We start from the raw sequence: 70,672 nt of genomic DNA on the forward strand, positions 1-70,672 counted from the left end.
AACCAACATGATAATGCTTTATTTTTTAAGCTTTGTGGCATTATCAAATACTTGCTTAGAAACATGTTTATCAATTCATTTAACTTTACAAAATCTCTGTGAGGTAGATTCTGTTATTCCATCCACTTTACAGATGTGCAAACTAAAGCTAAGAGACATAAGTGGCCAATTGTCCAGCAAAGTCCATCCTCCCCATCTTCCATGAAATAGGATTGTAGCTGGGCATGAATCTGCCCAGCCAGAGGCCACGTTATCCCAGCAGTCCCCCAGCAACCCCCTCCCAACGTTAGGTGTGACCATGTCCAGACCAAGGTCCCAATGGAACAGCAGCAGAGTGGTGGGTGTAAAGCCTGCCTCAAGTGCATGAAGGGGGCTCATCCCAGACTTGGTCTCCTTCCCTTCTCCCCAAGAACTGGTAGATGGACCTGCCACAAGTTGGTGTCAACCTTGAAAACCAGGACAACACCCAGGGGCTGCTCCACCTGCCTGGAGTGCATAGCTCAGACCCTTTGTCTTCTTTAACTGATGGCATTTTGAATCTCTTTGTTACACCTTAATGTTTGTGGTAACAATGTACCCAGGTCACCCAGTATCATGGTGGTAGAGCTAAGCAGTTCGTGCCAGGTCATACTACGTCACTCTATGTGCCAGACCCTGTTTCTAGGTGCCAGAGTTGAAGCAATGATCCAAACTGCCAAGGATTCCCACCCAAAGAGGGGCCTTTTAAAATGTCCATCAAATTATCACTCCCTGCTCAAAACACACCACAGCTTCCCACAACCTTCAGGGGGAAATCCATTCTCTTTTCTGTTGCTTTCAATGTCCTGTACAGTGAGGCTCCTGCACCCTTCACCTCCCTTGTGTCGTTGCCTTCACTCACTCCCCCAAGCCAAACCTGCCTTCTTCTGATCCTCAAGCATGACAACTCTACGCTGCCTCAGGACCATGGCACATCAATTCCCTCTCTCTGCAATGCCCTTCCCATTGTACTTCACTCAGCTGCCTCCAGATCTAATGCCATCTCTTCAGAGAAGACTTCCCAGACACCCCATGTAAGGTAGGAACCCCCCTGAACTTCCCCATCACTCCCTGTGTTTACCACAACATGTAGCATACATTTATTCATGCAATGTTTTATTTAATGTCTATCTCCCCCCGCCAGCACTCTGAGGCCAGGGCCCAGGGCTATCTTGGTCACCCCAGTGTGCCCATTGCCTCTCACTGGGCTGGGCACAGAGTGAACCTTGGTGAATATTTGCTGAATAACTTAATAAAGAATGACACTTAAGTTAAATACTCTTGTTCTATGAGTCCCACGGACCTAAAATATGTCACACTTAGATGATGGTGAATATAATAATAGCTATTATTATATTAATAGCCTTCAAATTTGAACTCAAATGTTCACTTCTTCAGGAGTGGCTGGCCCTCATTCTGGCTCTTGGCTCCCACAGCCCTGCAGGCTCACCACCTCCCAGCCCCGACCACTCTGTGCCACCCCCAGCCTGGCCCAGGTCATTCTGAGCTATCAATCTCTGCTTTCCTCTGGACTGTGGGTTCTGTGGGGACTAGACCCAGGACTTTCTTCATCACTGCTATGCCCTCTGCATTGTCCAGTACCCATAACAGTACGAAAATAAATTTATGAAAATGTGAAATGATCATAGGACGCACTTTAGAATGGCCATTTTTATATTAATAACAGCAACAACAAGAATGAACATTTATAAGGGCCTCCCATCCCAGGCCCTGTGCCAACTGCTCTGCACTTGTGGACACGTCACTGAATTCTCAAAGCAATCCTGTGTCACTGTTTATTACTTCCATTTTACAGAGAGAAACTGAGGCTCAGGGTTGTGATGCTGTTCCCTCAGAGGCTCACAGCCAAGAAATGGCAGGAAGCAGGAAGTGAGGTGAACCCTCAGCCCTGGCCACTGTCCCCCTGATCTGTCCACCCTGGCCACTGTCCACCTTCTTCTGGGAATCCCTGTGGTCCCCCTCCCACCCCACAGGGAAAACCCCCACCTATGGCTCTGCACTTGAACATCTTGGGGTCGAGGTGGCGGAGCTGCATGTGGGCCAGGGTGGTGGGGCCGGCGCAGGCTCCGGTCCCCACGCTGGCGTTCACGCTGGGCATCCACTGCAGCAGCCAGAGGACACGGCAGTCACACTGGAACGGGTTCCCACGGAGGTCCCTGGGGCAAGAGCCAGGGAGGGGCTGCCACCCGGCTTCCACCCCTTGGAAGCCATGCTCCCCACCCCCTCCCCAGGCAAGAGTTCAGGATGGAACCCCACAGGTGGTGTGAAAAATATGAACCAGTCCCGCTGTACACATTGTGCCCACCCAAAGTGGCCACAGATATCCCCTCCCTTCTCAAACATTCACACCACCCGCACCCAGTTTCCTTGAGCCTCACACATGAGTCAGGGTCTCCAGGCCTCGGAACAGGAATCTGGGGAGGGTCTCGAGGTGGTTATTGGCCAGGCTCCTGGTGGAAGGAGAGAAAGAGGAGGGACTGTCAGCAGCTACTGGGACACGCTGGGTCTGGATGGTGGAGTGTGGGGTGTGTGTCAGGGTGGGCTGGGGCAATGGAGGAGTGAGGCCTAGAAGGCACATACAGATGTGAGAGTGAGCGAAGTCCTCTGAGAGCATTCTTAGAGATGGAGCCAATCTCATTGTCCTCGATGAAGCTGTGGAGGGAAGGTGGGGTGAGGGGAATTTTCTTGTTGTGGTCCCACAGTTTTTAGGGGAACTCACCCCATGGAAGCCATAGGCCACTTGAATGTGCTGAATTCTCCCCTTACACTTGGCATAATCTCAGGGGAAGCCTCCCCCAAAACTTCTCACTGAGGTCCCAGTCTACAATCCTAGCAGCCAAGAGCCTGACCCTGTGGCCACTGCCAGTCTCACGATGAATGCCACCCCCACCATCACCAGCCATGTGCCACTGTGCTCACCAATACCAGCACTAGCACCGATCTCACCACCAGCACTTCCACCATGATCCATTATGACCAACACCCATGCTTCTGCCATTGCCATCAACCCCAGCACTAATAAGTGCCATTATCACCAACACCACACTGTGCCACCACCATCACCAACACTGCCACCCTCCTCACCGACACCAGCATTACCACCCACTCCCACCATCAACACCAGCACCAAGGCAATCATTACCAACCTGGCACCAGCAACACTAACAGCTTCATCAACAACACAGCCTTCATGATCATTACTGAAATGGCTGCTGCCATCATCATCAGCACTGCCACCACAATCACAAGCACCAGCACTAGCAGCAGCATTGCCAACACCAACAACATCAGCATTGTCCCCAACACTCCCCTCTTCACCCCCCCAGCACCACTACTGCCACAGTTCGTATCCACACCAACACTTCCACCGTCACCACCAAACCTAGTACCAACAATATCTTCCTTACACCAACACTAACACCCTACACACAGCCATCATGCTCACCAACACTGATACTGACACTAGAATTACCAAAAAATACTACACTACCACTGTGTAGTGTAGTGTAGGGTGATAGTGATAATTACCACCGCCACCAATCCCTCGGACTTCATCATCAGTGTCACCAACAGCTCCGTCACTGTTGGGCCTGCCATTCTTATTAACATCGTCCCCCCTCCATTATTCTCAGTAGTGTCCCCACTTCCTTGTGAGCAGCAGCAGCAGCAGCAGCAGCAGCAGCAGCAGCAGCAGCAGCAGGGCCATCTTTATCACCATCCTCTTCAACACCAACATCAACACCATCACCAACATGGTCATACTATCGTCACCACCACACTAACTCAGTTATTTCCTGTTAATTTGAAACATTTTCTGTCTCTGGCCTCTTTGCACCCTCCCTGGACTTCTGTAAGTCAGGCAGGGCCAGAAACAGTCTCAGGTTATCCAGGCCCTTTGTGGGTCTTCAAGCAGAGAGCAGTGAGAGGAGCAGGCTGAGATTACACAGTTGAGCAGGAGCCCTGACCCCACCCAAGAGTCTAGGCCCCTTGGCTCTCAAGGAGGGATTGACCCTTGTCCAGACACTTCCTCCCCGGGGCAACAAGCCCCTACGTCCCCTTATTTTGGGAGCCACAGAGGGGCCCCTCCTTCCTCTCTCAGGTCCCCAGTCTGGCCCCATCCTGTGTCCTCACTCACAGATACTGCAGATGGGACAGGCCCGCGAATGCATCATCCTCAATCACGGAGAAGGAGTTGAATGTGAGGAGGCTGGTGAGGGAGCAAAAAAGAAAATTTTCGAGAGTTGCTTCCCCCTATCTGACATTTTAAATTGGCCCCCACCCTCATCTCACCTGGGCACGGTCTCACCCCCCCACACACACATGCATGCATTTGATGTGAGTAAATGTGTGTATACAAATGCTTTCACAGACATACACATATGTGCACATCCAGCCCCACACGTATGTGCATGAACGCCCACTCCCTAGAGCTCGTTGTTGGCTCTGCTGGGCCCCACTCACAGCAAGTGCAGTGATGGCACTCTCAGGAAGCTGCCGGTCTTCACCTGGGTAGCTCCAGTCCTAACAAGTGAGCTGGTGACATGGGCAGTGGTGGGTGAGGAAAAAAACCACTTCAATGCTCCAGTGTCATCCCAGAACTGTCCCCTGTCTGAGGGACCCTGGCATGCCACCCTGGCCCTGGATGTATTTTCTCTATATCCTGGGGAGACAGACATTTGCCCGCCTCACTTGGCAAGGATCCTGATGGCACCCAGCCCACCCCCTGGCAATCCCTTCTCCTAGCCCCCTAATGCTGCTGCTGCCCTTTGGAATTTTCCTTCTGCTCCCTTTCAAATGTCCCCTTTTGGGCATCCCAACATCCTTTGCTGCCCACCTTCCAAGATCCTGACAGACACCTTCTTGGCCCCATGTCCCTAAACCCTGAGGTCCCAGAACTCCCATCCCCACCTTTAGGCCCCCAAAAGGCCTAGCACTCACAGTGACAGCAGGGTCGGGGAGAAGTTCTCGGGCAGGTCCGGGGAGCCTTCACAGAGGGCACTGTCTTTGGAGCAGGAGCAGCTCAGAGGACATTTTCCCTTTGGGGGTCTCCAGGACACCCCCATCCTGACCTCAGGCAGCAGCAACAGCAGCAGCAGCAAAATGCCTGCCCCTCCCATTCCCCCTTACCCCCACTGAGGCACCAGCTTCTTCCTGCCCACCCAGTTCTGCCCAGACTTCAACCACTACATCTCCCATGCCAGGGAATCCTCCATTCCGCCAGCTGGCACACTCTGCCCTGGCTTCTCGCTTCTCTTTCTGTTCTTTCTTTCAGTCTGTCTTTCTCCCTGTATCTCTTTGGAGTCTAATTTTCTGTTTATATCTCTTTCCTTGTTCTCTCTCTCTCCCTCTCTATTTCTTACTCAGTGAGTTAGTCTATTTCCCACTCTGTCTCTATTTCTGCCTTTGTCTCTTTTTCTGTCTCTGTTTCTCTGTTTGTCTCTCAGTCTGTCGGCCTCTCTGTGGTGTGTGTCTCCTTCTGTCTTTATTTCTTGTCTCCCAACCCCCCTTTCCAGCTCTCTGTATGTTTCTGCCCCTCCTCCCACATCCCTTCTCCCTAGAGGTTTGGGAAAGAGACTCAATGAGCACCGGGTGTGCCCAAAAAGCTGGGTAAGAATGAGGAGGGGGTTCAGAGGCCATAGGAAGAGCATTGCTGGGGAAGGGACTGGATGGCCCCATGGGAGGGGAGGAGTCACCAAAGGCTGAAGCTGCCCTGGCCACTCCCTTCTAACCCCCTACCCAGATTCCCCGTTCAGGGAGTGAGGAGGATGTCCCCAGGGTGGGGATCAGATGGCTCTGTAGTCAGGAAAGGGCTGGGAGGGGAGACCACTGCGGGGTCTGGAGTCACCTTAGCTACTCCCAGACAGCCCTCACCCGGGGCAGCAGGACCCTGTTGGTGGCGCTGTCAAACAGGCTTGGAGGGGCCGTCTCAGGTCCAGCTGCTCCCTCTGGTGGCCATACTCGGCAGCGCTACCCTGCCCCAAACTCACCTCTCTTCCCAGTTCAAAATTAACCCCTTGAGTGCCCACTGCCTACTGGGGGTAGAGTCAACCCAAGAAAAAAATGATGATATGCCACCCCCTTCTACAGCATTGACTCTGCACCAGCCCCTGTCCTGAAGGGCAATCTATTAGCTCCTCTGACCCCTCCACAGCCTTCTGGGGTTGATACTATTTTATGGCTATTTTACAGAGGGACATACTGAAGAGAGAAGTCAGGTAATTTGAGGTTTAGAATACCCAGAAAGGACAGAGCCAAGGCTGGAGCCGAAGCACCAGGTCCAGGGCCTCTGCACATGATTTTGCATTATTTTTTTTAGAAATAAGGACTCATGGATACTGGCTGTTTTTATTTGGACTAAGCTTTTAGCAATTTGGATAGATTTTGTCCATTAAATAAGAAAAACAAATAAATGGCACTTGTTACCGAACCCCCAGTAGTAGTAATAATGCTTACTGGGTGCCTGTCTCTAAAGGAATTCACTCAGACTTCACAACAGCCTCATGAGATGCATAGTATTACTAATTCCCACTTCATAGATGGGGAAACTGAGGCATGAGGAATTTAAATAATATTTCATGGCACTGGACAAATCTAAACCTAACCACTCACCCCTGCCATTAAGTAAGATGCACAATCTCTTTCCTTCTGCTGCACACATCCAAAAAACTCGGGAACAAAGAGCTAAAAGTTCAGGCCAGGTCACAAAGGTTTTGGTTCCAGGCCCAGTTCTGTGTGGATTTAGGCAAATCATTCAGCCTTCCTGATCTTCTTCTGTCAAATGGGGCAGTTATGACACCCATTTCCCACATGTGTCAAACATTCAGTGAGATGATGGAGGCCACGCTCCCAGCTTGATGCAGGGCAGGGTGGGCAACCCACAGAGGTCAGTGGGCTTGGGGTGCACTCTGGGCCCAAGCACATGCCTGCATCTAAACAGCTCTGTGATTTGAGCAAGGCTCTCAGGTCTTGGTTACCTCAGCTATAAATGAGGGATAATGAGCTCCTTTCAGGGTTTTTGAAAACATAAATAACTCAGTGCCAGGGCACAGAGGGGACAGATAGGCCTAAACCACACAGTATGCCCAGCCCGGCAAGGCTCTCACCCAAGGTTATAATGAGAAGGATGACAAGGATGATAATGATAGTCACTTCCTGTGTGCAAGGCTTTCTTCTAAATGATTTACATAGATCATTTCAGATAATTACTCCAACCTTTCTGTAAGGTGAATACTATTATTATTTCATTTTACAGAAGAAGAACCTGAACCACAGAGAGGTTAAGTCATTTGCCCAACATCAAACCACTAGAAAGTGGCTGAACCACTGTACTCTGAAGCAGCTGGTTCTATGAAGGGAGAAAGTCGAGGCTTAACTGGAGCTGGCTAGGTGTCCCTTCCTCACTCACCTCTTTTCTCCTTGTCACCCATCCCCAGTGCAACATAAACATCAGACTTATTATTAACCAGGGACTGCTGGTGACCTTGGGGTGCAGGCCTGGGGGCGGGAGTGGGGTTGGGGCAGAGACTGAGGGCTCAGGCACACAGGGATGAGGGAGCCTTTCAAAGCCTCTTGGGTCCTCTGAGGCCATGTGCACACATGTATGTGTTTGCCAGGGCTACGCCTGTGCCTTAATGTCAGCATGTGCACTGTGTCCTCTGGAGCCTGAGGTCTGGGCCTGCTTCTGACCTCTTTGACTGAAAGGGGGGCAGTTAACCACCCCTTAACCACCAGGGGAACCCTGGGAAAATGAGCTCCACTTTGCTCAGCCTAGGCTTGCTCTTTCCTAAAATGGAATTAATAATAAAACAATGTCCAGTCTGAGCCTGGCCTGGGGTTACATGTATGATCTCAGCTATTTCTCCATTTTATAGGAAGGGAAACTGAGGCACAGAGTGAACAAATGGACTGCTCACATTCACGCAACCAGAAATGGCAGAGTCCTGGTTGTGTCCTGACAGACTTCTCTGTCACCAGTGCTTTCTGACCTGGCCTGCCCATGAGGACATAAGTTGTGCTGTCCTCCAGGTGGTCCTAGAGGTCACATGAGCTCAGGGAAGGAGAAGTTCAGGGTCAAACACATCAACTCATGTTTGATGTTGTCAATGTGCAAACAAAAGTGTGTAGGCCTGTATGTCTTTTATTGTGTGGCCAGCTGTGTGCTTGTTTGCCCATGCATGAGGCTGTGATCACAGATGTGTGTGACCTGCTGTGTCCTTGACAGAGTTTCTGCTTCTCTGTGCCGTGTAAATATGTGTGTGTTAGTGCATGTGTACACAGGCTTGTGGGCTTTTACGTCTCTGAGCTTGTATAGAAGTGCCAGCTGTGTGCCCGTATGCCCATATTTGTGAGTGCATTTATGTGTGGCATGTGTGCATTGGTGTGTTTCTGTACCACCATTTGTAAGGATATCTTCATAAGAGTATGTATCTTTGTGACCATTTGTAAGGGGGGGATAGTTGCATGGCTATGCCTTTGATTGTGCCTCTGTTCAAGTATCCATCTGAATGAATATGAGTGTATGTTGTTTAGGTACACAAATGAGTTTGTTTTGGCTTTTTTGGTGACTGGTGTAAGCGGTGCTGGCTGTGTGTGTGTCTTTGGGTTTCTCTCTGTGTTATTCTGTGTGTTTGTCTGCCTCTGTGTTTGTATGTATATATACATACATGTATTTGTATGCTTTTTTGCCTATTTACCTGGGTCTGTATGTGTGTGCACACATTCTTGAGGGACTTCACAGTGAGCAGTGGACAACACATACACACACTAAAATGTGTCCCAAACAGCCTTGTGGTGCTTGCTGACCAGTGCTCTGAAGAACAGTGGGGTCAGGAGTCAGTGGGCTCCTCAACACTCATCAGTCTAGGTGTGCTTAGGCCCAGCCTGAACTCAGCTTCCAGGGAGCAGCACAGAATATCACTGACACCTCCTAGCTCAGCTTAGAAGCTCTCTGAGGCGGGCCCAAGGCATGTGCATGCTCGTGTATGTGTGTGCACGTGTATGCAATTCAGTCGTCTTTGCCAGCACCTCTTTTTTCCAGCTTTTCCCATGTGGCTATTTACTGTTCCTCTAGCTGAGCGGAGAGAGTTAACCTAGCAGGCCAGGGCGGTCTGGGCTGGGGGCCGCCCCCTGGCCCCCCTCCAGCACCAGCTCCAGTTACAGCTGCTGGTTGGGGAGGGCATGGCTGGGGTGGGGCTGGGAGGGAAGACCGCTAGGGGCGGTGCATCCAGCTCTAGGCCAGGGGGTCCAAAGTGCTCTCCCAGTCACAGCCGGACTTGGAGGCCTGCTTCCATCAGGGGACAGCCTGATTGGGGTGAGCATCCCCCACCCCTCCCCTCTCAACCTCACCCTCCGTCTGGCTGGGCAGCCTATTTTGGGAGCAGGAGAGGCAAGCCCTGTCTTCCCAGGCAGGCCGGACCCAAGAGGAAGGGAGTATGGTGGAGACATTGGGGTTTCCCAAGGGGTGGGAGTGTGGGTGTAACTTCTCTCTTCCCTGCTGCTGCCCCATGGCTGGGTGTGGGTTGTGGACAGTCACATGTTATGTCACTGGGGACACTGGAGGCCTAGTTGGGCAGTAATGTGTGCCTGACTGCATCTCTACCCCGTGTCCTACTCTAATCATAAGTGGGGAACAGGCTCCATTTCAGCCCCACTGTGTATTTGTGTGTGTGTGAGCATGCGCACATGTGTGCATGTGTATGTCCTTGTCCCTGGCAACTGTCTTTTATTTCATGTCACTTGCCTGGTGCTGTCCGATTGTGAAAGATGTCACCCAGGGGTGGGTGGAGGGAATATTTTTCCCTCTTGTCATTGTTTCCAGAAGAGGAGAAGGGGTGGCCTTTTCCCCAGCAGGGTTATCCGTGACCCTGAGGAGAGGAAGGAAGGCTGTTGCCATGGTGGCCTGTGCGAGGCAAATTCCTCCAGAGTGAAGTGGGAGATATTTATACCCAGGGTTAGGCAGAGTGGCTGTCAGCAGCCAGAGTAGGAGAGCTGGGATATTTCAGACACACCGAGGCCATGGTATGTGGGCAGATGGGCCCTTGAGTGTGTCCTGCCTCTCTTGTCCCTTGTAGTGAATCTGTCTGTCCATGTGGGTAGGGTGAAATCTCCTGCTCTCCACTGGAGTTGGTGTGGGGAATCTGTGGCCTTCTGTGGGGAGGCCCAGGCCTGCAAGAGTCCCCTGTGGGCTGTGTGTATCTCACCCCTATTCCTGCTGCCATGTGACCCCATTGTGTGGGTCGATTTGGTGACATTGCATCCCATGAAAGAGGGGGTGCCCTTGTTACTCAGGGTGGATGGCAAAGCTTTTGGAATTAAGTCTCAACTGTCTCTGACTTAATCCTTTGGAGTCAGGCAACAACGGTGGATGGGTGGCTGGATGAGAGTATACATTTTCTCACCCTTGGTGTCCCCCAGGATAATGGCATCTCTCCATCACATCTTGGTTCTTTGTGTGGGTCTCCTTGCAATGACTAACGCAGGTAAGTCTGGGGGAACAGCCCACTACCCACCTTAGACCCAAGGGTGGCAGGAGTCAGGAAAACCCTGAAAGAGAATCAAGTTGGAGACTCTAGCCTAAACTGAGTCAGTTGGGGCACCAAGAAATTGGGGTTCTGACATGGGGTCTAGTAACAGGCTAGTATTTGTGGGAGAGGAGAGGATGCCCAAGTTGGTCAAAGACTGGAATGGTGGCTGGCTTCCCCAGAATGATGGAATCACAGGCAACCTATAATGAGATGGAGGAGCTGAGACAGTTAGATGCCCCCTACCCCACCCAGGACAGTGTAGAAAGGGTAGCTAAGACCCAGCAGAGGGTGGGTAGCATGCTCAGGGTCCAACTGTTCCTAAATTCTCAGCCCAGAATGGTAGAGCCCCCAAAAGGGTCTCTTTATGCTCATCCCTGTCCAGGATCCCAGGATCTCAGGATCCCAAGGAAGCATCCAACCCCTGATCTCTCTTTCTCTTTCCAGAAGCTCCACAGGAACATGACCCATTCACCTACGGTGAGGGAGGGAGGGGCATCCATGTTTGGGAATTGGGGTCTGGGGCTGGGTTTGCCTGTCTTGTCCTCATTCTCTCTCTCTCTCTCTCTCTGTCTCCTCTGAGTCTCTCTGCCTCTTTCTGTGTGTCTTTCTCTTTGATTCCTCTCTGTCTCTCTGATTCTCTCTTTCACTTTTTACCTCTCAGTATCTTATGGCCCATCCTCTGCTACTTCCTGCCCTTTGTCCCTCCCCTGTCCCCCTCGTCCTGGCCATCATCCTCTGCTCTCTTTTATCCTCCGTCCTCCCTGCACTGCCCACCTCCTCCTCTTCCTTCACTCTCATCTCCCTGGTCCACCTCCTCCCTCTTCCTCTGTCTGTTCCTTCCTCTGACTGATCTTTCTCCTCTCCTCCGGCCCATCCCTGCCACCCCCCTCCCGCCCCATTCTGTCCTTCTCTCCTTCCCTCTTCCCCTCCTTGCCCTCACCCTCCTCCCTGATGCCAATAGACTATCATTCGCTGCGGATCGGAGGCCTTATCATCGCCGGGATTCTCTTTGTTCTGGGAATTCTCATCATCCTCAGTGAGCACCCCCACTGCCTGCAGCCGGGCTTCTGCCAATTTGCACCCAAGCACCGCCTCGTCCCCGCCCCTCACCACCCGCCTCCAACCCCGCCTTGTTTCTACCCCCGCGCGCGCCCAGTTCTTGCCCCGCCCAGCCCCGCTCCAGTCTGCCCTACTCCCATTCCCTCCCTCGACCCCCGCCCCGCCCTTCCCGGTGGTTCCACCCCTCCCGGGCCCTAGCTGGAACAAGAGCGCCTCCCTGTGACGGCCTAGAACGGACTCTCAGCCCTGTTTTCCCCCCACTACCTACTCACAGGCAGAAAGTGCCGGTGCAAATTCAACCAGCAGCAGAGGTAAGAGGCCTGCCAGCACTCATTCACCTGCTCCCGCTCTGCAGGGTTCTGAGGGTGAGGCCAGCAGTCCACCCCACCGGCGGCAGAGCCCGACCCTTCAGCAAACTTGTATTAAGCACCACTACGTGCCAAGCCCCAAACGAGTCTTGGGACCAAGCAACGAATTAACTGCCCTCTCTGTCCGGCTGAGCTCCCAGCCCAGTGGAGGTGGTGGCCGTAGGTTTCAACTGCTCCGCAAATATAAAATCATAAAGTATTGTAATGAGTCCTGTCAGAGAGCCGTGGCGAAATGAGATCGGCACTTGGTGGCCCACTTGAGCTCGGTCTTTTTGCTAGCTCTTTGATTCATCTTTAAATTAAAAAGTTAAGGCCCAGGCAATGTATAAGTACCTTTTTCATGTTGAAACAATTATAGATGTTAGAGCAAATAATGGCTTATATTTATTGCGCCTGTCCCAATTGCCAGTTACCCTTCACACCACGTCCCCGAGGTAGGCGCTGTTATTAACCTCATTTCACAGACGAGGAAACCGAGGCACAGAGAGGTAAAATCGCTCGCCCGAGATCACTCATCTAGAAGATGAGGCCACCTCGAGGCCACCTACCTCTCCAGTCAACCCCGGCCGTTCTTCCCGCACCAACCCCAGTCCCTTCCCCAGCACTGCGGGAGGTCCTCATGGGGACCCTCCCGAAGCACTGCAGTCTCACACTTCAAGGGCTCTCGGGTTCTCCTGGCGCCCCCGGAGATCCCGGGCCGGCTCCTGGCCCATCTCGGCCCCGGGGCACACCCGTCTGTGAAATGAGGTCTGCATTAGGGGGAGTTCTGGGAGCGGCCACTCCTCTCCTTTCCCATTCCCAATCCCGCTGCTTCTCTATTCCCAGGACTGGAGAACCTGATGAAGAGGAGGGAACTTTCCGCAGCTCCATCCGCCGTGAGTTTGGGAAGATTTCGGGTGTTTGCTGGTGAGGATTGGTTCCAACGTCCCGGTTCCGGGTCCTCTCTGGGCGTGTGGAGGGCTTGCACTCAAACCAGACAGTCCGTTGCCGCTCCCCGCCCCCTCCACAGCAGCCGGGTACCCCTCCTGACATCTGAACTCTCTGTATCCCCCTCAGGTCTGTCCACCCGCAGGCGGTAGAAACACCTGGCGCGACGGAACCCAGCCGGCCCTACAGCTCTGAGCAGGCTGGGGAAGGGAGGAGAGAGGAGGAGGGGTCGCGGGCTGGGGTAGGAGGGCTGGGGGGGCTCCCCTGCCTCTCATTCTTTTCACCCTCACAGGATTCCCCTGGCACCTGACGCCTCCCGCCCACCACCCGCGCACCCACCGCCATCTGGACTGCCCTCTTCCCCAGCCCAGTCCCCACCGGTCCCTCTCTGCCTCCCAAACTTCAATAAAACGTGCTTTTCTCTCCTGACAGCATTTTGTGGATGTCAGTCCCTCTGTGCGAAAGTCTGGAAAGACACCCGCTTGGACCCGGCAGGGGGCGCCCCCACTCTTGGGGAAGAGGCGGGGACGTCGGCAGTGGGCGGGGGCGGGGGCGGGGGTGACCTGGACAGGGGCGGGCTCTCTGGGCCCCCATTGGCTACGGTCTCCCCCAACACCAGGGCTCCCCGATCCCCCCCAGACCTCGGTCGTCCCAGCTTCCAGCTGCTGCAGCCGCTCCTTCGTCGCTTCGGCATCCTGCCACCCCTTGCTCCAGCGCGGCATGGCGACCCCAACCCAGGCCCCCACGAAGGGTGAGCGTCGCCTAGGGAGAGGGCGCAGGGGGGCTCCGGGATCTTAGAGCTTCAGAGACAGGATCTGGGGAGATATCAATACTGGAAAGGGAGGGGCGTGGGGAAGAGGATGTCCGTTCCTCCCATGGCAGAGGCCCCTGCAGTGCACTCCTTGGAGCCCCTCGGGGCTTCTTATACATCATCTCCCGGTGCTGTCGTTCCTGCGTGGGACCCGCGGTTGGAGAGCTCAGTCCCAAGAGAAAGGATGCTCGGACCGGTAGCTATGGCAACCGAGTGGCTGGTCCTTTACAGCACAGCGATGGTAGTGGACGCGAAGAGATGGACTTTGAGGTTGAGGGCCAGTGGGTCTGCAGCCACAGAGGTTCCGGCCCATTCAGGGTCCCTGAGGTGGGTAAGGGAAGGAGGTCCATTTCCCTATTTTTTTTTTCCAACGGTAACTCTTACTGTGAGTGTTTCCTGAAATTCCTTACAGGTTCAGCGGGAAAGAGGAGAAAAAAGGAAAGACAGGCAGATGGAGGAAGCGAGAGCGAAACAGAAAGAGGGGGAGACAGAAAGGAACATAGAAGACTGACTGAGAGCCCGAAAGAGATGGAAAGACAGGAGACCCAGAAAGAAAGATCGGAGACTCGGAGAGGTTCAGGGAGATGGAAGGGGAGAGGCAGAGAAAGAGAAAATCAGAGATGGGGACTGAAGTAACTGTGGAGAGGAGGCGTAGAGAAAGAGCAGGAGATAGACCCAAAGCGCCAGAGAGGAATGGAGAAAGGAGGAGGGGCAGCACAGGGTGGGGCCTGAACCACTGCATTGAGCCCCCAAGGGCAGGAATGGGTGACAAGACCCTCCCTTCCAGTCCGCATTCAGGGGTGTTGTCTGGACAGGGAGGTGCACTTGGGTGCACACAGATGCTGCTCTCCACCCCCATCCAGCCACAGCGATTTACATTTCACACCCATTAACCCAGTTATGTGCACCCACTTAACCAGGCTCTTTCCCCTAAGAGCCTCCTTTCCTGAACCAGTTTCTCCAGAGGAGCAAGGGGAAGATTGGTTTAATTGAGGGTAGAGGGCAGGGAAAGGGTTTTCAGCACTGAAAGTGGGGCTAGGGGATAGGCTGTCAGTGCTGAGGAAACCCCACTCCACTCCAGCCTTCCCTTCCCTGCCCCCTTTCCCGGCAGGCAGGGGCTGCTGCACTGAGCCATATCTGCAGAATTGGAAGCAGGGTGGGGGTGGGGGGGGCTGCAGAGGCTGGAAGCCACCCTAGGGAGAGGGGGCAGGGCTGAGCCAGCAGGCCTGGCAGGAGCCCAGGACTTCTTTTTGTGGAGATGGTTAGCAGGATCAACGACAGCAGGCAGGCAGAGGTGAGAGGGACAGATGCCTCAGCTCTGAGCTCCCCCGCACCTTTTCCCCAGTTACAGCATGAGAGGGGACCACAGGTCTTGGGAAATCCGGCAGGGAGGAAAACATGCTGTGCCTTGCAAACTGCTTAAGGAAACTAAATAATGGATTGTTGGAGGGGAGAGGGGGAAGAGAAAAGTGAAGTCTTTCCCCAACCTGTCACAGAGCAGGAGGGAAAGTTAGGGGCCAAACAGGGAATGCAGGAGCCCCACTGGGCCTGGGTCCCTATTCCTGAGAAGGACCTTCATCTTGGCCAGAAGCCAGCCCTGCAGGGGAAATAAAGGAAGGTACAAAGGGAGCAGAAGGAGTGGAGGTTGGCCTGGAGTTAAAAACCCAACCCTTCAGCTCCCCACAGGACCCCACCCAGTCTGGGGTACCAGAACCCTTCACCTCTCTCAAGATGCCCCAGTTGCCATAGCAACCACCTCCTTTCTCCTGTCTTTGGCACTTGGCCAAGAGTGGTGCACATTTCTTCTCCTGCCTCCCGGCTCCACCCTTAGCCCAGCCTCACCCTCAGGACCCAGATTGCTGGGGCAGCAGGGACCAGAAGAACTTCTGCATGGAGCACAGAAGAGCCAGGGAGGAACAAAAGAGGATTCTGGGACAAGCGGTCACCCGGTGGGCTTCTGAAGGTTTGGGTTAGGCAGGGTGTATGGAAACACAAGAGACAAAAGCAGGATAATCCAACTGCTCCACCTCTAATGCAGTCTCCTGCAGTCCAGAAGGAGCCCTTCCTTCCTTCCTTCCTTCCTTCCTTCCTTCCTTCCTTCCTTCCTTCCTTCCTTCCTTCCTTCCTTCCTTCAAAACTTCTGTAAGATACTTATAAATTCCAGGATTAACAACAGAGATGAGTCAAACAAATGTACTCCCTATCTGGTGGAGGAGCTAAGACAGAGCACAGATGACTCTAAAATACTGTTTTTACATCTTTACACTTTTGAGAACAACCTTCATGATTTCTGCTCTATCCAGATGTTCCCTACACTGCTATTTATTTAATATTTTTCTTCAAATTATTAACTTTTACATAACTTAATTAGCTGTATGTTGTATTACCACCACAAATAGAAAAATAAGGATTATTATTTTTTGCCTTAAATTGGAGGCAAGTATAAAATTGTCATAAATGAATGGCTTCACTTTTCTGGGCATTAGTGTTCCTCTTCTGTGGAATGAGAATGAAGATGGCACCTACATCAGAGAGCTGCTGTGGAAATTAAATGTGTTATTATCTGTAAAGTACTTAGAAGAGAGCCTGGCATGTGCTGGTTAGAGAATAAATAAAGGAGAAAACCAAATAATGTCACAAAATTTTACCTAGATATTGTTGTCTGCTGAAGTCTCTGAGCCCAAGACCCGTTTTCTTGGGGAAAGGGGGAGATTAACAGTGCTGGAAGATGTTAAAGACACATCAGCACCTACCTACCACTTCCTTTTTGAAGACTGGACAGAGAATGGAGAAGGGAGAACTTACACATTGTGTGAGTCAGTGCTATTCACAATCTTGTCTAGGTGCCACCTGTATCAGTCAGTTGAGGCTAGAGCATGCTGGTGTAATATACAGCACCAAAAATCTCAGTGGCTTCTGACAACCAAGGTTTATTTCTCACTTATACTATACTCACGTATATTATCACAGGTCAGCTGAGGGTCTCTAGTCACCAAAGAAAACTGGAGCAGTTGCCATCTTGAACATTTATGTCACCAGACCAAAGTCAAAAGGGAGCTCCTCTATGGGCTCTTAGATGCTCCTGCTTGAAAGTGAGAATGACACTTCTACTCAGAATTCATTGGCCAGAATTAGTCACATGCCCCCCTACTGCCCCCCATGAAGGCAGCCATCTCTCCCTGAGCCTGGATGGAGAAGAACACTAATGCCAACACCTGGCATTGCCAGTACCCCTCCCCTAGTGGTGCCCTAGAATTCTGCTCTAGACAAGGCAGACTGCTGTACTAAGAGCTGTCAGAGGTATTAGGGACCCATCAGGATGGGTTCTTCAAAGGGAACAGTGTTCCGAGCTCTTCTGAAGGAGAGTATGGTTTGGGACAGGGAGGTGAGATGAGGAAAAAGTAAATTCAAATATACACATATTTTACCCACACATTAGCATTTATGAGGTCAGGGTGACTCTTCCAAAAGATGGGTGTGTTTCATGTAGTACAATTACATATATATATTCATGCATAACACACACACTGGGGAAGCTATTACAAAATCAATTATAAATCTTAAAATTGGTAATGCCTTAGAATGTAAAATGCATCATAATACAGGGTGTATTATAGGACAGCTCCCCTTGTGCTGGATTTGGTGGCAGAAGTGGGTGGATGACAGCAGTAGCTACAGTGCCTGCCTTTTAGAGCTCTCAGATGACAGAGATTTTAGGGAGCGTTCAGGGGAAGCCAATGCACTCAGCAGCCCCTCTGATGGTAATGGAATCTCTTTACCCCCAGCACCATAAGCAAATGGGATTATGTATATGTTTCCAGGAAATAAGTCTATAACTTGCAAAAGACCTCCACGGGGCACTAGGACCAGGACTGCCATGTGTGGTTGGGTAGGTTGTGCACTGTACAAGGGAAGGTACTAACTAATGAATTAAGTGGACACTGGAATCTATCCTATGCTTCAAGCCATGTGTCCTGACATAAAGCTATATCACCCAAAGTGAAGGGTCTCTCTATCTGATTTCTACACAGACACAATTGGGCCAGTGGCCCCGTCTGGATCCTCAAAAATGTTAAGAAACACAGTGTTGAAATATTTTTCCCTCTCTCTCTTTCTCTGCCTTCCTTCCCAGTTCCTCAAGAACCTGACCCATTTTACTATGGTGAGTGGCAGCTTCCGTGATGAGGGTACCCTGGGGCTGGATGGAGGGGTGGCTGCAGATCATCATGGGTCACTGATGGAGTGGCCTTAGTTGTGGGTGACATGTGCTGGGCCACTAGTCATGTGACCACGTAGATACACCACCTGGGTTCATGGAGGGCAGAATGAGATTGGGAGTACCTTCTCTGGGCCCCCTTCAGGCTTCACCAGGACTCTGGACTGGTGCATTGGGGTCACCAGAGTGGCAAACAACTCTGAGGCCAGGTTAATTTGAATCCTGGGTTGTCCACTCACTAACTCTGTGGCTTTGAGCAAGCAACTTTGCCTTTCTGGACCGTTCTGTAAATAAGGGAAAGTAATAGTTCTCATCTATGAGGGTTGTGAGAAAGAGTTACTTGAATGATACCATTAAATCATTTCCACAACATGGAACCTCAAAGAAATTACGTCCAGGTCTAGCAGACCTGGCCTCAGTTCCCTATGTAAACACCTTCCTGCCCTCTGCCTTTGCTCACTCATACTGTTCCTCCAATATGCCAAGTGTTTCCCACCTCAGGCCTTTCACACTTGCTCTGCCTCTGACAGAGAAATACTCCTCCTTTAGCTCTTCACGCAGCTGGCTAAGGCTCCTTTTCCTTCTTCAGGCCTCACACCAAATATTGATTGTTTGACTAAAAGAGACCCTCCCTGAATCTCAGGCGAGAGGAGCCACACCACATCAATACATGGTCACATGACTCAGTTTTTTGCCTAGTGCCTGATCACAATAAGAAAGTCAACTCCCTGAGGGCAGAGGCCTGGACCACTGATGCTACACAGTGGGTGCTCCCCAAATTAATATTTTTAAAATATTTACTATAGTATAATTAGACACAAATAACCCTTATATAGAAAAATAAAAGAAAGAATGAGATTAGAAAGTGTTGAAGAGAGGATGGAAAATTCTAAACAGAACAGCTAGAAGTTTCCATTGACATTTGTAAAGCCCAGAAGTTGGTAATGGAGGGATATCTGGGGAGAGAGCTCTCAGGTAGAGGGCACCACATTTGCAAAGGCCTTCAGGTAGGACCATGACTGACATGGACATGGTCCAGGAATAGCAGGGAGACTAGTGTGCCTGGGGTTGGGGGGTTGACAGGAAGTAGAGTGGGTGAGGTCTGAGAAGGAACAGGGACTAGATTTTACAGGGACTTGAGGGCTATGATGAGGACTTTGGCTTTTACTTGGCATGCAATAAATACAGGGAGGGAAGAGGGGCAGCTCTGAGCTGAGAAGGACCCTGATCTGACTCAGGTGTTAATGAGATCCCTCTGGCTGAGGAGTGGGGGGAGTGGCAGAGATCATAGAGAAGGCTGCTTGCTGCCTTCCCTAGTAGTCCGGACATGCAACAGTGGTGGACAGGACCAGGGGAGAAGGCAGTAGACATAGGCCATATATACATAACCACAGACTCCAGAGGAGTGGGTAAGGGACAGAGAAGACAAAATAAGCTAGAGCCATTCTCACACTAACCCACTAGAGGAACTTCCGGCACAGCCTGCAGCATCCCTGAATTTTGGACCTCTGTCTGGGGTATCTGAAGCCAGGTTGGGGAGGGGAGCCGAGGTGCCACTCCCACCTGGATGTCCGCCCCCCCCCCACCTTATCTTCCCCAGACTACGACACTGTGCAGACTGTGGGCATGACTCTGGCTACCATATTGTTCCTGCTGGGCATCCTCATCATCATCAGTAAGTGTGACCCCTTTCTGGGCTCTAAAACCCCTAAGTGAGGGCCACCTCAGGGTCAGGCACCTACAGTTCCCCTGCTGGCTTTTGACCAGACCCTTACATCCTGTCTTCTTGTTCTGCCTATCTCTCTCTCAACAGGCAAGAAGGTGAAGTGCAGGAAAGCGGACTCCAGGTCTGAGAGGTCTGGCCGCAGTGGGGAGAGAGGGAAGAGGGGTGGGGGTAGTAAGAGAAGGGCTCAGGGCCTGCCTTGTGTTTTACGTAAAGCCTGCTGCTATTGAGCCTCTTTATGCTTTTCTCTCCATCTTTGCTTCCCTAGCCCCACATGCAAGTCCTGTAAGTCAGAGCTTCCCTCCTCAGGTAAGGGTGAGAAAGTGTGTGGTTCTGGAAGGAAGACAGGTGGGAGCAGGAAGGAGAGTCATTAGAAGGGGAATTTCACTGGATATCCCTAAGAATGGGGCCACCAATCCACTGGATGGACATAGGAAATTCAGTAGGAGCCAAGATCCAGCAGATCAAAAATGTTAAACCATGACAAGCCAGTGGTATGTGAAATGTCCTAAAGAGTCCACTGACCCTCCCAGAAACAAGTACACAAGCCTATAAAAGCAAGGATGAACTAATTCCCCAGAGTAGAGAGCCATAAGCCTGGGAAGAGAGGAGCCCCGCATGGGAAAAGGACTTCGACAGTCAAATGAAGACAGAGTTGAGCACCAGAGAAGCAGAAGACAGAATGTTTTTCAGACTTAATTGTTCGTTTTGGAAGATCTAGGATGAAATGATGGAGAGAAAGGAAGGAGAAGGGAAGAGGGGTGGGAGGAAGGGGTGAAGGAAGGAAGGGCTTCTGAATAGTAGTATCAAAATAACAAAAGGAAAGATGTATAAAATACAGATTTTAAAAATTGATGTAAGGAGTATGAGGATGAAATGATCAAAAATTTAAGAAGGATAAAAAGAAAAAGGGATTGAGGGTGAGGATGAAGGGGATGGAGGTGGCAGGAGAATGGGATGTAGGAGGGGTGGGTACAGAGGGGAGTCGGGGTGTTGGCAGAGGAGAGTGGGAATTGGGTAGATGAAACATGTAAAGGAAATTGGAGAGAGATGTAGGCTGTAGGACAAAGATAAGCATGAAGATGAAAGATTGTGACTCCTTGGGGGTGTTAAATTTAATTATGTAAAAATATCTCAACCTGTTTTTAGTGGAACTGCTTTCTCTCCTCCTCCCCTCCCCCCTTTTTAAAAAGGAACTTGGAAAAATCAAATGAGAATATCTCTGCCTCTTAAAAAATGGGCTTTGGGGTACTCAATATTTGAGGGGATTTGGTGGGGAAAATTTCATCTATTTTTCATGTTCTTTTAATGAGACCTAAAAACATTAAGGGGACACTTTGTGGATGATTGGAGAAGATGGCCCTGATGCCTGGGTCTAAGAACACGTACAGGATTCCTACCCCCTCTGGTTGAGTGATGGTCCCACGTGGGTTGGAAACAGGGGAGTTCCTATTGTGTCCCAGTATCCAGGAGGCTGGGTGTGGGTAAGGGGAGGTGCAGGGGGAGTTTGGGGGCATGCGAGGGAGATGGAGACTCCCTTTCTGGAAGGAGGAAGCCTCAGAAAACCCCCAGGCTGAGCCAGCCTGCCTCGGCCTCTTCACAGGTGTATTCCTCGCTATGACAGTGTCTTATTGGGCAGGACAAAGACACACAGGTGTCCCTATATAGATCACATGTTAGAGAGTGGAGAGGCAAGACAACTCAAGGGTGTCCGTCCTGGGAATCTGGATTCCATGGTGGGGATGGAGGGCTCACTGGCTCTGGGGAGGGGGCTGCTTTCACCCAGGCTAGTTCTCATTCTCTCTTGCTTCCTTTCTCTCTTTCTCTCTCCCTCTCCAGCCCCTGGAGGTGGTGGCGTGTAACACCAGCCTCCCGGCACCTCCACTGCTGTCCCTGCCTGAGTGTGGGAGCCTGAGGACCGGGTGGAGGCGGTGGGGATCCCAGCCTTGCGCTGCTGGGAGCGATCCCCGGAATGAGCCGCCCCCCCAACCCCGAGGCTGGAGCCGCTGCATCCTGCTGCCCCTCCCCAGGCCTTGGCAATGACGACTCCTCAAAGACCCCATCTGTGTCCCAGATCCAGGGACTCACGTCTCCAGTTCCTGGAGTCCAGGAGTCCAATGCCTCCCCAGCCCCCAGAGTCCTCCGTGTACTTCCCTTCTGCACCTCCTTGTCTCCTCTCCAAAGATCCGTTCCCCTGCACCTTCGGTGTCTATGTCTTGAGCTAAATAAATGTGCATTTGGTTTTTCCCCTTGTTCTGTCTGTGTGTTCTCATCTGTGGGGACGAAATGGGGGAGGGACAAAACTGAACCTGGGGGGCTCTCACCCAAGCCTCCAGAATTGTCCCTCCTTCTCCTTCTCCAGTGGTTCCCTTCTCTTTCTCTGAGCCCCTCGAGTTTCTCTTCCCCTCCCTCAACTACCTCTCCCCAGTTGGCCCTTCCTTCTCCTACCCCAGAAGCCCTAATAGACCCCTTCCCCTTCTCTCCGATCCCATTTGCAAAGAAGACCCACCCAACCAAGACCTGCCTGCCACGGGCAGGATGGGTGGAGGTCACTGCCCTGCTTCTCACTCCTGCTCCCCCATCACCCTTGGCGTCTACCCCCTTCCTGCTCCTATACCGGGCTCTTGAAGCCAGGAAACCCAAGAGGAAATGACTGAGTCGGTCTGGGTCCCCGCCCGCCCGCCCTCCTGCCCGCGCTCTCCTGGCCACACCCTCCGCCTGGGCGCAGCTGCGGCAGCTGCCCTCTATCCACGAGGCTGCCTGCTCGGACCCCCAGCTCGGACGTAAGTCTCTCCTCCGACCCTTCTCCACTCTCTCCCCTCGGCCCATGGCCCGAGCCCAGATGGGTAAAAACTGGTCTTAGCGGATCCTCTCTGCCCCCATTCATGCTTACTTCTCGGCTTGCTTTGCGTTATAGCCACCGTGGGCTGTCCTGCTTCTCTCCCTCCTGCCTCACTCTCCCCAGCTCTCCCCTATTCCTCCACGACCACTCCTTCCCAGATCTGACCAGCATCCAGTTCTGTTGTCCCTGCAGTGAGGTCCTGACATCAGTCACTTTTTCCTCTGAGATCAGGAGCACATTACTCACTCTTCCTTTTTCCGTTCCTTGCTGACTCCTCCACTTGGGGGACAGCCCCAGAAGGATAGAGGCCACAGGATCTATTCCTGTGCCCCAGACCCTTCTTGGTGGCCATCAGGGTTAGTCTGGGTGGGGCAAGTGCTTCTCTGCCTCACGGGTGTCAGTGTACAGTGGCTGCTGTACACTGACAGTTTGGTCTGACCTGTCTTGTTTTCTTTGGGGGCCTACAGAGGGAAGAAGGGAGTGGCAGCTGGGAAGCCTCCCAGCTCTCTTGTTAGTCCTGGGAGGGGGTCCTTGAGGGCAGAAGTACCTGCTCAGATGGGGGAAGGGGACAGCAGGACCCCTGGGGGCTGCCCTGGACCTGCCTCACTAACATCATTGCCAACCTCAACTTCTGCTCTCCCCATAGATGTCTCCCTCTGGTCACCTGTATCTCCTCATCATTGTTGGCCTGATTCTCATTATCAGAGGTAAAGCCTGGCCCTTTTCTCTACCCTGCTTCAGAGCCCCAAGCTCTACCTGAGTGCACTTGCCTGTGTCCTCAGCCCCACCCCCAACTGAGCTGGTACCAGGAATTGGGGGTCCTGATGAAGGGGCCAATATTACAGCAGTTTCGGATACCTCAGAGCTGGGTGGCTGCTTCCAACAAGTCTAGCCAGAGCCTACCCTGCTGAGCAGCCTCCATTTCACTTCCAAGAAGAACTGAGTTTGATTTGGTGGGGAGATTGGTGTCAGTTTTCTACTCAGCAGCCAGGAACCCTGGGGCCCCAGCAGAACAGCTCTCTGGATCCCTAGGCAATGCACAAGTAGGCAAACGGGTGAGCCAGGGCCAGTCCAAGAGCTGGAGATGTCTCCCCTTTGCCTGGGAAGTGCTCCCCAAAGACAATAGCTATGGTGGCATTGACAGGCGCTTTCTACCTGGCAGTGTGTGGAAGCTGGCCTTGGGTTCAGCTTTACTGTATTATACATATCGTCCTGCCTGTTATACAATGAGGAAACAGGCTTAGCTAAGAGAAGTGCCTGTGCCAGAGGCTAGTGAGTGAAGGGGCTGGAATCCAATCATCATGTCTGTCCCTGGAACCCAAGCCTACTGTCCTCTGCCTGTCCCAGTTCTCTTAGATAAAATGATTTTTATGTATTCCTTCAGGCATTCAACAAGTATTTGTTGATCAGCTACTATGTGCCAGATCTTATTTCATACACAGTAGAAACAGCAATGTTTAAAATAGCTCACATTCTATATCAGAAAGAGAGAAAATAAATAACCCACCAGTAAATTATATAGACTGCTAGATGGTGATATATGTTATGGAGAAAAATAGAGGAGAGGAATGAGGACTGTTTAAATAGGGTGGTCCAAGAAGACCTCACTAGGAGGTGACATATGGGCAGACACTCGGAAATGAGGAAATGAGCCAAGGAGGTATCTGGGTAATGAGTGAGTCTGGTGAATGTAAGGAACAGCAGGCAGGTCAGGTGGTTTGGTTGGGGGGAACAAGGAGTAGGGTGGGAAAAGAGAGGTCAGAGAGGTGACAGGGGTCCAGATGGAGGGGGGACTTATAAACAGGGTGAGGATTTTGGCTTTTACCAAGTGGAAGGGACAGCCAGGGGAGGCTCTGAGCCAGCCAGGCCAAAATCTGTCTCAGGTGTTCACAAGCTTCTTCTTCTGCTGTGTCTGGGGAGCAGACTGTAGGGGCAGGACAGGAGCAGGAGACCATGAGGAGATGGCTGTGGTGTCCAGGAGGAAGAGGATGGAGGCTGGGCCAGGCCGAGGCAGTGGCTGTATCCAGCACTGACTGCGTGTTAAGCTGTGGAGGAGACTCTCCCCCCTCCATCTCATTTCATCCTCTTTATAGCCCTCAGTAGATTCAATTATCCTCACTTTGCAATTGAGGCAACTGAGGCTCAGAATAGGGTCTTTATTTGCTGTAGGTCATACAGCAAGGAAGGTGTTGGGAACAGGGCCCTGGCTGACTCTAGTGTCTGGGCTAAACCATCTCCCATTCCACAAGGATGAGCAAGGAAAGGTGGCTGGAGAAAGGGTACTGGGGCATTAGCATTTCTTTTTTTTTTTTAAAGATTTTATTTATTTATTTTTAGAGAGAGAGGAAGGGAAAAAGAAAGAGAGGGAATGAAACATCAATGTGTGGTTGCCTCTTGTGCCCAACTACTGGGGACCTGGCCCACAACCTAGGCATGTGCTCTGACTGGAAATTGAACCGGTGATGCTTTGGTTTGCAGGCCCGTGCTCAATCCACTGAGCTACACCAGTCAGGGCTGCATTAGCATTTCTTAAAACACTTCCAGGATCATGGATTGAAACCAACAAATCTGATCAATCAAACAGCTGCGTGCTGTTCTACTAGCAGAAGGACCTCTTGAATTACCACTGAAGGTTCCAGAAGGGAGGGCAGGGATGTGGGTTGATGAGGGGGGAATCAAAGGCTCTTCCCTGTCTTCTCATTCTTGATTTCTCAGGACAGACATTGGAGGAGGCCACATCCATTTCTCCAGCAGGCACAACCACTGAGAACATTCATGCGGTGACTCAAACCCCAGGTGAGGAAAGAGGGACAGGTCTGGTAAGTTCCTGTCATTGCAAGTAACAATGGCAACAAAAATCTCAAACTGGACCAAACAGAAATTTTTAAATTTGTGTAACTGAAAGTTCAGGGATAGATCTTTAGGCATGGTTTGATCTAGGTTCTTATATGATGCTATCAAGAACCTATTCTCATCTCTTGGTTCTGTTTTCTCTGTGTTGGCTTCATTCTCAGGCAGATTCTCTTCTCTCTTCTTATGGTGCCAAGATGGCATCTAGACACCTGGGGCTTTCATTACCTGCTAAGAATCTGAAGAAAAGAGAGTTTCCATTTCCTTAATCCAGCAAATGTCCCTGGACTGAGTGTCATTGACCAGGCTCAGATCACATGCCCACCAGTGAACTTATGCCCACCAGTGAGCTTATGCCTACCAGTAAGCTTATCATTGTGGTGAGAGGCACAGAAAACTGATTAGCCAGATCTGGGTCTCATGTTCAACTTCCAGTGGAGCTGGTGCCAGTCCCAATGAACTAAGTAGACCAAGTGTCAGGGAAGGATGGCTCCCCAGAGGAAGTTCTGGGGCTCTTACCAGGGGTAGGTGGATACTGAGAAGAGGAGTGGGCATCTGTGGGAGGGCAGAGCCTGAGGCAGGGGAGATGCTGGCATTGCATTTAGGCAATGAGGAAGTGGCTGGGTTAATTAACTCATTTCCATTACATCAAAATTGAGTTCCTATGGAAATCCCCTCATACTGCCCACCATTCATGGACCTTCATACCTTTTCTCTCTTCTCTCCCTGTTTCTGAACTTCAGATACAGTTCACCCAGAACTCCAGACATCAACCCTGCAGGCTAGTGGTAAGTCGGGCAGTGGTGTGGGGGCAGGTGGGCCTGGGACACATTTTTCCCTTTTTCTCTGACACCCCAAGTTTTTGGTTGCCCATTTTGGTCTCCCAACTCTGAATACCCTGGTTTAATTTGTGGTGGAACAGCCAACTCCACTCACTTCTTTAAAAAAATCTTTTGGAATTGTGAAAAACGCCATGCATGTAGAAAAGTATAAAAACCATACATGTACAACTTAGCAAATTATTCTGAATTTAACCCCTGTATAATCACCACCAAGTCAAGGAATACAGTTTTGCAAACACTCCACAAATTTCCCACAGGCCATTTCCATGTACTGCTTACTTTAATTTCTTTATTTTTCCTTTTTTTGAACTTTCAAATCATTTTTAACTTTTTCCCGTAGTCTAATATAATTCAAAAGGTGCTCCTCAGTTTTTTTCCATTAATGTTTAATGATACAGTAGTGCATAAACACATTCTCCTCACAAATAATAAAAATGTGGTAGGCAAGACAAAATCCCTTTGTTCACTCCTCACTCTTGTTTTGTGCCCCATTTCTGGGAGACTCCAGCTGTGGGCAATGGGTTGGGGGCAGTTCCCCAATGAGACTGCACCACGTGTGTGTGACCTGGAAAAGCCTTGCTGCCTGGGGGTGTGTTCGTGTGAGTTTAAGAATATGAAATGACTATCATTCTGCAACTGGCTTCCTGCTCCACTCCCTCCCAGTGAAATAATGTATGGAAGCTCTCCCACATTCTCACAGAGACATTGATCTTGTGTTTTTTTTCAGTGCCATGTTCTCCACAGGGTGCCTGCATGCAGTTAATGAAGCCATGCATATCTTGATGAGCACCTTGGTTGCTTATATCACGTTGGTTCCATATATTTTACCCTTGATCACTCATTCAATTCTCACACAAACCCTCTGAGGTAGAAATGATCATTACCCCCACCTTACAGATAGGTCCATGGAAGCTCACAGTAACTTGACCAAGGTGTCATAGCATGTCAGTGACATGGCTGGGATCAGGGTCCAAGGGCCTGACTCCAGAGCCCTGCTTTTGTCCACAACACTGTGGGGTCAAGGACATGAACAATAACATTTGTTTTCAAGGCTGCACCAATTTGCCCGGCCACCTGCAGTATGTGAGTCCCCCACCCCACCCCACCCCCACAGTACCACTTGGTTAACGAACATCTCTGCATTGTGCGAGTGGAATCCGGGGGAGAGAGCCCCTTGCTGTGCTGTGGATCTGTGTGTTGCTGACTCACTTCTTATCCTCCCTTCCTTGCTCTTCTGACCTCAATAGAAGTACCAGCAATTGAGACGGAGACCCAGACACAGCACCTGACAGGAGTGGATGTGCTTCCAACCACAGCTCCGGGGATGGAAGGTAGAGTCTAGCAGTAGAACAGCTACATACAAGTTTTATTTAATTCTCTATCTAGGTCAGCATTCCCCTAAGGACATTTCTCAGAGCACCCGTTTGGGGAATTGTTAATACATCTTCCAAATTTTTTTTTTGGTTTGCAGCCAAAGGTGTTTGTGAAACTCTGAGATAAAGTTAGACATGTTTCTTTCTGGTGAGATTTATCAGTGTCTTAATAAAGTTTATTTGCAGCAAGTGTCCCCAAGAGGGAAATCTAGTTTACAACATTTTCCAAACCTGATAGACTCAGGACCCTCTGTTGTTCAGGTTCCTTCATGGGGCTGGTACCTAGAAATATGGCTGCAGATGTTTTTGTTGTATATGTCTTTATGTTAGAGCAGGAGCTTTTCAATTGCAAAATACAGAAAACCCAACCTAAAAAGAAAATCTTATTGGCTGTATGCGTTCTGTAAAGTCCAGAGTTACCAATTTCAAGCATTGCTGGATCAAGGAGCTCAAGTCATCATAACAGACTTGCTCCTTCTCCCTGTGGTCTTCATTTTCTTTTTTTTTTTTTTAAGATTTTATTTATTTATCTTTAGAGGGGAAGGGAAGGAGAGAGGGAGAGAAACATCAATGTATGGTTGCCTTTCATGCATCCCCTGCTGGGAACTGGCCTGCAGGGAACCGGCCTGCAACCCGGGTATGTGTCCTGACTGGGAATCGAACCGCGATTATCTGGTTCGCAGGCCCGTGCTCAATCCACTGAGCTACACCAACCAGGGCCTGTGGTCTTCATTTTCAAGTGGCTTTTCCCTCTTGGTGGCAAAGATGGTCCTGGTGTTTTAAGTTTAGGTCACAAACTCATCAGCTAGAGCCACATCTTTTTCTCATCCTCTGCAGCCCCAGGTATAGCATTGACTTTCATTGGCCCAACTGGGGTCACATGCCCATGTGGGCATGACCAATGGCAACCTGGGAAATTGGCTGTTCTGATTGGTGAGGTCTGAGTCTCGTCCCCCGACCCTGAGGCTGGAAAACCTCTCAGCCATGTCTAAACTTCTCACTAAGAATCAGGGAAGAAGTGGTTCTCCTTAAAACCAGTGAGTAGATAATGTTATCAGAGGCGTGGGAAAGGGAGCTGAGCCTAGATGAGGGTGGCTTCTAATGTCTATGTGATGCTCTGTATTTGAGGATCAGCCCCTGCTGGAAAGTACTGCAGCCTGAGCCACTACTAGGCTGAGATACATCCATAGTATGCAGTTTGGGCTCTGTGTAGGAGCATCTCTAAGGTCATGCCATTCCCCTATGGCAATTTTTACAACTGTTACGATTTTCCAGTGATTGCAGTAAAATACCTCATTCTGACAGAATCTGTCAATTAAAACAGTTTTATGACAGATGGAAATAAAGGGTCCTGGGGACTTCCCTAAGTAGGGATGAGGGTCGGGGTGGGCAACTCTGTCTACAATTCCCAATTAAGAAAATATCTTCACATCTCTGATCCACTTGCTCCAAGTCCTTGCTGACATGAGTTACTATGTGTTGTTCCATACTCCTGGTTATGTGCAACGGAAATTCAGTTGGGCTGACAGGTCATGGAGCCAAATTGAAAAAGCATTGCTGAGCCTCAGGGTGGCCCAGAGCCTGAGCGCAAAAGCCCCCAACACCTCTCTCCCTCCATCTTTCTTTCTCTTATGCTGGGTCTTGTCTTCTACCTTGTGAGGAAATGGCTCCTATCATCTTCTGGCTAGAGCTTGCCAAGCTTCCCCTAGCTTTCACTCAGAATCCCTGCTTGGGATTTGCAAGGTCCCAGGGAAAGGTGAGACTGGGTCACATGCTTCCTCTTGTGGCCTGCATTACAGTAGGAGAACAAGATAGACTAGGGAACCTGTAACCACATCCCCACTTCTCTGTCCCCCACCAACTCAAGAAAGGGAAAGCTGTTTCCAAAAGAATGGAGGAATGAGTGTCAAGTAGCTAATAACAGCCAAAATTAGCTGAGAGTTTGCTTGGTGCTGGACACTGTGCTAAGTTTTCATGCATTCACTCAATGCTCACAACCACCCTATGTGGTGGGAACTATCTTAACCCCATTTTATAGGGAAGGAGCTGAGGCCTAAGAGGTAACTCTGCTGGCCCTAGGCCACAGCCCTAGGGGGCAGAACTAGAATTCCAGCCTGGGCTCTTCAGTGCCAGGGTGCCTGAGCACCACATGCTGCCCAGGCTATCCTTTACATTTTCTGTAATCCTGCCTCTGTTTCTGCTGTGGAGCTTGCCTACCTCTGGGCAAGGCTTTCCCAAACATGTCAGAATCCTTGGCCAATGGTTCATGTTTTGGAGGTGAGGTGCTGAGATTGGCTATCAGACAGCAATAGCCACTTCACTGAGGGCACTTCTCAGGGCCAGAGGGGCAGGTCTTGGGGGGGGGCATCAATTTTTTTAAGAGAGAGGAACCCTCTGATATTTTTGGCCTGAGAGCAGAGGTGATATTCAAAATGTTTTATAAGAAGTACCTCTATGCTCTGTAATGGGGCCAGGGTCCTGGAGGCGCCCACCTGGCTATGACAGATGTCATCCTTTACTTTCTGGACTATGGGTCAGTCCACAGGGTCCTGGGAAAGGGGTCAGGAGGTTGAGGCAACTGGCTTTAACCAAGGAGTGTGGGCTTATTTTAATATATCCTTTCCTGCCATTCCTTACTGTCTTCAGGGTTTAGAGTAGGGGATACCTGCTCCTGCCCACTGGATATGTAGATGTGGGAGAGGGGTTTCTCACAAATACAGACCTTAATTGATGCCCCTTGTTTCCCTCCATGGCTCACTGCTGCCCTCCACCATCTCTAGCCACTTACCCTGCTGATCCCACTAAAAGCACCACATCCTCCAAGCAGTCTCCGGACCAGGACTTCATGACAGACCCTGCTCTCAGGACCACTGGTCAGTAACTCCCCAGATTGGAAACAAGCTATTTCCAGTTCACTGTGTGCTTCTAGCACCTGGAATACTGCCTAGCACAGAATAGTCCTCAGTAAACATATGTTGGGTTAATACATCACTTCAAGGCTGGCAGAGGGTGGGCAGTCTGCAAAGGGTAGAGATACAATAAATATCTGAATAGATAAATGAATACATAAATGAATGCTGCACGCAAACCACTCCAAAACTCAGTAACTCAAAATGAGAACCATTTGTTTAGTTCTTTTTTTTTAATTTATTTTTTATTGATTATGCCATTACAGTTGTTCTCTTCCCCCCTTCATTCCCCTCCACCCTACCTCCCCATCCCCACCATTACCCCCCCTTTAGTTTATGACCATGTGTCTCAAGTTCTTTAGATTCTATATTTCCCATACTATTCTTACCCCCCATCTGTTTTCTATCTACTGTCTATGCTACTTATTTTCTGTACCTTCTCCCCCCTTCTCCTCCTCCCACTCTCCTGTTTCTAACCCTCCTTGAGATCTTCATTTCTATGTTTCCACTCCTGATCTAGCTGTCCTTTTAGTTTGCTTTTGTTTTAGGTGTGGTTGTTAATAACTGTGAGTTTGTTGTCCTTTCACTGTTCATGTTTCTTTAACTTCTTTTTCTTAGATAAGTCCCTTTAGCATTTCATATAATAAGGGCTTGGTGATGACTCCTTAATTGATCTTATCTAGCCTTTATCTGTCCTTCCATTCTAAATGAAAGCTTTGCTGGATAGAGCAATCTTGGTTGTAGGTCTTTGGATTTCATGACTTGGAATACCTCTTTCCAGCCCCTTCTTGCCTGTAAGATCTCTTTTGAGAAATCTGCTGACAGTCTGATGGGGACTCCTTTGTGGGTGACAGTCCCCTTATCTCTTGCTGCTTCTAGGATTCTCTCCTTCATTCTAATCTTGGCTAGTGTAATGATGATGTGCCTTGGTGTGTTTCTTCTTGGGTCCAACTTCTTTGGGACTCTCTGAGCTTCCTGGATTTCCTGGAAGTCTATTTCCTTTGCCAGATTGGGGAAATTCTCCTTTATTATTTGTTCAAATAAGTTTTCCACTGGTGGCTGCTCCTTTCCCCCTTCTGGTACCCCTATAATCCGGATGTTGGAGCGTTTAAAGATGTCCTGGAGGTTCCTAAGACTCTCCTCATTTTTTTGAATTCTTGCTTCTTGACTCTTTTCTGTTTGGCCATTATTTGCTTTCTTCTGGTCCACTCCATTGATTTGAGTCCCAGTTTCCTTTTCATCGCTATTGGTTTCCTGTGCAATTCCATTCATTCCAATTAGTTTCGCCTTCATATGTTTGTCTAATTTGTGGCTATAATCAACCAGTTCTGTGAGGATCCTGATGACCAGTGTTTTAAACTGTGTGTCTGAGAGTTTTGCTATTTCTTCATCGCTTTGAGATCTTCTTGAGCCATTTTTTGGTCTGTTTGCACCCGTTAAGTACGAGGAGCGGAGCCTTGGACTCCCAGGTCGCTGGGTTGTGACACTGCATGTGGGGGCGTGGTCAGAGCGGGGAAATGGTGGCCCCCTCTGCTGTTTCGCTGTTTTGCGCAGCTGGGTGAGGAGCAGAGCCTCAGGTGGTTCACCAGGGAAGGGCCACTTAGGTTGCTGGGTTATGACGCTGTATGTGGAGGTGGGGTCAGAGCAGAGAAATGGTGGTGCCCTCTGCTGCCACTTGCCACTGGGGTCTGCTGGCTCCCGTCCAATCGCTCACTTCCTCGCTTGTCTATCTACGAATGAATGCATGACCACAGTCAACCCGCAGCCCTGCTCCCTCGCTGTTTCCCCGCAGTTGCTCGCTGAGTTGCCCACCAGGTCCAACCCTACACCTGGATTCCGCACGCCTGAGTCCGTCTGACCGAGTTTTCCTGTGCAACCCCGCTCTGCCAGCTGCTGGTTTCACCTCTATTATCGGTCAGGCTGAAGAATTTGTTGTTATCAGACTTCCGAAAAGTTCAATTTTCTGTGTTCTGGCTGTGTTTTCTGTTGCTAATATTTAGATGACTCTAAACTTGATTGTGTGAGAAAGCAAGGTGTTTCCACCTATGCCTCCATCTTGGCGGAAGTCCTCCCAATTTGTCCATTTGTTTAGTTCTTGAGGGCTAAACTTGAGTCTGCAATTTGGAAGTCTGGGCTCAGCTGGCTGGTTCTTCTGCTGTCTTCTGGAGTTGTGCATCTGAGATCATCATGGGAGTCAACAAGGAGCTGTTTCTAGAGGCATCATGATTCTTCTCCCTGTGGTTCTGTCTTCCACTTCCTGACCAGCCAACCCCAATGAACAGGTGGAAATGATATGCCCATGTGTCACATCCATTCATTCACTCATTCATTCATTCAGTAATTCATTAAATAGGTATTTATTGAGCACTCACCTATGTGCCAGGCACTGTTCTATGTGCCAGGCTTGCAGCAGTGAATGAGACAGCAAAAAATCTGTCCTCATGGAGCAGACATTCCAGTGCAGGGAGAGAAACAATAAATAATAACCATGTTGATTATATGTCATGTGGTTTTAAAGTTCTATCAAGAAAAATATAACAGGGTTGAGCTGAGAGAGTGACTGAGCAGTATTTTTGTAAACGGCCAGGAAGACCTCTCTGAGGAGGGGTTGAAGGGGAAACCATGAAGATATCTGGGGAAGGGCTCTGGGCAGAGGAAGCAGCCAGTACCAAGGCCCTGGGCTGAGAGTGGATCTGGCAGGTCACAGGTGACTGAGCTAGATTGTATGCCATGTGAGGACTTTGAGTTTTCTTCTAGGTGCAGCAATGCTGAGACACAGCTGTCCCTTCTCCCTGACCCTGTCATTCACTGATGCACTCCACAAACCTTTGCTGAACTTTGACTTGCTCCCTGTATCTCCCCTATAGGTTCAAGTGAGGATGACCCCTTCTCTTATGGTAAGTTACCCATGGAGGATACAGGGGGAAGAAGGGTGAAGGCTTTCTCACTACACCTCTCCATTTTTCTTTCTGCAGACGTTGTAACTCTCCGGAAACAGGGGCTGTTGGTTGCAGCTGTGCTGTTCATCACAGGCATTGTCATCCTCACCAGTGAGAATGGGTGTCGGGCAGGAGGGGCACCAAGATTGGGAGGGAGGAAGCCTTGGTGTACATTCTGACCTGGGGTCAGGGGTTAGCTTCATGAAGGCCCCTGTGTAAGGTGATTTTAAATGAGGCACATCCCTTAGTTTCATAGCATACAAACCACCACAGAATTCAGTGGCAACCATTTACCCAGTTCCCAATTCTGCAGTTTGAAATATAGGCTAGGTTTAGCTGGTTGGTTCTTCTGGACACAGCTAGATTTATTCACACATCTGAGGTCAGCCTCTAGTCTAACACCTTAGTTCTTCTCCTCATTGGCCTGGGCTTGTTCACGTGGTGGCAGCAGGATAACAGGATGGTGCAGCCTTGAAGGACTAGTGGCAGTGGAGAGCTGTGATCACACCTGCCTGAAGGGGCGAAGGGAGTTAATGGCTGTGCTGGGACATGGTGAAAGATAGAACCGTTGGAGAGGTTTGTAGCCACTGTGCCATTGGAACCCAGCCAGGTGGATGCAGGGTGGAGGGGACTGAACAGGTAATAAATCTCTCTCCCCTCCTTCCCTCCTTTCTACTGCTGGTGTCTCCTAGCCAATGATCAAGTAGAGGGCAAGGGGCTGGGACTGTAGCCTCTCAGGTCAGCCTCCCAAGACCCAGCAGTATATCAGGCAGGGAGCAGAGGGAGACTCACAAGCAGATAAACTAATTTTTTTTTTAGTTTTAAAAATGCTGCACACTAAATAAAACATGGAGGCCACCAGTTTGCAAGCTCTTAGTTAAGCTGTATAACCTATACCAAGTTTCATTACCTCTCTTGTCCAACTTCCCTATCCAGAAAATGGGCATAGCCACAGCTTTTCAGTCTTAGGGTAGGAAATAGAACACTGACAATAATAAAAAGAGATGGTTAATACATGCTTGAACCTCACTGAATCAGGGGTCAAACAACATGTATTTACTGATCCTGACTTTGTGTCTGGCCCTATTCTTGCCCCTATAGGAAGAGTGAGTCTTAGAGAGCTGAGGGGTTTTCCCAAGGTTACATAGCACATTAAGAATCAGGAAAGGACTGGACTCAGGTCTGTGTGAGGATAGAGCCTGAATGTTAGTTCTGGGGCCATAAACTGTTCCAAAGACAAATATCTGTGGGCACCTAGTCTGTGCCTGAACTGTGCCATGATGCTGGTCCCACCCTCAGGGAGCTTACATCTTGAAGGGGGATGACAACAAACAGGGAAATGTACTAATGAGCAGAGTGAATATAGAGAGAGATAATAAAGTAACCATGAGGAAAATGAAGCCACATGACTGAGAGGGACAAGGAGAGGCACTTCCTCTAAAGAGGTAAAATCGAAACTGATTTCTGAGGATGGGAAAGATGTTTTAAAAAACCAAACACGTAGAGAGAGGAGCCCTGAATGTAGTATTGAGCTGAGCATGTGACAATAACTGGAAAGAGGCCAGGAGGGGCCAGGGATCAGGGAAACAAGGATGCTTACCAGGAGTACCCTTCCTCTTCTAAAATCCTCTCATTCACTATAGTCCAGTCTCCTGGCCTCCCTGCTTACCTGTCCCTTCCTACCCCAGGGCCTTCGCACTGACTGTTTACTCTGCTTGGAATACCCTTCCTCCAGATGTCCAAGTGCCCCCCCCCACCTCTTCCAGGTCTTCTGTCTCCTTCCTGTTTTTTTCTTTATAGTGCTTACCACCATCTGACTTATTACCATCCATACAGTTGACTTAGTTATTTATTTAATTGCTGGTCTCCCCTACTAGAAAATCAGCTCTACTAGAGCAAGGCTTTTAGTAACTGTTGTTCTTGGCTGTGTCTGCAGTACCTAAACCAGTGTCTGGCACATAGTAGGTGCACAATAAACATTTGTGGTACGAATACATAATACACAAGTTAGGAATGTTTCCAAAGTGCTCCTCCATGTGTGTCGGAAGATCTTTCCATGGGCCCTGCACTGGCTCTTCTTCTATCTGCTTCTCATCCTTTGCTCAGAGGTGCCTTGGTACTTCCTGAGGAGCGAAGTTGATAGACCTTGTCCTCCAGCATCCATAGTACTCACACACAGAAATCAGTATCTTCCAGTTCATGATGGGATCATTTCCTTCATCCACAGGTGGCAAGTGTAGGCAGTTGCCCCGATTATGCAGGAATCATAACAGCTGAGACCATCAGAAGTGGGGGCCAATGACCTGATGGGCACCAGAGACCAAGCCACCACCAGCTCACCATGCCCACCTCCTCCCTCCCTTCACAGAGCCTACAGAATTCTCACTAAAGCCCAGCCTGAGAGGGAAGACACAGGTGGAGCCAAAGCCAGGGCTGACAGCCTGAGCCCCCTACCTTCCCAACTTTGCCTGCCTGAAGGCTGTATAGCTCCCCAGGCACTGCCCTACCACACTGACCATTCTGTTCAGCAAATAAGTAAAGCACTGTAATCTTTGTCTCATGATCTGTGATCATTCATGACTGAGGGTGGAAGAAAGTAGCAGAGACTGGGGAGAGGCTCCTGGAGAACTGAAGTGAAAGGGTCACACACTAAAAAACCAAGGCAAGAGATATAATGAATGCAGCCAAACTGTGGTGGAATGGGAGGGACTGGGGGAAGGGCCCTGGTCAGTGCTGGATTTTGCTCGTGGCAACTTGAGGTTCCTGTTGCCATAGGCACAGAGCCTGGTGTCCAATGTCAGCTCACCCCTAACATTGGGCGGCAAGCACAAGGGAGGTCCCGCACCCATGGTGGACCCCTTTTCTTGACACCCCAAATCTGTCCAACATGCACACACATGAGTTTATCCACACCCAGCCTTTAGCCACACCACTAACTCACTGATTAGTCTACCTCTTGATTTGAGGGAATGCTCACCCACCAAGAAGACCACATGGCCCTGGAGTAGGCTCAGAGCAGTTTGGGTGGGAAATCCTGCATCCCAGTTTCCCAGAGCACAGTTAAGAAGAGCACCAGCTTCAGTGAGCCCTTCTTGAAGGCTCTTGGGTTCTGCAGCTTGTGAGGAGGGGCTCAAGCAGAAGAGGCCAGAGCAGGCCCTCTGAATCACAGGGCTTGGGAAAAAGGCCTGTACCTAGGCTAAAGGGTCAACGTGCCAAAATAAAGAGACAAGGTCCTGTTCACAGGTGCTTGTGTAACAATATTTCACAAAGTTCAGGTCACAACCTATGCATGGATTATAAAATCAGTTTAGTGGGCTATGAGTAGCATCAGAAAAAGAAAAAGAGAATTAATAAATACAAAAGAAAATATCAGTGTATCAAATATAAATATATATATATTTCCTTCTCTCAATTTTTGCCAGAATTTTATTCTGCCTGTATTACTATTATTATTTACTTTTATTTTAACAAATCAACTCCCTTATTAACTTAAATACATTTATTTTAAAAGACATTATCATGTATAGAAAAACCCGCACTGCCTCATATAAATAAAACATACCCAGAAAGATAAATCCAATGAAAACAAATACATTTATTGTATTTAATATGTATTATAAATATGTGGAATATATTCTGTATTATATATACACAAATTATGAATAATATATACATGATACATATTGTATGTGATACACATATGCATGTAGGGAGAATACTAAAAATATTTTTGATTGGCACCCACCACCTACTAATCAGAACAGGTGCCTAAATAATTAGGATGGAATTTCTTTCTTATGTATATAATAGTGTATATTACATATACATACACATATATAAGGTCAATTCACTTTTTAACTTAAATACATTTATTTCTAAAGTCACAATCATATGGAAAACCAGTACTTCTTGATATAAATAGAAGATAGACATTAAGATAAACCCAGTAAGCCATGGCTGGTGTGGCTCAGTGGATTGAGTGCCAGCCTACAAACCAAAGGGTAGCCAGTTCAATTCCCAGTCAGGTCACATACCTGGGCTGCAGGCCAGGTCCCCAGTTGGGGGCACTTGAGAGGCAGCCACACACTGATTTTTCTCTCCCTCACTTTCTCCCTCCCTTCCCCTCTCTCTAAAAATAAATAAAATCTTTAAAGAAAAAAGATAAACCCAATAAAAACAAATAAGAAAAAGGATTAATTGCATTCTAGCTGGAAACTGAGTTGTTGGCTGAGGGCTCTGAGTGGGAGACCAGAGTCTGCCTGCTCTGTTGGAGGAGACCAGCAATTGTCTGCCCAAAGACATTGCAGGGTTTGGAAGGCCCAAGACCACTCTTGCTTGTGCCACCAACTGTGAGTTTGTCTCTAACAAAGAGATGTTCAATAATTCACTGGAAGGACTCATAACTCATAGAATGAATGGAAAGCCATTATATTCAGCTTAGAGTCTATTACAGTAAAAAGAACCAGATTAGAATCAGCCAAAAAAAAAAAAAAAAAAGACATGTGGGCAGAGTCCAGGAAAGCTCCAAACACAAAGCTTCCAATTGTCTTCTTCCAGTGGACCCATGAACAGTGCTACCTCTGGCAACAATGTGTGACAACATGCATGAATACTGCCAACTAGATAAGCTCCTGCAAGCCTTGGTGCCCAGAGCTTTTACAGGAGCTCAGTCGCAAAGACATCACTGATTACCCATATGGTCACCTTAGTTTTCAGCCCCTTTGGAGATTGAGCTAGTACCTGTGGCCCAAAGACCCTACCATCAATTCCATGGTTAGAAACTATTTGGGGGGACCCAAGTCCCCCAGGTAAAGAAAGACACTCTTCAGAGACAGGACATTCCAGGGCCTTACTTTTAGGAGCTAAGGGCAAAAGCCAGACCTTTTTGGGGTAAGGTTAATTTTTACTTACACAGAACCCCACTTTTAATGTCATTTGATGGATTAAAAGATATTCAGTGTGATATACTATCTTATGATGGGGTTCAATGTGAGTCAGTATTATTTGGGGCCCCGAACCATCTCATCTGCTACCAGTGTGGCACAGCCTGCACTCGAGGATTCACCAGCTCAGGAGAATACCTGACCGCCTCCAGGGCAGGGGAAGGGCAATGCTGACCCACTGCATGAGTCATTGGTGGACTGGTGCTCTGCTTCCATTCAGCCTTCACCCCATTTCCCAGGGGGTAGAGGTAAAAAAGTTAATCCTATGTTTCCTTGATGCCCCTAAGATGGAGTTCTGGATGCAGATTCAGCTCTGCTAAGTAGAGATCCTGCTATGAGATTTAGAATGCCAAAAAAAGAGCATCTTTCTGCCTAATTGGCTATTTTCTGCTTGCCAGTTTATTAATAAAGGTAATGAGATTTTTGGTCATACCACTGTAGTGTCCATTCACTAACCTGTGAGCATTAAGAGGCAGTTACATACACAGGCTCACAAAGAATATCTAAAGGGCCAATAAGCATGTGAAAAGATGCTCAATATCATTAGTCATCAATAAAAAGTAAGTGAAAACCAGAATAAGACTCTACCACACACACAGAATTGTTCAAATTAAAAAGACCAACAATACCAAGTGCTGAAGAGGATACAGAGCAAGTGGAATTTTCATTGCTGTAAGTTAGTACAATCACTTTAGAAAACTCAGTTTCCTTAAAAGGTAAATGCACAGTTAACATATGACCCAGCAATTTAACTCGTAGATATCCATCCAAAAGAAAGGAAAGCAGATGTCCACACAACAACTTGTACACAAATGTTTGTAGTAGCAATATTTATAAAAGCAAAAAGCTGAGTGCAACCCTAAAAGTTCATCAGAATAGGTGAGTGGATACCAACTGTGGCATATCAGTGTGGTAGAACGTTGCTCAACAATAACAAGGAGGAACTTCTGGTGCACACAACACATAAATGAATCTCAAAAGATTTATCTTGAATAAAAGGAGCCAGATACAAAAGAGCTCAGACTGTATAATTTCACCTGCATGAAGCTCTGGAATAAGCAAAACTAACTGACAGTGATAGAGGTAAGAATAACAGTTGCCTCTGCTATTATACTCTCTCTACTATGGGGGTGGGGCTCGACTGAGAAGGTACAGGAGGGAATGTCCTTGAAAGATTGAAATGTTATGTATCCTGACAGTGGTACAGATTACAGGAATGTATATATTGTTCAGAGCTGAAGTATACACTTAAGAGCTGTGTACTTTGTAAATAAGGCTGCAGTGAACACAGGAATGCATATATTGTTTCGAATTAACATTTTGGGTTTCTTCAGATACATTCCCAGAAGTGGAATCCCTGGGTCATAAGGCAGTTTCATTTTTTATTTTTTAAAGGTATTATAGAATTGTATACCTTAAACCTACATAATTTTATTCACCCCAATAAATTCAATAAAAAGGAAAAAATCTGTGTAGAAGTCATGAGTAATCTGAGGACCTAGTAGCACTGGCATCAGAATTGGTGGGGGCAGTCTTGTGGGATTGAGCCCCTAACCTGTGGGGTCTGTACTAACTCAGTGTCAGATTGAATTGTAGGACACCCAGCTGGTATCACAGAGAATTGCTTGGTGTGGAGAAAACATCCTACACATTCACCATCAGAACTGTGAGTGTGGTAGTTGTGTGTAAGGATGAAGGAGAGACATGGGAGGAATGAGGTTTTCTTGCAGTCACGTCCTGGTAATTGTTGGCAAAGTCGCAGTCTAGGGCCTACTCAACTAGGCTTTCCAAAGAGCTTGTCAGCCACTAATTCCCCATATCAAGACAGCCCATTTCTGCTTAAGATTGACAGTAATAAGCAACCTCCAATTCTCAGTGGTTTACAACAACAAAGGTTTGTTTCTCACTCACACTGCATGGGTCAGCTGGGAGTGATGTTGTGGCCTAAGCTGATGGAGATGCATCAATCAGAAGCACTTCTGCTTATCACTGACAAAAAGAAAAGAGAATGAGGTGAGACACACACTAGTACTTGTAGCCTCTGCCAGGAAGGGACACACATCATTTCTGCTCACATCTCATTGGACAGAGCAAATCACAAGGCCATATTTGAGTTCAAGAGAGCAGGAAACTACAATCTTCTAGATATTGGTGAAGAGCTACAGCTCACCACAAAGGGAATGTATAATCTCACATAGTAGGAATTCTGGAAGGAGAAACTGTATTCACCTGCAAGAGACTTAAGCCAGAAACAAGAGTGGCTTAAAGGTGATTTATTTCTTTCTCATATAACAGAACTCTGAAATGTATAGCCCAAGGCTGGGGAAGGGGTTCCTTGATGTCATAAGGGATCAGGTTTCTTATGACTAACTGCTCTGCCATCCTTAACATGTGGCTCTAATTCCAAAATCACGAAGTGGCTGCAGGAGCCTCAGCCTTCATGTCACACTTCAGGAAAAAAAGAAAGAGGAAAAGAAAATGGTGGGAGAAAGGCACCACTAGGTGACTCAGTACCTTTCAGAGAAAGTTTCCAGGAACCCCTCTCAAAGTTGATTTTGACTGGCCACCTATATGTGCAAAAAAGAAACTGGGAAATGTAGTCTTTTAACCAAGTCCAGAACATTCTGAATACCACCAGGTGAAACAATATTGGAGTCTGTGAAGACCTCTAGGAGGCAGATCATTAAATCTCAGAGTTGGAAAAGACATCTAGTAGTACCCCCAGTGCTCTCCAAAGGCTGTCATCTGCTGCCTAATCCCCTTCTGGCATAAGACACTTTTTTCTGTTCAGTGACTGAACTGAAGCCTCCTCCTTACATAAGGGGAGAGATTTATTGCCAAGAACTAATGGAGTGGCTCCTGTAATGCAGCCAGCCTCCTGAGTACAACACTGGCAAGGCTCTTATTCTGGAAGAATTAAGGCCAAATTACATTAACTGAAAGAAATCCATTTACTCATACGAAGTTAGATTGTGCTTTTCTTGGGGTGTTGGGAGAGACCTCCAATGCTTGCTTCAGTGAGGAGTGAATCAATATGCTTCAGCTCCTGCTGGTGGGGATTAAACAGGATTTGGAACATCCTTCGAGATGGCTTTGTAATGTGTCCACTTGTTCAGGTTAAACGACATTTTCCAGAAATCCCCTCCCTGTATGTGTGTATGCTTATAGTTAGGGAGGGCCACAAAGATGTTCTCATAGGGGATTTGCTGGGTAGAGGTGGGAGCAGCAGCCTTTTGTGACTTGCATGTAAGGCAGCAAGTAGGCCTGCAGCTGTTCCACCTCCCTCTGGATCCTGCTTCAGTTTCTCCCACTGCTGGGCCAGGTGTGTGCTTAGCCCCATCATGAAGGGCCCTGGCTTCAGCAGGACACCTGTACCACCAAGGTCAAAGCCAAAAAGAATAAGATGGGGTTTAGTCCATACTCAGACTCCAAACTTGTGCTTGTGAGTTTCAGATTTTTCTTGATCTTCCCAACCTTACATCATCTTACCTTCCAGACTGTCTGCCTTTGGACTTCATGTTTCAGCATAAGCACAGAGTTAACATACTTACAGAGACAGCTTAACTAGCTCCCACAATTGTGAAAGGTCAAACCCCTGCAAAAAATTGTGTGTGTGTGTGGATTAGTGGTTGTGCCTTGCTGACAGAATTTGGTCGCAGGGTGGTTCCAGAAGAATAGAATCTTAAAGATAAGTTCTGGGTTTTTCTGGAATTCGTTCTCTGATCTACTTGCATTTAGTCAGTAACAAGCCTATTTTCAGTAGTAAGGGGACACTGATAGGTCACAGCCTGAAGTGGGAAAACAGTTACTCAGACCATTACCAGGTGCTCCCTGTATCAGGTGCCTACAGAAGGCAAGGCTCTGGGTGACCAAGAATTTGCTTCCACAGAACAATTTAGTGAAAATAAAGAGTGTAATTGTGTTAATTGGTTGCTTCTAACTGTGGTGAAGAACTTGAGGAAAGAAAATGACGAGCTGAGAGCTTTGAAATTCCAGCTCAAAATCTGTATAAGGGGCTTGACAGCTTCTGTAACTGCACTGAAAGAAATCCTCATTTCCTAGGGCTGTGAGGTTGAATTCTGCAAACTAAACTCAAAGTCAAACCCTGCAGTTGACTGGATTACAACACCAAGGGAACTTTCACCCACCCAGGGTCTTTCTTATTCAAGTTACAATACTGATTGGGAAGGTATAGGGTTCTGAAAATTGGGATGAGGACATATGAGCAGATTTTAATAAACCTGGGGACCTAAAAACCCTAAATTCTGCTGAATCTTCTTTGTTCATAGAAGCAGCTTGAAACTGTGTCTGAGGAGGCTAGTCTCCTCTGGCATGAAGAAACTGTAATGGCCTTCCATAAATTACTTGCCTGAAAAGACCCAGTAGATCCTTGTCAGGACTTGTTCCTACTGCCTCTTCTTGTTTCTAACACCTATAGCTAGACCCACATCTCAACAGAATCCAAAGGGCAAGGTATGATTCATGAAGAGGTGCGATGTAACACCAAAACTATCGCCAGTTTCTCTTGGCCGATTTTTATCAACATAAAGCTGGAAAATCTGTGTAGAAATAGGTCTTAAGGGTATGAATTAGGTGAGAGAATATACAGTTAGATCAGGTCAAATTTATTGACATTGGATCACTAAGCAGAGATTTTCTGGATTCAATGATTGAGCTTGAGGGGCTAAAAATGGCTCTGACAGTTTGCCTGGTTGACTGATATATGGACCCAAAGGTGACCTATACTAGGTTGAAATGTCAGAAGTTCTTGGTATATTGTAGAGCACGTGTCAGCAAACTCTTTCGATAAAAGGCCAGATAGTAAATATTTTAGGTTTTACAGGCCAGTACCAGTTACAACTATTCATGTCTCCAATTGGAGCAGAAAAGCAGCCAATTTATAAATGAATGAACATGGCTATGTTCCAAAAAAAGTTTATGAACACTACAATCTGAATTTTATATCATTTTTACAGATTACAAAATACTACTATTTTTTAATTTTATTTTAATTAAAAAATGTGAAAACCATTTTTAGCCTGCAGGCCATACAAAAACAGCCTGTCAGTGATGATGTGCTGACCCGTGCTATACAGGAAGTTCTCTGAAGGCTTAGGACGTGGAGGACACTATGCTAAAGTAAGCCAGACACAAAGACAAATACTGCATGGTGTCACTTATACATGGAAGCTAAAAATGAGAAACTCATAAAATAAGGGATAAGTGATAGTTGCCAGGGGCTCACTGCAGGATGGGGGCACAATGGGGAGATGTTAGTCAAAGGGCACAAAGTTTCAGTCATGTACAATGAATAAGTTCTGAAGATCTAGTGTAGAGCACAGTGGCTATAGTTAATAATATTGTATTTATTACAGTGATACTGAAATTTGCTAAGAGCATAGATCTTAAGTGTTCGCACCATGGCAGGTGGGGAAAGGATAATTGTCTGAGGTGATGGCTGTGTTAATTAGCTTCATTTGGAAATAATTTCACAATTATGCATATACCAAAACATTATATTGTACACCTGAATTATATATTATTCTTACTTGTCAATTATACCTCAGTAAAGTTGAGGAAAAAACCCACAGGCTTAGGAAGATTGGAATACCGAGTAGCTTTATCATTTAAGACTTACTTATTCAGGACTTCCGCCAAGATGGAGGCATAGGTGGATGTGCCGTACCTTCCCACACAACCAAGTTTAGAGACAACTAAATATTAGCAACAGAAAACACAGCCAGAAGACGGAAAATTAAACTTTTCGGAAGTCCGTTAACAGCAAATTCTTCAGCCTGACCGGTAAGGGGAGAAACCAGCGGATGGTGAAACAGGGTTGCACAGGAAAACTCGGTCGGACGGACTCAGTGGCGCGGAATCCATACGCGCTGAATCCAGGTGCAGGGTTGGACCTAGTGAGCGACCGAGCGAGCAACCAGGCGAGCAACCTCAAGGGAGACAGCGGGAAGCGGTGCTGCGTGTTGACTGTGGTCGCGCATTTGTGCCTGGGTGGACAGGCGAGGAAGTGGGCAGTTGGACCAGAGCCCGGTGGGTCCCCGCGGCCAGCGGCAGTAGAGGGTGCTGCCATTTCCCTGCTCTGACCCCACCTCCACATACAGCATCATAACCCAGCGACTCTCAGTGGCCCGGCCCAGGTGAACCACCTAATGCGCTGATACTCGCCCAGCTGTGAGAAACAGCAGAGGGGGTTGCCATTTCCCCGCTCTGACCACACCCCCACATACAGCGTCACAACCCAGCGACCTGGGAGTCCAAGGCGCCGCTTCTCACACTTAAAGGGCACGAACAGACCAAAAATGTCGCAAGAATATCTGAAAGCCCCAGAGCCCATAGATCTAAGCGAAGAAGAAATAGCAAAACTCTCAGACGCACAGTTTAAAACACTGGTCATCAGGATCCTCACAGAACTGGTTGATTATAGCCACAAATTAGACAAATATATGAAGGCAAAACTAATTGAAATGAATGGAATTGCACAGGACACCAATAGCAATGAAAAGGAAACTGGGACTCAAATCAATGGAGTGGACCAGAAGAAAGCAAATAATGGCCAAACAGAAAAGAGTCAAGAAGCAAGAATTCAAAGAAATGAGGAGAGTCTTAGGAACCTCCAGGACATCTTTAAACGCTCCAACATCCGGATTATAGGGGTACCAGAAGGGGGAAAGGCAAAGCCACCAGTGGAAAACTTATTTGAACAAATAATAAAGGAGAATTTCCCCAATCTGGCAAAGGAAATAGACTTCCAGGAAATCCAGGAAGCTCAGAGAGTCCCAAAGAAGTTGGACCCAAGAAGAAACACACCAAGGCACATCATCATTACACTAGCCAAGATTAAAATGAAGGAGAGAATCCTAGAAGCAGCAAGAGATAAGGGGACTGTCACCCACAAAGGAGTCCCCATCAGACTGTCAGCAGATTTCTCAAAAGAGATCTTACAGGCAAGAAGGGGCTGGAAAGAGGTATTCCAAGTCATGAAAACCAAAGACCTACAACCAAGATTGCTCTATCCAGCAAAACTTTCATTTGGAATGGAAGGACAGATAAGGTGCTTCTCAGATAAGATCAAATTCAAGGAGTTCATCATCACCAAGCCCTTATTATATGAAATGTTAAAGGGACTTAGCTAAGAAAAAGAAGTTAAAGAAACATAAACAGTGAAAGGACAACAACTCACAGTTATAACAACTACACCTAAAACAAAAGCAAACTAAAAGGACAGCTAGATCAGGAGTGGAAACATAGAAATGAAGATCTCAAGGAGGGTTAGAAACAGGAGAGTGGGAGGAGGAGAAGGGGGGAGAAGGTATAGAAAATAAGTAGCATGCAGTAGATAGAAAATAGATGGGGGGCAAGAATAGCATGGGAAATATAGAACCTAAAGGACTTGAGACACATGGTCATAAACTAAAGGGGGGGTAATGGTGGGGATGGGTGGGTAGGGTGGAGGGGAATGAAAGGGGGAATAGAACAACTGTAACAGCATAATCCATTAAAAAATTTAAAAAAAAAAGAAAAAGAAAAAAAAAAGACTTACTTATTCAGACTTCCGCCAAAATGGAGGTGTAGGTGGAAATACCTTGCGTCTGCGCACAACCAAATCTAAAAACAATAGCTTTAACAACAATAAACGCAACCAAACCACACAGAAAATCAACAATACAGAGTCTGAAAGCAATGAAATGCTCAGCTAAACTGGTAAGAGGGGCGAAGCCAGCAGCAGAGCAGGGTGGCCAAAAAGATCCCCGTCCTGGGTGGTGTGCAGGCAGCTGAAGGCACGGATCCCAGGTGCGGGCTAGCTATGGGCAGACACAGGGAAGAGGTACGACTGGCTGTCTGTGGTTGGTCGAGCATTTGTGTGCAGATAAACCAGTGAAGAGGCGAGCATTGAGACCGCATGGCGCATGGTGGCAGGCTCGCACATTTCCACTCAGATGACCAGGCAGGGGGTGAGCAGTGGGACGAACTGGGTGAGTAGAGAGGACCGCCATTGCTCCCTCCCTGACCCTGCCCCCACATACACCCTCACAAACCAGGGACCTGGGTGGCCCCGCCCTGGTAAACAACTAAGGCTCCTCTCCTCATACGTAACAGGCACAAACAGATCAAAACATGGCTCAAGAACAACTCAGAGCCCCAGAGCCGATAAATCTAAGTGATGAAGAAATAGCCAAACTTTCAGATGCACATTTCAAAATACTGGTGATCAGGATCCTCACAGAACTGGTTGATTTTAGTCACAAATTAGAGGAACATATGAAGGTTAAACTAATTGAAATGAAGGGCAATGCACAGGAAACCAATAGTAATGGAAAGGAGACTGGGACTCAAATCAAGGGAGTAGACCAGAAGGAAGGAAAAAATGACCAAACAGAAAAGAATGAAAAAACAAGAATTCAAAAAAAAATGAGGAGAGGCTTAGGAACCTCCGGGACATCTTTAAACATTCCAACATTCAAATTATAGGGGTACCAGAAGGGGAAGAGGAACAGTCACCAGTGGAAACCTTATTTGAACAAATAATAAAAGAGAACTTCCCCGTTCTGGCAAAGGAAATAGACTTCCAGGAAATCCAGGAAGCTCAGAGAGTCCCAAAGAAGGTGGACCCAAGAAGGAACACACCAAGGCACATCATCATTACACTAGCCAAGATTAGAATGAAGGAGAGAATCCTAGAAGCAGCAAGAGATAAGGGGACAGTCACCTACAAAAGAGTTCCCATCAGACTGTCAGCTGGTTTCTCAAAAGAGACCTTACAGGCAAGAAGGGGCTGGAAACAGGTATTCCAAGTCATGAAATCCAAAGACCTACAACCTAGATTGCTCTATCCAGCAAAGTTTTCATTTAGAATGGAAGGACAGATAAAGTGCTTCTCAGATAAGACCAAAGTCAAGGAGTTCATCATCACCAAGCCCTTATTATATGAAATGTTAAAGGGACTTATCTAAGAAAAAGAAGATAAAAAAGATGAACAGTGAAAGCACAGCAAACTCACAGTTATTAACAACCACACCTAAAACAAAAGCAAATTAAGAGGACAGCTAGATGAGGAGTGAACCACAGAAATGAAGATCACGTGGAGGGTTAGCAACAGGGAAGTGGGAGAAGGAGAAGGGGGGAGAAGTTACGGAAAATCAGTAGCATAGACAGTAGATAGAAAATAGATAGGGGGAGGGTAAGAATAGCAGGGGAAATACAGAATCTAAAAAACTTGAGGCATGTGTTCATGAACTAAGGGGGGGGGAAATGGTGGGGGAGAGGTGTGCAGGTTGAAGGAGAATGGAGGGGGGAAACAGAACAAATGTAATGGCATAATCAATTAAAAGAAGAAGAAGGAAAAAAAGACTCATTCACAGACAGTGGGAGGGTCAAGGGGATGCAATGATATCACTATCATTAATTATCAGATAGCTATCAGAAATAAACTCTAAGAGGGGAAGTCCTGGCATCCTTGAAGAGCTCTATGGTGGCTCTTCTCTGTAGGTCAGAAATTCTAATGGGATTGTGAGATTTTACATTGTACCACATCCCAAATTCTAGTGGGATCTCTACCAATGAACAGAGATCTGTAAATGCAATAGGTACAATGAGGCCCCGGGATGGTAGGGATGTGGTGGCACTTATATGCCACAGATAATGTGGGCATGGTTACTACAGTGGCTAGTGAAGACAAGACAGTACTAAGAATAGCAATATCACAGAGACCTTTGGCATTCACTAATTTATTGTATCTCTTAGAAGTGAAATAGGTGGGGAGCCTACTAAGTATTCTGGGGTCTATTGAGGGCTAATAACTTCCGGGACAAGGATTGGATGGTAAATTTTGGTTAATTTCAGTCAGCTTTGGCTCTTAGCACAATGGTAGCTACTCATGCCCTCAACCCAGCCCAGTGGCAGGCAGTTTTGAATGCGTTCCTAGAGTAGCTTTCATATACCCTGCAGGACCAGGGTGGGCAAAAATCATGTTGTCCTCCAAATATTAAGGATCTATGTTCTTATCACTGATTTCTACTTCTGACAAAAAGGCAGGCAGTCAATGTTTTTGCACCTTCCCTCATGTAAGCCTCTCTCCCTCCAGCAGAAGTAACTAATAGGAGATTTAAAGAGCTGGTGCACTTTTTTCCACCTTTATTTTTTCTCCCCTTGCCTCTTTTTGGCCAGATAGTAAAGGCTAGGCCATTCAAAAACAACAGCATATACAGATAAAATTAGAAAGTGACTATGAATACTTACAATAAGGGGCAGGCTCAGAAAAGACCTCAGAAGATCTTAAATTCACTCTGTGCTCCTTGGCCTACAACAATAAAAAAATCAATAAATTATAACAATAACAAAAGTAGCAAACCTTGAGGATGGGGGAAATCTGATTTCCAGAATTTCCATATTTTATATCCAGATATTCAATTTTCAACAACAACCAAACAATTCACCAGGCATAGAAAGAAACGGGAAAACATGACCCACTCATAAAAAAAATAAAGCAACAGAACCTGTCCCTGAACATTACCTAGTAGCATATCTAATAAACAAAGATGTCAAAACAACTGTCTGAAAGATGTTCAAAGAAGTTTATGTGAAGAAAGTAAAAAAACTAGGTATAAACAAAAGAGGGAAAGGAGGGAGAAAGAAACGGAGAGAACCATCAATGTGTGGTTGATTCTCGTACAACCCCTACTGAGTACCTGGCCTGCAACCCAGACATGTGCCCTGACTGGGAATCGGACTAGAGATGCTTTGGTTTGCAGGCCAGCACTCAATCTACTGAGCCACACCAGGCAGGGCTAAATAAATAAAATCTTAAAAAATGAAAAAATAGAGACTAAGGTATTTTAAATAATTATTAATTCATGTTTTGGGGCACACAATGTACGTAGTTTTGTATACCAGTAACCAAAAGGGTGGGGACAGAACTGTGAAGAAACAGTTTTTCTATGTTATTGAAATTAACTTGGTATAAATTCAAATTAGAGTGTTATAACTTTAGGACATTAAATATAATCCCCATAATAAACACAAAGAAAATAGCTATAGTATATACACATAAAGAAATGAGATTTAAGCAGTTCCCTATTTAAAAAATATCAGCTGAAGACTTCCAGCCAAGATGGAGGTGTAGGTTAGTACACTTTGCCTCCTTGCACAACCAAAAGAAGAACAACAAATTAAAAAACAAAAAAATAACCAGAACTGACAAAAAAGAAAACTGTATGGAAGTCCAGCAACCAGGGAGTTAAAGATGAAACCTTCATCCAGATGTGTAGGAGGGGCAGAGATGGGCAGCCAAGAAGAGAGGACTTGTGGCAAGGAGGTGTCTGGTGGACTGGGCAGTCCCACATTTGCATGTGGATAAACGAGGAGTAACAGCTCCGGAGTGAGACAGACAATGCAACCCAGAGTTCCAGCGTGGAGAAATAAAGCCTCAAAACCTCAGACTGAAAATAACATGTGGGGCTTGAGGCAGTGGGAGAAACTCCCAGCCTCATAGAAGAGTTTGTTGGAGAGACCCACAGGGTCCTAGAATACACAAAACCACCCATCCAGGAATCAGCATCAGAAGGGCCCAATTAACTTGTGGGTGGTGGTGGGAGTGGCTGAAAGCCAGCAGAGAGGTGAACAAGCAGCATTGTTCCCTCCTGGACCCCTCCCTCACATATAAGTGAGGTGAACAAGCAGCATTGTTCCCTCCTGGACCCCTCCCTCCCTTTTCATTGAGCTCCAATGAAAAGACAGTGTAGTGACGTGGATTGTCCCACTGTGGTGAATCCCTATGGCTCCACCCGTTTCTACATAACAGGCACACCAAGACAAAAAATGGGCCACATAAAAGAACAGAGTAAAGCTCCAAAAAAATAAAACTAAGAACTGAGAAGATATCCAACCCATCAGATACAGAGTTCAAAACACTGTTAATCAGGATGTTCACAGAACTGGTGAGTATGGTTGCAAAATAGAGGAAAAAATTAAGACTATGAAAAAGTAAAATAAAGGAAAATGTACAGGGAACCAACAGTGACAAAAAGGAAAGTGGGACTCATATCAATGTTTTGGACCAGAAAGAAGAAATAAGCATTCAACCAGAACAGAATGAAGAAACAAGCATTCAAAAATATGAGGAGAGGCTTAGGAACCTCCAGGACAACTTTAAATATTCCAACATCCGAATTATAGGGGTGCCAGAAGGAGAAGAGGAAGAGCAAGAAGTGGAAAATTTACATGAAAAAAATGAAGGAGATCCACTTCCGCCAAGATGGAGGCATAGGTGAATGTGCCGTGCCTTCTCACACAACCAAGTTTAGAGACAACTAAATATTAGCAAGAGAAAACACAGTCAGAAGACGGAAAATTAAACTTTTCGGAAGTCCGTTAACAACAAATTCTTCAGCCTGACCGGTAAGGGGCGAAAACAGCGGATGGTGAAGCAGGGTTGCACAGGAGGACCTGGTCAGACACACTCAGGCGAGCAGATCCCAGGCGCAGGGTTGGACCTAGTGAGCGACCGAGCGAGGGACCTCGGGGGAGACAGCGGGGGAGTGGGGCTGGGTGTTGACTGTGGTCACCCATTTGTGTGCAGGTGGACAGGCAAGGGAGTGGGCGGTTGGACCGGCCCGGTGGGTCCCGCAGCAAGCAGCAGTGGAGGGCGCTGCCATTTCCCTGCTCTGACCCCACCTCCACATACAGCATCATAACCCAGCGACTCTCAGTGGCCCAGCCCTGGTGAACCACCTAATGCGCTGATACTCGCCCAGCTGTGAGAAACAGCAGAGGGGGTTGCCATTTCCCCGCTCTGACCACGCCCCCACATACAGCATCACAACCCAGCGACCTGGGAGTCCAAGGCGCCGCTTCTCACACTTAAAGGGCACGAACAGACCAAAAATGGTTCAAGAAGATCTCAAAGCCCCAGAGCCCATAGATCTAAGCGAAGAAGAAATAGCAAAACTCTCAGATGCACAGTTTAAAACACTGGTGATCAGGATCCTCACAGAACTGGTTGATTATAGCCACAAATTAGACAAATATATGAAGGCAAAACTAATTGAAATGAATGGAATTGCACAGGACACCAATAGCAATGAAAAGGAAACTGGGACTCAAATCAATGGAGTGGACCAGAAGAAAGCAAATAATGGCCAAACAGAAAAGAGTCAAGAAGCAAGAATTCAAAGAAATGAGGAGAGTCTTAGGAACCTCCAGGACATCTTTAAACGCTCCAACATCCGGATTATAGGGGTACCAGAAGGGGGAAAGGCACAGCCACCAGTGGAAAACTTATTTGAACAAATAATAAAGGAGAATTTCCCCAATCTGGCAAAGGAAATAGACTTCCAGGAAATCCAGGAAGCTCAGAGAGTCCCAAAGAAGTTGGACCCAAGAAGGAACACATCAAGGCACATCATCATTACATTAGCCAAAATTAAAATGAAGGAGAGAATCCTAGAAGCAGCAAGAGCTAAAGGGGCGGTCACCTACAAAGGAGTCCCCATCAGACTGTCAGCTGGTTTCTCAAAAGAGACCTTACAGGCAAGAAGGGGCTGGGAACAGGTATTCCAAGTCATGAAATCCAAAGACCTACAACCAAGATTGCTCTATCCAGCAAAGTTTTCATTTAGAATGGAAGGACAGATAAAGTGCTTTTCAGATAAGATCAAATTCAAGGAGTTCATCATCACCAAGCCCTTATTATATGAAATGTTAAAGGGACTTATCTAAGAAAAAGAAGTTAAAAAAACATGAACAGTGAAAGGACAGCAAACTCACAGTTATTAACAACCACACCTAAAACAAAAGCAAACTAAAAGGACAGCTAGATCAGGAGTGGAAACATAGAAATGAAGATCTCAAGGAGGGTTAGCAACAGGAGAGTGGGAGGAGGAGAAGGGAGGAGAAGGTACAGAAAATAAGTAGCATAGACAGTAGATAGAAAATAGAAGGGGGGGGCAAGAATAGCATGGGAAATATAGAATCTAAAGGACTTGAGATACTTGGTCATAAACTAAAGGGGGGGTAATGGTGGGGACGGGGGGGTAGGGGAATGAGGGGGGAATAGAACAACTGTAACAGCATAATCAATAAAATTTAAAAAAAAACAAAAAAAACCAAAAAAATAATGAAGGAGAACTTCCCTAATCTGGCAAAGAAAATAGACTTTCAGGAAGTCCAGAAAGCTTGGAGAGTACCAAAGAAGTTGGACCCAAAGAGGAACATACCAAAGCACATCATAATTACATTACCCAAGATTAAAGATAAGAAGAGAATCTTAAAAGCTGCAAGGGAAAAGAAGCCGTTACCTCCAAAGGAGTTCCTGTAGGACTATTAGCTGATTTCTCAAAATAAACCCTACAGGAAAAAAAGGGGCTGGAAAGAAGTATGACAAGTCATGAAAAGTAAGGACCTGCATTCAAGATTACTCTATCCAGCAAAGCTATCATTTAGAATGGAAGGGCAGATAAAGTGCTCCCCAGAGAAGGTCAAGTTAAAGGAGTTGATCATTACCAAGCCATTATTATATGAAATGTTAAAGGGACTTATCTAAGAAAAAGAAGATAAAAGACATGAACAGTAAAATGACAATAAAGTCACAACTATTAACAACCCAACCTAAAAAAATACAAAAACAAAACAAACTAAGCAAACAACTAGAACAGGAACAGAATCACAGAAATGAAGATCACCAGAAATGGAGGGTTATCAGTAGAGAGGAAGAAAGGGGAGAATGGGGAAAAAGTACAGGAAAAAAGTAGCATAAACGATAGGTAGAAAATAGACAGGGGAGGTTAAGAATAGTATAGGAAATGGAGAAGCCAAAGAACTTATATGTATGACCCATGGACATGAACTGAAGAGGGGGAATGAGGGTGGGAGGCAATGTGCAAGGTGGAGGGGAATAAAGGGGAGAAAGGAGACACCTGTAATAGCATAATCAATGAAATATATGAAAAAATTCTCTAAACAAACACACACACACAAATATCAGCTGAACACAAAATAAGATAGCAATGCAGAAAATGAGAGACTACAGAGGTATAAGACATTTAAAAATTAAGAAAAAATTAATTTTTCTTATTAGGAAAATAAGAAAAATAAGTTCGTTTTATCAGTAATTACTTTATTTATTTATTTATTTTTTAAAATTTTTTATTGATTATGCTGTTACAGTTGTTCTATTCCCCCTTCATTCCCCTCCACCCTACCCCACCGTCCCCACCATTACCCACCCTTTAGTTTATGACCATGTGTCTCAAGTCCTTTAGATTCTATATTTCCCATGCTATTCTTGCCCCCCCTTCTATTTTCTATCTACTGTCTATGCTACTTATTTTATGAACCTTCTCCTCCCTTCTCCTCCTCCCACTCTCCTGTTTCTAACCCTCCTTGAGATCTTCATTTCTATGTTTCCACTCCTGATCTAGCTGTCCTTCTAGTTTGCTTTTGTTTTAGGTGTGGTTGTTAATAACTGTGAGTTTGCTGTCCTTTCACTGTTCATGTTTTTTTATCTTCTTTTTCTTAGCTAAGTCCCTTTAACATTTCATATAATAAGGGCTTGGTGATGATGAACTCCTTGAATTTGATCTTATCTGAGAAACACTTTATCTGTTCTTCCATTCTAAATGAAAGTTTTGCTGGATAGAGCAATCTTGGTTGTAGGTCTTTGGATTTCATGACTTGGAATACCTGTCCCCAGCCCCTTCTTGCCTGTAAGGTCTCTTTTGAGAAATCCGCTGACAGTCTGATGGGGACTCCTTTGTAGGTGACTGTCCCCTTATCTCTTGCTGCTTCTAGGATTCTCTCCTTTATTTTAATTTTGGCTAATGTAATGATGATGTGCCTTGATGTGTTCCTTCTTGGGTCCAACTTCTTTGGGACTCTCTGAGCTTCCTGGATTTCCTGGAAGTCTATTTCCTTTGCCAGATTGGGGAAATTCTCCTTTATTATTTGTTCAAATAAGTTTTCCACTGGTGGCTGTGCCTTTCCCCCTTCTGGTACCCCTATAATTCGGATATTGGAGCGTTTAAAGATGTCCTGGAGGTTCCTAAGACTCTCCTCATTTCTTTGAATTCTTGCTTCCTGACTCTTTTCTGTTTGGCCATTATTTGCTTTCTTCTGGTCCACTCCATTGATTTGAGTCCCAGTTTCCTTTTCATTGCTATTGGTGTCCTGTGCAATTCCATTCATTTCAATTAGTTTTGCCTTCATATATTTGTCTAATTTGTGGCTATAATCAACCAGTTCTGTGAGGATCCTGATCACCAGTGTATTAAACTGTGTGTCTGAGAGTTTTGCTATTTCTTCATCACTTAGATTTATCAGCTCTGGGGCTTTGAGATCTTCTTGAACCATTTTTGGTCTGTTCGTGCTCTTTAAGTGTGAGAAGCGGTACCTTGGACTCCCAGGTCGCTGGGTTGTGACGCTGTATGTGGAGGCGTAGTCAGAGCGGGGAAATGGCAGCACCCTCTGCTGTTTTGCACCGCTGGGTAGCAGCAGAGCCTTAGGTGGTTCGCCGGGGCCAGGCCACTGAGAGTCGCTGGGTTATGATGCTGTATGTGGAGGTGGGGTCAGAGCAGGGAAATGGCGGTGCCCTCCTTGCCGCTTGCCGCAGGGACTGCTGGGTCCAGGTTCAATCACCCACTCCCTTGCTTTTTTTTTCTTAATTATATTTTATTGATTATGCAATTATAGTTGCCCCAATTTCTCCCTCTGCCTACCTCCACCCAATACCTCCCACACCTTCAGGCAATCCCCACACCATTATTCATGTCCATGCGTCAGGCATATAAGTTCTTTGGCTACTCCATTTCCTATACTGTATTTTATATCCCTGTGGCTATTCTGTAACTACCAATTTGTACTTTTTTTTTTTAGGAATTTTTTTTAATTGATTATGCTGTTACAGTTGTTCTATTCCCCCTTTATTCCCCCCCACCCTACCCCCCATCCCCACCATTACCCCCCCTTTAGTTTATGACCATGTGTCTCAAGTCCTTTAGATTCTATATTTCCCATGCTATTCTTGCCCCCCCCATCTATTTTCTATCTACTGTCTATGCTACTTATTTTCTATACCTTCTCCCTCCTTCTCCTCCTCCCACTCCCCTGTTGCTAACCCTCCTTGAGATCTTCATTTCTATGTTTCCACTCCTGATCTAGCTGTCCTTTTAGTTTGCTTTTGTTTTAGGTGTGGATGTTAATAACTGTGAGTTTGTTGTCCCCTTGCTTTTCTATCCGTGCACAAAGGCGCGACCACAGTCAACCCTCAGCCCTGCTCCCTTGCTGTTTCCCTGCGGTCGCTCGCTTGGTTGCTTGCTTGGTCGCTTGCTTGGTCTCTCACTAGGTCCAACCCTGCGCCTGGATTCTGCACGCCCAAGTCCATCTGACCGAGTTCTGTGCAACCCCGCTCCACCAGCTGCTGGCCTCGCCCCTTACTGGTCAGACTGAAGAATTTGTTGTTAACAGACTTCCGAAAAGTTCGATTTTCCGTGTTCTGGCTGTGTTTTCTGTTGCTAATATTTAGTTGTCTCTAAACTTGGTTGTGTGAGAAGGCACGGATATCCACCTATGCCTCCATCTTGGTGGAAGTCCAGTAATTACTTTAAATGTAAATGAATTAAATGCTCCAATGAAAAGACAGAGATTAACAGAATGGGTAAACACATATGCAACACACAACAGATTTATTTTAGATCCAAAGACACAAATAGATTGAAATTAAAATCATCGAAAAATATATTCCATTCATATAGTAACCAAAAGAGAGTGGGGTGGATATACTAATATCAGACCAAATAGAGTTTAAATAAAACATGTTACAAAAGACAAAGAAATATGTTATAGATTAATAAAAAAGGTTCAATACAAGACGATACAATAATTATAAACCTTACAAACCTAAACAGACCATGCAAATACATGAAGCAAAAACTGACAGAACTGAAAGTAGAAAGAAACAGTTCTATAACAACAGTGAGAAACTTCAGTACAACTTCTCTCAATAGTGAAGAGATCAACCAGACAAAAGAGGACTTAGAATAAACCACCTAAATCTAACAGACATATGTAACATGCTACCCTAGAACAATAGCCTACACATTCTTCTGGATGTCACATGGACATTTTCTGGGATATTATATATAAGGTCACAAGTTATAACTCATTAGATATTTTAAAAAAAATAAATATCACCCTGGCTGATACAATTCAGTGGCTTGAGCTCAGGCCTCCAAACCAAAAGATCACTGGTTCGATTTCCAATAAGAACACATTCCTGGGTGGTGGGCCAGGTCCCCAGTAGGGGGCATGTGAGAGGCAACCACACATTGATATTTTTCTCCCCTTCTCCCTCTTTTCCCCTCTCTTTAAGAATAAAGAAATACAGTCTTTAAAAAAAATAGATATTAAGCCCTAGCCAGTGTGGCTCAGTTGGTTGGGCATTGTCCTGCAGACCAACAGGTCATGGTCTGAATTTCAGTCAGGACACATGCCTGGGTGGAAGGTTCAGTCCCAGGTCAGGGTGCCTAGGAGAAGTAACTGATCCATGTTTTCCTCTTACATCATTTTTTCTCTCCTTCTCTTTCTCCCTCCCTTCCCCACTCTCTAAAATCAATAAAAGAAAAAAATTTAAATAGATATCATACAAAGTACATTCTCTGACACAAGGAGATGAAGTTAGAAATCAATCACAGGAGTAAAAGTAAAAATTCACAAAATTATGAAAATAACATGCATTAAAAATCAATGAGAAAGAAGGACAAGAAGGAAATTATAAAATACTTAAGGATGAATGAAAATAAAAGCACAACATACCAAAATTTATGAGATGCAGCAAAATTAGTGCTGAAGGAAAAATTATAGCTATAAATATTTACATTAAAATTAAGAAAGATTGCAAATCAACAACCTAACTCTACAATTTAAGGTACTATAAAGAGAAGAACAGCCTTGGCTGGTGTTGCTCAGTGGTTTGAGCACCCGCCTGTGAACTGAAAGGTCACTGATTTGATTCCCAGTCAAGGCACATGTCTGGGTTTTGGGCCAAGTCCCTAACTGGGGGCATGTGAGAGGCAACCAGTCGATGTATTTCTCACACATTGATGTTTCTCTCCCCCTTTTTCTCACTCTCTTTGCCTCTCTCTAAAAGTAAATATATTTTCATTTCTTAAAAAAAGAGAACAAACTAAACTCAAAGCTAGCAGAAGAAAGGAAAGATAAAGATTAGAGCAGAGATTAACAAAATAGAGAATAGAAAAACAGAGAAAAATCAGTGAAACCCAAAATTAGTTCTTTGAAAAGATTAATAAAATTGCCTTTAGCTAAGAAAAAAAGAGAAGACTCAACTTAAAAGTGTAGACATTATTACTAATTCTACAAAATTAAGAGACTATGGGAGTACTGTGAGCAGTTCTACACAAACAAATTGGATCACCTACATAAAATGAACAAATGGGAAAATCTTAGAAACACAAAATCTAACAAGACTAAATCATGAAGAAAGAGAAAATCTGAATAGACCTACAATAGTATGGTGGTTGAATCAGTAACCAAAAATCTCCCCTTCTCTCTCCCAAAGTTCTGGACCTGAAGGCTTCAGTGGTGAACCCTACTGTTGTCAAAGAAATTCCAAGTCTAAAGAAAGGGTCAAAAAGATTTTTTAGGCCAAGCATTGAGTGCCAGATCCAGAAGTAAAATCTCAAAGGACTGAGAAAATGCTCTGATAAATAGTAGTTTTGCGGTTTATTTTATACATTAGAATCAAAAAAGATATAAGGAAGGTTATGTTAAATCTGTTGGTGGTAGATTAAGGAGGCAGGAGAAACTAAAGTGATGAAATCTCAAAGATTGCATAAAAAGTAAGATAGAAAGATCCTCTTTTTTTTTTTTTTACATTAGTGGTGCAAGTTAACATTTAACACACATAGTTTGCAGTATGGGGGTAAAAATAGCAGTGAAGAATGTTGGAGTTTTCTTGTCCTGGTACCAAAGTGTTTATCTTTGGAGGTCTGGAGAAGAGATCATTCTGCCATTTTAAGATTGCTATTCTAGATGCAAAACCAAACCAAACCAAACCAAACCAAACCAAACCAAACAAAACAAAACAAAACAAAAGGATACAGCTTGCTCAAGGTAAACATTAATCTAGCATACAGCTTAGGATATGAGTTCCCATCATGACCTATTCAGTGTGAAATTTTTATGGTCAGAACATTGAATGGTTACTTTCAGTTATTGAACTTGTTGGGTCTGCCAGGTTGCTCCCTTTTCATTCATATTACCAAACATTTAAAAAAGATCAGTCCTTCTCAAACTTAACCAAAAAATTGGAGAGTAGGTAACATATCCTATCTCATTCTATGAGGCCAGCATAATCTTGATACCAAAAACCAGACAGACACTACAAGGAAAAAAACAAACAAACTAGAGACCAATATCCCTTATGAACATCAGTGCAAAATTCTCAACAAACCAATACTAGCAAACCAAACTCAGTGGTATATTAAAATAATTATATATTATTACCAAGTGAAATTTATTCCTGGAATGCAACGATGGATCAACATACAAAAGTCAATCAATGTAATGCACCAAATAAACAGAATAAAGGAAAAAACACTAAGTTTATCTCTACTGATGCAGAAAAAGCACAGACAAAATTAAATGTTCTTTCATGATTAAAAAAAAAAAACATCTAATAGCCCTGGCTGGTGTAGCTCAGTGGATTGAGCGCGGGCCTGTAAACCAAAATGTCCCCACATCGATTCCCAGTCAGGGAACATGCCTGGGTCTCGGGCCAGGTCCCCAACTGGGGGCGTGTGAGAAATAACCACATATTGATGTTTCTTTTCCTCTCTTTGTCCTGTCCTTCCCGTCTCTCTAAAATATAAATAAATACAATCTTCAAAAAAACCACTTAATAAAGTAGCAATAACATTTTACTTTTTGTTTTTTATTACAATTTTGACTATATCTTTGAATAATTTTTTAAAATATTAAATTTTATTTAGTTACTTTTCAAGTACATTTTTTTTCATCTATTTCTCCCATCCCACCCCACCCCCCCGCCCTGTCTCCCCCCTCCCTCCCATTCACCCCCCCCCAGTCCTCATCTCTGTGTCTTTCATACTTGTTCCTCAAAATCCCTCCCTCTTTTTCCCCTTAAGTTCCCTTCCCTCTCCCCTCTGGTCGCTGCACTTGTTCCCTATTTCAGTGTCTTTGTTTTTATTCTGTTTGCTTGTTTGTTTTATTGTTTAGCTTCGTGTCAAAGGTGAGATCATATGGTATTTGTCCTTCAATGCCTGGCCTATTGCACTCAGCATAATGCTTTCCAGTTCCATCCAGGTTGTTCCAAAGAGTAGTAGCTCCTTCTTTCTCTCTGCTGCATAGAATTCCATTGTGTATATGTACCACAATTTTTTGATCCATTCATTTACTGATGGGCACCTAGGTTGCTTCCAACTCTTGGCTATTGTAAATTGTGCTGCTATGAACATTGGGGTGCATAGGTTCTTTGAAAGTGATGTTTTAGGATTCTTGGGGTATAATCCTAGCAGTGGAATTGCTGGGTCAAAAGGCAGGTCAATTTTTATTTTTCTGAGAAAATTCCATACTGTTTTCAATAATGGTTGTACCAGTCTACAATCCCACCAACAGTGAACTAAGGTCCCCTTTTCCCCACACCCTCTCCAACATTTGTTGTTTGTTGCTTTGTCTATTATAGCCATCCTGACTGGTGTAAAGTGGTATCTCATTGTGGTTTTAATTTGCATCTCTCTGATAGCTAACGATATTGAGCACCTCTTCATGTGTCTCTGGATATTCTGTATGTCCTCTTTAGAGAAGTGTCTGTTCAAGTCCTTTTCCCATTTTTTAATTGGGTTCGATGTCTTCCTAGAGTGGAGTCGTGTAAGTTCTTTGTATATTTTGGAGATTAAACCTTTGTCTGAGGTATCATTGGCAAATATGTTTTCCCATACAGTTGGTTGTCTTTTTAATTTAATACTGTTTTCTTTAGCCATGCAGAAGCTTTTTATTTTGATGAGATCCCATTTGTTTATTCTTTCCTTTATATTCCTTGCTCTAGGGCACATATCCGTAAAAATGTTGCTGCGTGGAATATCTGAGATTTTCTTGCCAATGTTCTCCTCTAGGACTTTAATGGTGTCATGGCTTATATTTAAGTCTTTTATCCACCTTGAATTTATTTTGGTGTATGGTGTAAGTTGGTGCTCAAGTTTCATTTTTTTGCACGTAGCTGTCCAGTTCTCCCAACACCATTTGCTGAAGAGGCTATCTTTACTCCATTTTATGTTACTGCCCCCTTTGTCGAATATTAATTGACTGTAGAGAGTTGGGTTTATTTCTGGGCTCTCTGTTCTGTTCCATTGGTCTATGTGCCTGTTTTTATGCCAGTACCAGGCTGTTTTGATTACAGTGGCTTTGTAATACAGTTTGATATCAGGTATTGTGATCCCTCCTACTTTGTTCTTCTTTCTCAAAAGAGCAGCTGCTATTCGGGCTCGTTTATGATTCCATATAAATTTTTGAAGTGTTTGTTCTATGTCTGTGAAATATGCCATTGGTACTTTAATAGGTATTGCATTGAATCTGTATATTGCTTTGGGTAGTATGGACATTTTGATGATGTTAATTCTTCCAATCCATGAACACGGTATATGTTTCCATTTGTTTGTGTCTTCCTTGATTTCTTTCTTCAGTGCTGTGTAGTTTTCTGCATACAGGTCTTTTACCTCTTTGGTTAGGTTTATTCCCAGATATTTTATTTTTCTTTTTGCTATATCGAATGGGATTTTTTCCTTGATTTCTTCTTCTGCTGATTCATTGTTTGTATACAAAAATGCCTTTGATTTCTGGATATTGACTTTCTATCCTGCTGTTTTGTATGGCTCTTTTTTTGAAGTCTATTTTGTCTGATATGAGAATTGCTACCCCAGCTTTTTTTTTTCTTGTCCATTTGCTTGGAAAATTTGTTTCCAGCCTTTCACTTTTAGTCTGTGATGGTCTTTTGTCCTGAGGTGGGTCTCTTGTAGGCAGCATATGTGTGGGTCATACTTTCTTATCCATGACGCTATTCTGTGTCTTTTGATTGGAGCATTTAATCCATTTACATTTAAGGTTATTATTGATAGGTACTTATTCATTGCCATTTTTGTACCTGTGTTCCTCTCTGTCTGTCTCTTTTCCTTCCTTTCCTTAAAGCAGACCTTTTAGTATTTCTTGTAGAGCTGGCTTGGTGGCAGCAAATTCTTTTAGACTTCTTTTGTCTTGGAAGCTCTTTATTTGGCCTTCTATCTTGATTGAGAGCCTTGCTGGGTAAAGTAGCCTTGGTTGTAGGCCTCTGTTTCTCATTACTTGGAATATTTCTTGCCATTCTCTTCTTGCTTGGAGTGTTTCCATTGAGAAGTCAGTGGCTAATCTTATTGGGACTCCCTTGTATGTTATTTCTTTTTTCTCCCTTGCTGCCTTTAAGATTCTCTCTTTGTCTTGGAATTTTGCCATTTTAATGATGATGTGTCTTGAAGTGGGCCTCTTTGGATTCCTCTTGAATGGGACTCTGTGTGATTCCTGGTTTTGTGTGACTTTTTCTTTTGTCAAATTAGGGAAATTTTCTCTCATTACTCTTTCAAATATGTTTTCTGTCCCTTGTTCTTCTTCTTCTCCTTCTGGTATTCCTATTATTCGGATATTATTACGTTTCATATTGTCTTGCATTTCTCTTAATCTCTATTCATTCTTTCTGAGCCTCTTTTCCCTTTCCTGTTCTTTCTGTGAGATGCTTTCTACTTTGTCCTCCAATTCACTAATCCGATCTTCTGTTTCATCCACCCTATTTTTAATGCTTTCCACTGTGTTTTTTAATTCAGAAATTGTATTCTTCATTTCCTCTTGGCCCTTGCTAATAATTTCCATTTCCTTTTTCATGTTGATATAGTTCACAGTGAGATCATTGTAACTTCCCTGTAGTTTTTGGTAGCTGATTGTGAGCTCTTTGAACTTCCTGATCACCAGTGCTTTGAATTCAGTATCTGATAGTTGACTTGCCTCTGTTTCATCTAACATTCTTTCTGAGGATTCCTCCTTTCCTTTCATTTGTGGATTGTTTCTTTGTCTTCCCATTGTTTGTGAGACTCTTCTTGTTAGCCTCAGCTTCTTAGATTAATCTGTTTTGACACCCTGGGTTTATGGTATGAACTTTTGTGGTGGAATGCCTGTGAATTTCAGTGGTGCAGCCTCTTTTGGTTATCCTGTTGTTCTCTGCTTCCACCTACTCAAATATGCAGCAACTTTTGGCTTCTCTCCTACAACAATGTGCAATTTGTCTCTCTGACTGTACTATTGGGAGGCCTCTTCTATGGGTCCAGCTCTGGTCTTTTCATATTTTCAAGTTGATTGTGTTTCTTGTGGGTAAAAGAAAGAAATGACAAGGAAAGAAATAAAAGGATGAAAGAAAAAATGGTAGGGGAATGGAAGAAAGAACAGTAAGTTTAGAAAGAAAAGAAAAAGAAATAAAACAGAAAATCTGGGTAAAGAGGACAAAAGTATGGAAAGATGAAACAGTAATAAAATTTAAAAGAAACAACAGATTACTTTAAAAAAGCAAAAAGATAAAGAAAAGGAATGGAGGCCCTGGCTGGTGTAGCTCAGTGGATTGAGTGCGGGCCTGCGAACCAGACAATCGCGGTTTGATTCCCAGTCAGGGCACATGCCTAGGTTGCAGACCAGTTCCCTACAGGCCAGTTCCCAGCAGGGGACGCACAAAAGGCAACCATACATTGATGTTTCTCTCCCTCTCTCCTTCCCTTCCCCTCTAAAGATAAATAAATAAAATATTTAAAATAAATTTAAAAAAAAAGAAAAGGAATGGAGAAGGAAGAAAGGTAAAAAAAAAGAATAAAAATAAAATAAAGTAAAGTAAAAAACAAACAAACAAACAAAAAAACCCCAAAAACAAAAAAACGCACAAACAAAAATGATCTCTCAAAAACAACATCAGAAAAGGAAATGTCACTTGTTGGCTTCAAACTAGCCGAACCGGTTTTTCTGGTTGCAGTTGGCTGAGGGTCGATTGTTGTGATTTTTTCAGCCAGCCCCTCTCAGGATCCAGACACTTGGCGCCTCTCCCCAGCTCCCTATGATGGGGAACTAGGACTTCCTCACAACGCTCCCCTCCCAGGGGTTACCGCCATAGGCTGGTTTGCTGTGTGTGTAGGCACCTGCACCGGCTTAGTTGCCTAGTTCCCTCGGGATTGAGCACAGACCTGCCCCCGTTCAGTTGGGAAGCCCCAGGCCCTCTGCCCAATCCTGGGCTCGCTGCCAAGCTGGGTGTGAAGCAGACCAGGCTGCCGTGTCTACTGGATTCAGAGCCCCAGGCTGCACCTCTGAGTTCTCTTGGGCTGGCAACCACAGAGTCCTTGGTTGGGGCCCTTTGTCCTCCGCACCCTCTCTGCAAACACTATCAAAAAGTCTCTCCTGGCACCCCACCTTGCTTGGCCAGAAAGGGAGAAGGTTGAAGGTCTCAGCTCTTTTCCCAGGACCCCTCAGCTCCAGGGGCTTCCAGATAGTCTGAGGAGGGTGGACTGGAAGACGGGAGCCGATCTGAGGACTGGGTGCCGACCCAGAAACTCTGTGCGCATGTCGTGGCATGCTGCGTGGTGTGTATCCCTTCTGCTCCTGTGTTTGTCTGGGTCCCCTGGCCAACCTCTGCCAAAAAATACCTAGGGATGGAGCAGCACCACGCTGGGCGCTGGACCCAGAACTGTGTGCAGGCTGAAATCTCCTCTGCTCCCCTCTGGTTGGGTCTCTTGGCAGGTCCGGGCCCAAAAATCCTAGGGAGGGAGCTTTCCAGGTGCTGAACGTTGGCCTAGGCGCCCTCAGGCACTTGCCCAGACACACTGTGTGTGGAGCAAGTAGTTCCCCAAATTGCGCGCAGGCTGAAATTTCTTCCACACCTCTTTGCCTGGGCCACTCGGCCTGCCCGGCAGAAAAATCCCAGGCAGGGAGCCGTCGGGGCGCTGAACCCTGTCCCAAGCGCTGTTAGGCACCCTCCCGGACACAGTTCCCACCAACCGCTGGACCTCTGAGCTATGCACAGACTGAAATCACCTCTGCTCCCCTCTGGTTGGGCCACTTGGCAGGCCCCCGGCCTAAAAATCCTAGGGAGGGAGCCATCTGTGCGCTGCAGTCCCAAGCGCCGCTGGGCTCTCGCCACTGGGGCTGGTTCCCCTACCCTGCACTGGCTGTTTCTCCCCGCTCTGTCCCAGAGACTACTGTACCGCTGCTGTCTCCCTACCGTCTGGTTCCTCCGTGACCGATGAGGTTTCTGGTCTCTTATTTTCATATATGCTTGGCAACTGCTGGCTTGCTGGCCTCACCTCCTCTGATCGGATAGGTTTCTGTCTCTTTTGTACTAGGAACTGGTATCTGCTCCGTCCTAGTCCACCGCCATCTTGAAAAACCCCCTCCTGAATAATTTTTAATGGTAACTGTAGGAACTTAAAATGCATACTGAACTTTTCACAGTGTATTTATAAACAAAATTTTACTACTTGAAATCTTACCACTAATATGTCCCTTAAGCTCTCCCCGTTTATGTTATAGTTGCTATATATCACATTTATATTAAATGAAAATCCCCTCAACAATATTACCTTTTTTTCTTTTAAGTGTCAAACATATTTTAGAGAATTCAACAGGAGAACAGTCAATGCTATTTACCAGGATAGTTATCATTTCTGCTTCTTTTGTTTATTCCTGAGGTTCCGAGCTCTCTTGTGGTATCCTTTCCCTTGTTTCTGAAACATTTCCTTTAGCAATTCTTATAGAGCAGTTCTTCTGGCTATGAATAGTCTTAGTTTAATTAATCTGAGAATGTCTTTATTGCATCTTCATTTAGGAAAGGCATTTTCACTGGATATAAAATTCTAGTTGACAATTCTTTTCTTTCAGCACTTTAAAAATATTGAGCTACTTCCCTTTGGCTTCCATGGTTTCTGATGAGAAACCTGTCATCACTGGAGTGTTGTACATATGTAGGTAGTGCATTGTCTGCCTCTGGCTTCTTTCAAGATGTTTTCTCTGTATTTTGGTTTTAGTGGTTGGATTATGATTTGTCTGTGCATGGATTTCTTTTGGTTGAAGCTATTCTTGGATTCATTCAAGTTCTTGAATCTATGAGTTAACTGTTGTGGTTTTGGGGGGGTTTCCCCAAACTTAAAGTTTTCAGCCATTATTTCTTCATACTTTTTTTTTAAGTTTCCAGCATTACACTCTCTCCTAGCCTTCTAGAACACAAAGTTGAAACTGCTGCTGTCATTCCACAGGTTTCTAAAGCTCTATTCATTTTTTAAAATTTTGTTTCCCTCTATGGTACAGATTGGCAGATTGAGTAATTTCTGATGATGTACCTTTAAGTTTACTACATTTTTCTATCATGTTTATATTGAGGCCATCCTGTGAGGGGTTTTTTGGGGTTATATTGTGTTTTTCAGTTGTAAAATTTCCCTTTATTTTTTGCCTTGGTATATTCTATTTCTTTGATGATACCTTTATTTTCTTATTTGTTTCAAAAATGTTTATAATTGCTCATTTTAACACTTTTAAATGGCTGATTTAAAGTACTTTTTCACATAATTTCAACATTTGTGCTGTTGCAATAAAATCTGTTGATTGTGCATGATAGTTAAGATCTGGGGAATTCTTCATTTGCCAAGTAATTTTGTATTGTTTCCTGCACAGTACAAATATTGTATTATGACATTCTTTTTTTAAATTTAATTATTGTTCAAGTACAGTTTTCTGTCTTTTACTCCCATCCCAGCCCCCACCCCCACCCCCTGGACAGTTCTGAGTCTTGTTTAAATCCTATGAAGATTGCTGATGTTTTTGTCTTAGAGGCCAGTCGACTCAGGTAAATTCATACCTGCCTTCTGTAATCTGTGGTACCAATGTCAGTTCAATTTTTAAGCATTTGCAATGCTGTTCTAACTTCTCAGTGGTGGTGGGCTTGGGGTCTGGGCAGAAGTCAAACCATTAGGTCAGTTCTCAAAGTCTTTGCTATGTTAATTAAGGCCAGAAGAGCCCAGGAGGATATAAACAACTTTATGTGGTAACTTTCCTAAGCCCTTTTCTCTCTGATACCTTCTTGGTACTTCCTGATCCTCTGAGCACCCCTTTGTGATCCTCCACCTATAAACTGACCACTTCCTTGATTGTATCAGGTCTAAGATCAAGAGATAAGACAACAGAGGGGATGAAAAAAAAGCAATAAGGTTTGGCTATGCTCTTCTGCAGCCAGGACTCCAATAAATGAATAAAAGGTCTGTATACCTCACAGTCTTGGCTTCCGCCCACTGACTGCCAGGCACTATTGCTGTCATGGCTGTTACTGTGGACTTCCCTGTAAGAGAAAAGGAAGAGAAAAATAAAATTTCCCCACTCTCTCTGAGCTTTAGGAATTCCCTTTCCTGCTTCTTGAGCCAGACTTTGCCTAGATTTCTGTCTGCACTGCAGTGCTCCTTTCTGAGTTTTGGACTGTGTTGACATAAGGTCAGAGGATACAGGAGAAAAATAAAATGGTAAACTTGCCATTGATTCAAATTCCACCAAATATCCATGACCAAACAAGGTGGTTGCTAAGGGCAAAGTGAATACAGAATGATGTGTTAGGCCATTCACCTGCTATAACAAAATACCATAGACAGAGTAGATTATAAACAACAGAAATCTACTTCTCACAGTGTACATCAAATTCTACCTTATGCAATTTACTTTTCAGGATCTTCAAATAGCTGGGCCACATATTCTGTCCAGATTTTATCTCTTTTCTTTCTAATCAGATTTTATATTTGTATTCAGTGGGAAAGAAAGGGTGGCAGGTGCTTACTCCTTTGGACCCAGAGCTGGAACTTGGCATGAACTGTTGAACATTTGGTTACAGTGCCAGCTATGTGGCAGGATCCTGACTGACACACCCACCAAATTTTTGTCACTTCAGAGCCAGAATTTCTTCACTTTGGGCCAAAAGCTTCCCCATTATAATTGCCACCTAATCATCTTCATTCTGCCCTGTATGATCACAGGTAAATTGGTTTTATATCTCTCATGTCAAGGCCAGCAAATGCTGGAAGCAGCTGCCTGCAGATTATGTCTTTTCTTCATATCAACGCCTGGTTTCTTTCACTGCTCCTTGTTAAATATTCTGGCTTCTCTTATTATCTATTCCAGGTGTGGGCCAATCAGCTATTAAATCACCTCTTGACATTGCCTCAAAGTTCACCATAGGCTAGCTAAAAGAAAAACCATAGATGCTCCTTACTTTACTGTTTTGAAGTAAAACCAGTTTAACTTGTTCTCCAAGGTTTCAACAAAATGCTCTGTGCTCATTATGGTGATGTCTGACCTCCCAGAGGTTGAATTTTAAAATGCAAGTTTTCGTCATTAATGTAAGGCATGCCAGGAAGAGATGGAGATGTCTTCTCTCCTCTGCGTCAGTGTACAACTCATAACATAGATCTAGTTCACAGAATTTGATGGGAGAAGCTGTAAGAGCGGGCACTTACAGGAACCTCTCCCACACAGCATGGGAACAGACTTTTGTGACTTGCTCTGGTGTGAAAACCAGACACTGCAGGCCTACTGGCCCCCACATCTGCCGCCTCTTCTCCCACATCTCGTTCTGCTCTCACTTGCTTTGTACTCCAGCTACATCACTCACACCATTCTCTTTCCTGATACAGGGCGAATGCTATTCCTTCTCCCTGAAATACTCTTCCCTGCATTTTTTATTTAGTTAAATCCTCTCATCATTCAAGTAACTGCTAGATTTCTTGTGTCCAGGGGAACCTTCTTGGAGTCCCGATGTCATATGCTATTATGGATTCCTATACCTTCTCTTAATATCATTTATCATCTTTACATTTATCTTTGTGGTCATTTCAGTAAACTATGCCTCCCCCCCCTTTAGAACATAAGTTCTTTCAGGTGGGGCAGGCACCAGGTGTTGGTCACTGCTGACCAGTCGTATGCTCATGAATGTTTAACAACCAGCTACAGGGTAAGATGGAGGTGGGAGAACTCGCCGATTTATAGCACTTGCTGATTTCCATGGTATAAATCTCCCACCATGGCTGATTTCAAGCCACCAGTGTGATTTTGACTAGAATTCCCGAAATGTTGACAATAGGCTCTTGCCAGCTTATACGGGTTGGCTCCCAGTCATCACTGCAGCCAGCACCTCAGCACCCCACACAAATTTGCTGGATGAGTGAATGAGTGATTGAAATTAGTTCCATAGGATTAGCTTTCCATATCTGTTCCTCCACCCATGTCACACTCCCCATCTATCTGTTACAGATTTTTTTAAACAGAAAAACTGACGCTTTCATTAAGTGAAATGTATTCAGTGTAAAGGAATATTTTATAGGTGCAAGCCTCCTCCTACCTTTTTCTGGTGTTAAAACATTTTTTTCTGTGTGTGTGATTAGAGCTTTTCATATATCGCGTAGTGACTGATTAGTGACTTATGAGGTCAATGTGGTCATGACAAGCATTTATGTTTAATGAAATCAAATACAAGAAGAAAATTTTCAGAGTATCAGAGTTTGTCTCAGGTGGCAGGAAGCGTTGTTTTGGGAAACTTCTGTGATTATGTGTTCATCCTAAATTGTCATTTAAAGTGAGTATTAGGGTGGTCAGTGATGCAGGCTGTGAAAGAATTCACAAAGAGAAGAAAGTTCACAGACCAAAGGTTTTATTTTACTTTCCCAAGGGAGGGAAAAGGTTAGGTGTGGCAATATGCATGCACCAGCACCAGCACCAGCACCAGCCCTGAGTGGCTAGGGCTTTGAGTTTCTATTGGGTAACGGGGTAGTTGTAGAGCCGGGTGTTTCAGTTAGGCTGCAGCTTATTTTGATGTTATCTTTGGGAGCAGGGTCTGGTGGCTATTGTGGTCTGGTGTGTGCTGCTCTGTAAGTTCCCTGAGCCCTGAGCCTTCAGGGTGCTTCCAGTAATTTTCTAGTCCTGAAGATAAAGGCTCATAAAACAATTAGGGTCAGTTGTGCTTGGGAGTCTAGCCAGCTCTGGGGAAGAGGGCCTGAGAAAATGGCTTTTGTCCTATTAGTGACCTCCTTAGAGTCAAGAAATTTTGAAAGCCACTGCGGTTGATATAAATGATTTTTCTTTTTCATTAATTAGTTTTAATTTTTAGAACAGTTTTGGATTAATAGGAAAATTGAGTGGAAAGTACAGAGAGTTCTCATATATTCCCTGTCCCCACACAGGCACAACTCCCCCATTATTAACATCTACCACCAGAGTCAGTCATTACAGTGGGTGAACCCATCTGGACACATCATTATTCCCCAAAGTCCATAGTTTACATTAGGGTTCACTCCTGGAGATGTACATTCTATGGGCTTAGGCAAGTGTGTAATGTTACATATCTATCACAATATTATTATACAGAGTAGCTGCACTGCCCTAAAAATCCTCTGTGCTCTGTCTGTTCATCCCTCCTGCACCTAGAAACCACTGATCTTTTTATTGTTTGTTTACTTTTGCCTTTTTCAGTGTGTCATATAGCGTGACTCATACAGTATGTTGCTTTTTCAGATTGGCTTCTTTCAATTAGTAATATGCATTTAAGTCTTTTTATGACTTGATAGCTCTTTTTTTAACACTGCATAATATCATATTCCATTGTTTGCATATACCACAGTTTATCAATCCACTCACCTACTAAAGGACATCTTGGTTGCTTCCAAGTTTTAGCAATTATGAACAAAACTGCTACAAACATCAGTGTGCAGGTTTTTGTGTGGCTATAAGTTTACACCTCCTTTGAATAAATATTAAGGAGTGCAATTGCTGGACCATATGGTAAGAGTGTATTTAGCTTTGTAAGAAACTGCCAAACTGTCTTCCGATGTAGCTGTCCCATTTTACTTTCTCATCAGCAATGACTGAAAGTTCCTGTGGCTCCACATCTGGGCCAGTATTTGATGGTGTGGTGTTTTGGATTCTGGCCATTCTACAGGTGTGTTGTGGTAGCTCATTGTTGTTCTAACTTGCATTTCCTTGATGATATATGAATCCTTGATGATATATGATATGGAGCATCTTTTCTATCTATCTATTTATTTATTTAAGATTTTATTTATTTATCTTTAGAGGGGAAAGGAAGGAGATAGGGAGAAAAATATCAATGTATGGTTGCCTCGTGTGTGTCCCCTGCTGGGAACTGGCCTGCAACCCAGGCATGTGCCCTGACTGGGAATCGAACCGT

General features: G+C 45.8%; 3 protein-coding genes across 4 annotated transcripts in view; 2 read left to right on the forward strand and 1 right to left on the reverse strand.

Moving 5' to 3' along the window:
• LGI4 (leucine rich repeat LGI family member 4) overlaps nt 1–5,622 on the reverse strand; it is an 8,446-nt gene extending 2,824 nt beyond the window's left edge. The window contains exons 1-6 of the mRNA XM_037129497.2: nt 4,978–5,622; nt 4,501–4,572; nt 4,175–4,246; nt 2,620–2,691; nt 2,418–2,489; nt 2,026–2,195 (exon numbers count right to left, since the gene is read on the reverse strand). Of these exons, the coding sequence (XP_036985392.2) occupies nt 2,026–2,195; nt 2,418–2,489; nt 2,620–2,691; nt 4,175–4,246; nt 4,501–4,572; nt 4,978–5,156 (637 nt within the window). The 5' untranslated portion in view covers nt 5,157–5,622. The remainder of the gene's footprint in view (nt 1–2,025; nt 2,196–2,417; nt 2,490–2,619; nt 2,692–4,174; nt 4,247–4,500; nt 4,573–4,977) is intronic.
• Nucleotides 5,623–13,502: 7,880 nt separating this feature from the next.
• On the forward strand, nt 13,503–21,918 carry FXYD7 (FXYD domain containing ion transport regulator 7). Of its 2 annotated transcripts, none has more exons than XM_037129532.2 (6): nt 13,503–13,667; nt 17,860–17,889; nt 19,544–19,618; nt 19,757–19,799; nt 19,935–19,975; nt 21,506–21,918. In XM_037129532.2, exons 1-6 carry the CDS (start codon nt 13,637–13,639, stop codon nt 21,526–21,528), a joined length of 243 nt encoding a protein of 80 aa, XP_036985427.1. In that variant the 5' UTR covers nt 13,503–13,636; the 3' UTR covers nt 21,529–21,918. The 2 variants fall into 2 exon arrangements, with proteins under 2 accessions (XP_036985427.1, XP_036985428.1); XM_037129533.2 differs by having other exon boundaries at nt 19,757–19,790.
• A 452-nt stretch (nt 21,919–22,370) lies between these two features.
• FXYD5 (FXYD domain containing ion transport regulator 5) lies at nt 22,371–35,984 on the forward strand. The gene is made up of 9 exons (XM_037129526.2): nt 22,371–22,449; nt 23,155–23,215; nt 25,224–25,304; nt 26,102–26,146; nt 27,448–27,531; nt 30,354–30,446; nt 33,350–33,379; nt 33,458–33,532; nt 35,649–35,984. Exons 2-9 carry the CDS (start codon nt 23,155–23,157, stop codon nt 35,696–35,698), a joined length of 519 nt encoding a protein of 172 aa, XP_036985421.2. The 5' UTR covers nt 22,371–22,449; the 3' UTR covers nt 35,699–35,984.
• Nucleotides 35,985–70,672: the final 34,688 nt, after the last annotated feature.

This window comes from Artibeus jamaicensis, unplaced genomic scaffold, assembly GCF_021234435.1.
Source record: "Artibeus jamaicensis isolate MK-2021 breed Jamaican fruit bat unplaced genomic scaffold, CSHL_Jam_final contig_470, whole genome shotgun sequence".
Classification (NCBI taxonomy): domain Eukaryota; kingdom Metazoa; phylum Chordata; class Mammalia; order Chiroptera; family Phyllostomidae; genus Artibeus; species Artibeus jamaicensis.

Bases quoted from the DNA above. Each gene is read 5' to 3' on its own strand.
- FXYD7 (XM_037129532.2), top strand. From the start codon at position 13,637: ATGGCGACCCCAACCCAGGCCCCCACGAAGG. The intron at 19,619-19,756 runs GTAAGTGTGACC...CTCTCTCAACAG, and splicing joins GGGCATCCTCATCATCATCA to GCAAGAAGGTGAAGTGCAGG. The intron at 19,800-19,934 runs GTCTGGCCGCAG...TTGCTTCCCTAG, and splicing joins GCGGACTCCAGGTCTGAGAG to CCCCACATGCAAGTCCTGTA.
- FXYD5 (XM_037129526.2), top strand. From the start codon at position 23,155: ATGTCTCCCTCTGGTCACCTGTATCTCCTCATCATTGTTGGCCTGATT. The intron at 25,305-26,101 runs GTGAGGAAAGAG...TCTGAACTTCAG, and splicing joins TGCGGTGACTCAAACCCCAG to ATACAGTTCACCCAGAACTC. The intron at 33,380-33,457 runs GTAAGTTACCCA...TTCTTTCTGCAG, and splicing joins GGATGACCCCTTCTCTTATG to ACGTTGTAACTCTCCGGAAA.